Genomic DNA, 72,089 nt, shown 5'->3' on the forward strand with positions numbered 1-72,089 from the left:
TATTTTCAAAAATAGATAGGCAGTTATGTAAAATGCAGGTCAATTTATCGTTGATCCATACCCAGTTCAACTTTTGTATGACATAAACAAATGTTATTCCAGATTGATTACAACAACGTGCAATGGTTATTCTAGGATTATATAAGTAATAAGGCGTTTGGTCTGTTTAGGTAAATTCATATCAAATTTTTGAAAGAGAACAATTTCATGGGATTTAACAATATTCATGTTGGTAACTTCATTTATAAAGTCAAATATTTTGCTCCAAAATGTATGTATTTTGGGACATTGCCCCCAAATGTGTACCATAGAACCTTCTTGACCACATTTCTAAAACATTTAGAAGAGACATTTTAGCTATTCTCAATGGAACCATGTACCATGCAATGGAGTTTTGTAATTAGATTCCACCAAAGACATAAATTAAATAAATTATTGATCATTTTATACCAGTCTGAGAGTTCCCAAGAAAAATTAAGATCTTTTTCCCATTGCTCCATATATGAGAGGTTATGTTCAGGATCAATTAAAGTACTATATATAATAGAGAAACGGCCAGTTATTTTTTAAGAATAAAGTAATCAGGTTGTATCGAGACAGTTCCGAGGAAGGTAATTGCAATACGGATTGATAATAAACCAGTGAGTATAATTTATTCCCAGATAAAAAGTTCATAATATGTGACAAACCTTTATTCTCCCATCACCAAAAAAGATCAGAGGATAATCCAGGTATAAATTCAGGATTAATAAACAAAGGAGATAAAGGTGTATGAGGGGGAACAGAGATTTTTCCTCATTCAATGTCTATCCCAAATTGACAATGAGAATGAAAGATTAGGACATAAGATTGGGGCCTTCATTTGTTAGGAATCTACATCATAGCTGCAATTGAACCTTTAGGGCATGCAAGGGTCTCCATGTCAACCTAATGTGGAGTTGGACCAGGAATTGTAGTGACCGCCAGTTGGGCTATCTAAGCTGCTTGATAGTAAGCCTCCACATTTTTTTAAAGTGTAAATTGATAGTTTATTAATTCTAGGATGTTTATGTCCCCAAATAAAATTAAGGATCTTTCTTTGAAATAGAAGGAGATATAACATTTTTAGTAAGAGGAAGAGGGCAGCTGAATTCCTAAATTCCAAAGAGAATGAGTGGCCCATTGAAATTCAAAGTTATGTTTAAGTAATGTAACTGTAGAATCAGAGAGATTGAGGTTTAAAGCAATAGATTTATCCTTATTTACCATTAGTCCCAATACTCCCAAAAAGAAGGTTAAACGTTTCATTAGGTTAGGTATTGTTGTGTCTGTTTGTGTTTGGCTATTAAGTCATCATATATTTTAGTTTTAGTAGTAATTAGTGTTGAGCGAACACGGACTGTATTATTCGTGTTCGTACCGAATAATTGGATTTTTGTTACCCGAACACGGACACGGACACTTTACTGTATGTTCGGATAAAAAATCCGTGTTCGGTAGTTTTATTTCCGGGTTTTGCATGTTTTGGCGCTCTTTTCATGGCGGGCTTTCAACAGCCAATCAACAATCGTTTAACTGGTGTGCCTTAAGCTATCCCAGCCATGCCTGCAAATGTATGAGTAGCTGTGATTGGCCATCTGAAGCATGTGACCAAGTCTTTATAAGTTCGAGGCAGCCGCAGCGGCGTCATTCTGCTGCTTAGCTCAGGGACAGAGCACACATACGTGCTGGCTGCTGATTAGGGAAAGACAGGCAGGGAAAACGAATTGGTGTCCGGATAGAATTTAGGGTCAGGTCGGACTGTTTAGGCAGGGCGAGTTGTAGGCATTTTAGGGATAGAGTCTGCTGAATTATAGGGTCAGTGTGTTCTACAAACTACAATCGATATTGCTGTGTGGTGTGGGATAGGAGATAGGCAGGTGTCAGTGATCCCATCCATTTTTCTGTGTGTGGGCTGCAGTGAACACAATCTTTTTGGGGTGCAGTGAACACAATCCTTTTGGGGTACAGTGAACACAATCTTTGTGGGGTGCAGTGAAGACAATCCTTGTGGGGTGCAGTGAAGACAATCCTTGTGGGGTACAGTGAACACAAACTTTGTGGGGTGCAGTGAAGACAATCCTTTTGGGGTGCAGTGAACACAATCTTTGTGGGGTGCAGTGAACAAAATCTTTGTGGGGTACAGTGAACACAATCTTTGTGGGGTACAGTGAACACAATCTTTGTGGGGTACAGTGAACACAATCTTTGTGGGGTGCAGTGAAGACAATCCTTGTGGGGTGCAGTGAAGACAATCCTTGTGGGGTGCAGTGAACAAAATCTTTGGGGGGTACAGTGAACACAATCTTTGTGGGGTACAGTGAACACAATCTTTGTGGGGTGCAGTGAAGACAATCCTTTTGGGGTGCAGTGAACACAATCTTTGTGGGGTACAGTGAACACAATCTTTGTGGGGTGCAGTGAAGACAATCCTTGTGGGGTGCAGTGAAGACAATCCTTGTGGGGTACAGTGAACACAATCTTTGTGGGGTGCAGTGAAGACAATCCTTTTGGGGTGCAGTGAACACAATCTTTGGGGGTGCAGTGAACAAAATCTTTGTGGGGTACAGTGAACACAATCTTTGTGGGGTACAGTGAACATAATCTTTGTGGGGTGCAGTGAAGACAATCCTTGTGGGGTGCAGTGAAGACAATCCTTGTGGGGTGCAGTGAACACAATCTTTGTGGGGTACAGTGAACACAATCTTTGTGGGGTACAGTGAACACAATCTTTGTGGGGTGCAGTGAAGACAATCCTTGTGGGGTGCAGTGAAGACAATCCTTGTGGGGTACAGTGAACACAATCTTTGTGGGGTGCAGTGAAGACAATCCTTTTGGGGTGCAGTGAACACAATCTTTGTGGGGTGCAGTGAACAAAATCTTTGTGGGGTACAGTGAACACAATCTTTGTGGGGTACAGTGAACACAATCTTTGTGGGGTGCAGTGAAGACAATCCTTGTGGGGTGCAGTGAAGACAATCTTTGTGGGGTGCAGTGAACAAAATCTTTGGGGGGTACAGTGAACACAATCTTTGTGGGGTACAGTGAACACAATCTTTGTGGGGTGCAGTGAAGACAATCCTTGTGGGGTACAGTGAACACAATCTTTGTGGGGTGCAGTGAAGACAATCCTTTTGGGGTGCAGTGAACACAATCTTTGTGGGGTGCAGTGAACAAAATCTTTGTGGGGTACCGTGAACACAATCTTTGTGGGGTGCAGTGAAGACAATCCTTGTGGGGTGCAGTGAAGACAATCCTTGTGGGGTGCAGTGAACAAAATCTTTGTGGGGTACAGTGAACACAATCTTTGTGGGGTACAGTGAACACAATCGTTGTGGGGTGCAGTGAACAAAATCTTTGTGGGGTACAGTGAACACAATCTTTGTGGGGTACAGTGAACACAATCTTTGTGGGGTGCAGTGAAGACAATCCTTGTGGGGTGCAGTGAAGACAATCTTTGTGGGGTACAGTGAACACAATCTTTGTGGGGTACAGTGAACACAATCTTTGTGGGGTGCAGTGAAGACAATCCTTTTGTGGTGCAGTGAACACAATCTTTGTGGGGTGCAGTGAAGACAATCCTTGTGGGGTGCAGTGAAGACAATCCTTGTGGGGTACAGTGAACACAATCTTTGTGGGGTGCAGTGAAGACAATCCTTTTGGGGTGCAGTGAACACAATCTTTGTGGGGTACAGTGAACACAATCTTTGTGGGGTGCAGTGAAGACAATCCTTGTGGGGTGCAGTGAAGACAATCCTTGTGGGGTGCAGTGAACAAAATCTTTGGGGGGTACAGTGAGCACAATCTTTGTGGGGTACAGTGAACACAATCTTTGTGGGGTGCAGTGAAGACAATCCTTTTGGGGTGCAGTGAACACAATCTTTGTGTTCTACAGTGAACACAATCTTTGTGGGGTGCAGTGAAGACAATCCTTGTGGGGTGCAGTGAAGACAATCCTTGTGGGGTGCAGTGAACAAAATCTTTGTGGGGTACAGTGAACACAATCTTTGTGGGGTGCAGTGAACAAAATCTTTGGGGGGTACAGTGAACACAATCTTTGTGGATTACAGTGAACACAATCTTTGTGGGGTGCAGTGAAGACAATCCTTTTGGGGTGCAGTGAACACAATCTTTGTGGGGTACAGTGAACACAATCTCATACTTCTGAAGATTTGAGGGTGCTGCCTGTTTCATCCTCCTCCTCCTCATCCATCCTTTTAGGGGTACAAACAATAGTAATTGGGGCCTAGTGTGCTTCTGTACGTGTGAAAAACATACACTTTTTTTGATCATATTTCCTATTCCGCTATTCAATAAAAACCTTTGGGGATCAATTAAATTGCGGGATAGTCTGTGTCGATACGTGTGAGATCCACCTTTCCAAGTTTTTGGGGTTCATCTCATACTTCTGAAGCTTTGAGGGTGCTGCCTGTTCCATACTCCTCCTCCTCCTCCTCCATCCTTTTAGGTGTACAAACAATAGTAATTAGGGCCTAGTGTGCTTCTGTACGTGTGAGATACATACACTTTTTTTGATCATATTTCCTATTCCGCTATTCAATAAAAACCTTTGGGGATCAATTAAATTGCGGAATAGTCTGTGTCTGTACGTGTGAGATCCACCTTTCCAAGTTTTTAAGGTTCATCTCATACTTCTGAAGATTTGAGGGTGCTGCCTGTTCCATACTCCTCCTCCTCCTCATCCATCCTTTTAGGTGTACAAACAATAGTAATTGGGGCCTAGTGTGCTTCTGTACGTGTGAGATACATACACTTTTTTTGATCATATTTCCCATTCCGCTATTCAATAAAAACCTTTGGGGATCAATTAAATTGCGGAATAGTCTGTGTCGGTACGTGTGAGATCCACCTTTCCAAGTTTTTGAGGTTCATCTCATACTTCTGAAGATTTGAGGGTGCTGCCTGTTCCATACTCCTCTTCCTCATCCTCCCTTTAGGGTAGGAAAAAATTTAATCGGGCCTAGTCTGTGTTTGTACGTGTGAGATACACAGTTTTTTATCCTATTCCGCTATTCAATACACACCCTTTTGGTGTAAAAAACATTAAATTGCGGCATAGTTTGCATATTTGACTGTGAGATACACCCGTGCGATACTGTTGTTCTTTTGTTCTGCTATTCAATAAAGACCTTTCTAGGGCAAGATCTTAAATTTCAGAAATATGAGGAGAGCGTCAAATAGGGGCCGTGGCCGGGGTCGTGGTGCTGCTGCTAGAGCTCCTGTTGCAAGGAGAGGACGTGGTCGATCTGTGCCAGCTACACGCACAAGTGAAACACCTTCCTCAAGTGTGAGTAGGCGACAGAACCTGCAGCAGTATTTGGTAGGGCATCATACGCCTCTAGAAGTGATGAGACCAGAACAAGTAGAGGCGATAGTAGATTGGTTTGCTGCTGACAGTGCCTCCAGTTCCTTCACATTGTCTCCCACCCAGTCTACTGCAGAAAGGTCAGAGTTGGCACCTGCAGCCAATGTCCAACCGTCTTTCACCTCACCCCCTTGCAAATCAGGCAAGCAGTCTGAGCCCCAAGCCATACAGCAGTCTCTTATTCTTTTTGAGGACTCTGTCAGCAGGGTTTCCCAGGGCCATCCACCTAGCCCTGCCCCAGAAGTGGAAGAGATTGAGTGCAGCGATGCCCAACCACTTATTTCTCAAGATGAGTACATGGAAGGACCATCACAGCACGTCTCCGATGATGACGAAACGCAGGTGCCAACTGCTGCGGCGTTCAGCATTGTGGAGACCGACAGGGAGGGCAGGGGTGAAGACTGGGTGGAAGATGATGTGGAGGACGATGAGGTCCTCGACCCCACATGGAATGAAGGTCATGCAGGTGACCTGAGTATTTTGGAGGAAGAGGCGGTGGTCGCACAGAGCCACCAGCACAGCAGAAGAGGGAGCAGGGTGCAGAAGCAGAGCGGCCGTGCCCTAGACACTACGCCTGCTACTGCCCAACGCAGCAAGGGAACGAGCGCACCAAAGTCAGCTCAAAAGAGTTCTCTAGCGTGGAAGTTCTTTAGAAAATGTGCTGATGACAGGACACAAGTGGTTTGCACCCTGTGCAATCAGAGCCTGAAGCGAGGCATAAACCTTCTCAACCTGAGCACAACCTGCATGATCAGGCATCTAAGTGCAAAGCACGAGCTGCAGTGGAGTACACACCTTCAAAACCAAGAAACGTCTCTGGCTCATCCTGCTTCCTCTTCTGCTGCAGTCTCGGCCGCTCCAGCCACCTCTGTAGTCATACCGGCACCTGCCACCCCGCAAACAGACGATCTGTCAGCAACACCACCACCTGGGTCACCAACAACCATCTCCACAATGTCCCGTGGAAGTGTTCAGCTTTCCATCTCCCAAACACTTGAGAGGAAGAGAAAGTACCCCCCTACCCACCCGCGATCCCTGGCCCTGAATGCCTGAAACAATTATTGGCCTTTGAAATGCTGTCATTCCGTCTGGTGGAGACGCCCAGTTTAAAAAAGCTTATGTCGGTGGCTGTCCCACAGTACGGCGTGCCCAGCCGCCACTACTTTTCCAGGCAAGCCATCCCTTCCCTGCACAACCAAGTGGGGGAAAAAATCAGGTGTGCACTGCGCAACGCCATCTGTGACAAGGTCCACCTAACTACCGATACGTGGACCAGTAAGCACGGTCAGGGGCGTTATATCTCCCTAACGGCACACTGGGTAAATGCAGTGGCGGATGGGCCTGAGGCGGATAGCAATTTGGCGCATGTCCTTCCACCACCGAGGATTGCAGGGCGCTTCAGTTTGCCTCCTGTTCCTAACTCATCCTACTCCGCTACCTCATCCTCTACCGCCTCCTCATCCGGACAGCGTAATACCTTCACCACCAACTTCAGCACGGCCAGGGCTAAACGACAGCAGGCAGTTTTACAACTTGCCTGTTTGGGGGACAAACCACACACCGCGCAGGAGTTGTGGAGGAGCATGGAACAGCAGACAAATGAGTGGTTGCTGCCAGCGAGCCTCAAGCCTGGCCTGGTGGTGTGCGATAATGGGCGAAATCTCATAGCAGCTCTGGGCCTAGCCGGTTTGACGCACATCCCTTGCCTGGCGCATGTGCTGAATTTGGTGGTGCAGAGGTTCCTTAAAAACTACCCCGATATGTCAGAGCTGCTGCAGAAAGTGCGGGCCGTCTGTGCGCACTTTCGGCGTTCTCACCCTGCTGCTGCTAGCCTGGCAGCGCTGCAGCGTAACTTCGGCCTTCCTGCTCACCGCCTCATTTGTGACGTGCCCACAAGGTGGAACTCCACCTTGCACATGCTGCAAAGACTGTGCGAGCAGCAGCAGGCCATAGTGGAGTTTCAGCTGCAGCACGCACGCGTGAGTCGCTCTGCGGAACAGCACCACTTCACCACCAATAACTGGGCCTCCATGCGAGACCTGTGTGCCTTGTTACACTGTTTTGAGTACTCCACCAACATGGCCAGTGGCAATGACGCCATTCTCAGCTTAACTATCCCACTTCTATGCCTCCTTGAAAAAACAATTCGGGCGATGATGGAAGAGGATGTGGCACAGGATGAGGAGGAGGAGGAGGAGGATGAAGAGGTAACATTTCAAAGGCTTTCAGGGCAGTCATTCGCAAGGGGCTCCGAGGGTTGGGTTCCTGCACACACAAACGCCAGGGACACAATTGTCCAGCAGGGGCACAGTTCTGGAGGATGAGGAGGAGGAGGAGCTGGAGGAGGAGATGGAACCATGTTCACAGCAGGGTGGCACCCAGGCCAGCTCATGGCCATCACTGGTGCGTGGCTGGGGGGATACAGAGGACACGGACGATACACCTCCCACAGAGGACAGCCTTTCGTCGCCTCTGGGCAGCCTGGCACACATGAGCGATTACATGCTGCAGTGTCTCCACAACGACCGCCGAGTTGCCCACATTCTAACTTGTGCTGATTACTGGGTGGCCACGCTGCTGGATCCCCGTTACAAGGACAACGTACCGTCCTTAATTCACTCACTGGAGCGCGATCGCAAGATGCGCGAGTACAAGCGCACGCTGGTAGATGCGATGCTGCTGGCATTCCCATCTGACAGCGGGGCCACAGTGGAAGCACAAGGCAGAGGAGGAGGAGGAGGAGGAGGAGGTCGCCAACGCAACCAGGGCACCGCCAGCACCTCAGAAGGCAGGGTTAGCATGGCCGAAATGTGGAAAAGCTTTGTCAGCACGCCACAACAAACAGCAGCACCAGCAGCTCAGATGGAACGTCTTAGCAGGAGGCAGCATTTTACCAACATGGTGGAGCAGTATGTGTGCACACGCCTACATGTAGTGAATGAGGGGTCTGCCCCCTTCAACTTCTGGGTCTCCAAATTGGGCACATTGCCTGAGCTTGCCCTTTACGCCTTGGAGGTGCTGGCGTGCCCTGCAGCCAGTGTATTATCTGAACGGGTATTTAGCACGGCTGGGGGCGTTATAACAGACAAGCGCAGCCGCCTGTCCAGAGACAATGTGGACAAGCTCACGTTCATTAAAATGAACCAGGCATGGATCCCACGGGACTTTTCCGTACCTTGTGCAGAATAGCAATGGATACCGACCTTACCCACCCATTGTTCCATTTTTGCTCTTTCTCACTCTTTTGGGGTGTACCCTCATTTAAAATTTGTGAAAAGAAGCAGTGTTGGCTACCTCGTCCTCCTCCTCAGGGCCAGATTAACGTAGGGGCTATTGGAGCTGCAGCTCCAGGCCCCTACCTTTTATATAGGCCCCGGGTTGGCCATATTCACTGTGACCGCTCTTCTGTCACTTGTAAACACAGAAGTCTGGCTTCTATGCTCGCTTCCCCAGGCAGCACCCTCAGAACCTCCCCACACAGCGCGAAGGCCTGACAAGGAGGGACAGTTGCCGATGCATGGATGTGTTTATGGGCTTCAGAGACAGCATCCCATGTTGAATTAGGCATGCATGGCTGCACCCTTCCTCCTCTGGGTGCATGCCAAGGCACGGCCCTTAAGGCCCTTCAAAATCCTCAGCACCAAGACCATGATGCTCTTAATCCGGCCCTGGTCCTCCTCCACCGCCGCTTCCACCTACACCACCCATAGGTGTGCGCAGCCTATTGCATTAGGGTGTGCACCCCAAAGTTGAAATACACATGCATGTGTTTGCCTACATGTACATGGCCCCGATACATTACTCTCCCTGCTGGCAAAGAGAAATAGAGCAGAGCAGGTCCGAGGGAGATCTTTCCCATCTCCTCACTGGCAAACAGAGCGATAATGCTATGTGCCCTAGGTGATTAGGGTGTGCCCAGGTACACCCGGCACACCCTGTGCGCACACCTATGACACCGCCACATCCACCACCACCTCAACCTCCCTCCTACTCCATATAGGCCTCGTCCTTCAGAGATGAAGAACATTGTTTTATTTTTCTGTTTTTTTTTTTGTTTTAAGTTATTTCCCTATCCACATTTGTTTGCAGTGCACTTGCCATGCTCTTAACTACGTTTTGCTGCCATTTGCAGCACTCTAGCCCTTTCCATTGGTGTTTTAGAGCCATTTTAGTGCCTTAAAGTTCGGGTCCCCATTGACTTCAATGGGGTTCGGTGTCCGGGAAAAGTTCGGTAAAAGTCCGGGACACGGAACCGGACTTTTTTTTAAAGTTCGGCCGAACCCGTCGAACACGGACATCTAGGTGTCCGCTCAACCCTAGTAGTAATACGTTCGTAATGAGCTTTTTCCAGTTTCAAAGATAATTGGTTAAAAAATTCTCTTATAGAGGCTTTTTGAGCTGCCCAGTTTATAGATAGAGAAGTATCTTCCGATTTGTTAAATTCAAAATATGTTTTTAGGTGTAATGCGGTATCAAAATCAAAGATTGATTTTCTAATAAATATTTGTTTAATTTCCAATTTATTCTCTTCATTTTTATGGTCAGATTAGAAAATGAGAGTAACAATGGTTTGTGATCAGATCAGGGGGTCGGGATGTACTTAGCTGACAGTAATCTAGGAATGAGTCGACAATGAATAAAAATATGGTGAAATTCTAGCTTTTTTTTTTTTTTCTGTAAAACAGTGAAATCAGGATAGCATATTTTTGATGAGCACTTGAATAAAATTAATAATCTCTTGCTGTTGGGTTGGCTTCTCTCCATGCATCGATAACATCACTATTAGGGTTGAGCGGACACCTAGATGTCCGTGTTCGACGGGTTCGGCCGAACTTTAAAAAAAAGTCCGGGTCCGTGTCCCGGACTTTTACCGAACTTTTCCCGGACACCGAACCCCATTGAAGTCAATGGGGACCCGAACTTTAAGGCACTAAAATGGCTCTAAAACACCAATGGAAAGGGCTAGAGTGCTGCAAATGGCAGAAAAACGTAATTAAGAGCATGGCAAGTGCTCTGCAAACAAATGTGGATAGGGAAATAACTTAAAACAACAAAAAAAAACAGAAAAATAAAACAATGTTCTTCTTCATCTCTGAAGGACGAGGCCCATATGGAGTAGGAGGGAGGTTGAGGTGGTGGTGGATGTGGCGGTGACATAGGCATGCGCACAGGGTGTGCCGGGTGTGCCTGGGCACACCCTAATCACCTAGGGCACATAGCATTGCCAGTGAGGAGATGGGAAAGATCTCCCTCGGACCTGCTCTGCTCTATTTCTCTTTGCCTACAGGTACATGGCCCCGATACATTACTCTCCCTGCTGGCAAACACATGCATGTGTATTTCAACTTTGGGGTGCACACCCTAATGCAATAGGCTGCGCACACCTATGGGCGGTGTAGGTGGAAGTGGCGGTGGAGGAGGACCAGGGCCGGATTAAGAGCATCATGGGCTTGGTGCTGAGGATTTTGAAGGGCCTTAAGGGCCGTGCCTTGCCATGCACCCAGAGGAGGAAGGGTGCAGCCATGCATGCCTAATTCAACATGGGATGCTGTCTCTGAAGCCCATAAACACATCCATGCATCGGCAACTGTCCCTCCTTGTCCGGCCTTCGCGCTGTGTGGGGAGGTTCTGAGGGTGCTGCCTGGGGAAGCGAGCATAGAAGCCAGACTTCTGTGTTTACAAGTGACAGAAGAGCGGTAACAGTGAATATGGCCAACCCGGGGCCTATATAAAAGGTAGGGGCCTGGAGCTGCAGCTCCAATAGCCCCTACGTTAATCTGGCCCTGAGGAGGAGGACGAGGTAGCCAACACTGCTTCTTTTCACAAATTTTAAATGAGGGTACACCCCAAAAGAGTGAGAAAGAGCAAAAATGGAACAATGGGAGGGTAAGGTCGGTATCCATTGCTATTCTGCATAAGGTACGGAAAAGTCCCGTGGGATCCATGCCTGGTTCATTTTAATGAACGTGAGCTTGTCCACATTGTCTCTGGACAGGCGGCTGTGCTTGTCTGTTATAACGCCCCCAGCCGTGCTAAATACCCGTTCAGATAATACACTGGCTGCAGGGCACGCCAGCACCTCCAAGGCATAAAGGGCAAGCTCAGGCCATGTGCCCAATTTGGAGACCCAGAAGTTGAAGGGGGCAGACCCCTCATTCACTACATGTAGGCGTGTGCACACATACTGCTCCACCATGTTGGTAAAATGCTGCCTCCTGCTAAGACGTTCCATCTGAGCTGCTGGTGCTGCTCTTTGTTGTGGCGTGCTGACAAAGCTTTTCCACATTTCGGCCATGCTAACCCTGCCTTCTGAGGTGCTGGCGGTGCCCTGGTTGCGTTGGCGACCTCCTCCTCCTCCTCCTCTGCCTTGTGCTTCCACTGCGGCCCCGCTGTCAGATGGGAATGCCAGCAGCATGGCGTCTACCAGCGTGCGCTTGTACTCGCGCATCTTGCGATCGCGCTCCAGTGAGTGAATTAAGGACGGTACGTTGTCCTTGTAACGGGGATCCAGCAGCGTGGCCACCCAGTAATCAGCACAAGTTAGAATGTGGGCAACTCGGCGGTCGTTGTGGAGACACTGCAGCATGTAATCGCTCATGTGTGCCAGGCTGCCCAGAGGCAACGAAAGGCTGTCCTCTGTGGGAGGTGTATCGTCCGTGTCCTCTGTATCCCCCCAGCCACGCACCAGTGATGGCCATGAGCTGGCCTGGGTGCCACCCTGCTGTGAACATGGTTCCATCTCCTCCTCCAGCTCCTCCTCATCCTCCTCATCCTCCAGAACTGTGCCCCTGCTGGACAATTGTGTCCCTGGCGTTTGTGTGTGCAGGAACCCACCCTCGGAGCCCCTTGCGAATGACTGCCCTGAAAGCCTTGGAAATGTTACCTCTTCATCCTCCTCCTCCTCCTCATCCTGTGCCACATCCTCTTCCATCATCGCCCGAATTGTTTTTTCAAGGAGGCATAGAAGTGGGATAGTTAAGCTGAGAACGGCGTCATTGCCACTGGCCATGTTGGTGGAGTACTCAAAACAGCGCAACAAGGCACACAGGTCTCGCATGGAGGCCCAGTTATTGGTGGTGAAGTGGTGCTGTTCCGCAGAGCGACTCACGCGTGCGTGCTGCAGCTGAAACTCAACTATGGCCTGCTGCTGCTCGCACAGTCTTTCCAGCATGTGCAAGGTGGAGTTCCACCTTGTGGGCACGTCACATATGAGGCGGTGAGCGGGAAGGCCGAAGTTACGCTGCAGTGCTGCCAGGCGAGCAGCAGCAGGGTGAGAACGCCGAAAGTGCGCACAAACGGCCCGCACTTTCTGCAGCAGCTCTGACATATCGGGGTAGTTTTTAAGGAACCTCTGCACCACCAAATTCAGCACATGCGCCAGGCAAGGGATGTGCGTCAAACCGGCTAGGCCCAGAGCTGCTATGAGATTTCGCCCAGGCCGGGCTTGAGGCTCGCTGGCAGCAACCACTCATTTGTCTGCTGTTCCATGCTCCTCCACAACTCCTGCACGGTGTGTGGTTTGTCCCCCAAACAGGCAAGTTGTAAAACTGCCTGCTGTCGTTTAGCCCTGGCCGTGCTGAAGTTGGTGGTGAAGGTGTTACGCTGTCCGGATGAGGAGGCGGTAGAGGATGAGGAAGCGGAGTAGGAGGAGTTAGGAACAGGAGGCAAACTGAAGCGCCCTGCAATCCTCGGTGGTGGAAGGACATGCGCCAAATTGCTATCCGCCTCAGGCCCATCCGCCACTGCATTTACCCAGTGTGCCGTTAGGGAGATATAACGCCCCTGACCGTGCTTACTGGTCCACGTATCGGTAGTTAGGTGGACCTTGGCACAGATGGCGTTGCGCAGTGCACACCTGATTTTTTACCCCACTTGGTTGTGCAGGGAAGGGATGGCTTGCCTGGAAAAGTAGTGGCGGCTGGGCACGACGTACTGTGGGACAGCCACCGACATAAGGTTTTTTAAAACTGTGCGTCTCCACCAGACGGAATGACAGCATTTCAAAGGCCAATAATTTTGAAATGCTGGCATTCAGGGCCAGGGATCGCGGGTGGGTAGGGGGGTACTTCCTCTTCCTCTCAAGTGTTTGGGAGATGGAAAGCTGAACGCTTCCACGGGACATTGTGGAGATGGTTGTTGGTGACCCAGGTGGTGGTGTTGCTGACAGATCGTCTGTTTGCGGGGTGGCAGGGGCCGGTATCACTACAGATGTGGCTGGAGCGGCCGAGACTGCAGCAGAAGAGGAAGCAGGATGAGCCAGAGACGTTTCTTGGTTTTGAAGGTGTGTACTCCACTGCAGCTCGTGCTTTGCACTTAGATGCCTGATCATGCAGGTTGTGCTCAGGTTGAGAAGGTTTATGCCTCGCTTCAAGCTCTGATTGCACAGGGTGCAAACCACTCGTGTCCTGTCATCAGCACATTTTCTAAAGAACTTCCACGCTAGAGAACTCCTTTGAGCTGACTTTGGTGCGCTCGTTCCCTTGCTGCGTTGGGCAGTAGCGGGCGTAGTGTCTAGGGCACGGCCACTCCGCTTCTGCACCCTGCTCCCTCTTCTGCTGTGCTGGTGGCTCTGTGCGACCACCGCCTCTTCCTCCAAACTACTCAGGTCACCTGCATGACGTTCATTCCATGTGGGGTCGAGGACCTCATCGTCCTCCACATCATCTTCCACCCAGTCTTCACCCCTGCCCTCCTTGTCGGTCTCCACAATGCTGAACGCCGCAGCAGTTGGCACCTGCGTTTCGTCATCATCGGAGACGTGCTGCGATGATCCTTGCATGTACTCATCTTGAGAAATAAGTGGTTGGGCATCGCTGCACTCAATCTCTTCCACTTCTGGGGCAGGGCTAGGTGGATGGCCCTGGGAAACCCTGCTGACAGAGTCATCAAAAAGAAGAAGAGACTGCTGTATGGCTTGGGGCTCAGACTGCTTGCCTGATTTGCAAGGGGGTGAGGTGAAAGACGGTTGGACATCGGCTGCAGGTGCCAACTGTGACCTTTCTGCAGTAGACTGGGTGGGAGACAATGTGAAGGAACTGGAGGCACTGTCAGCAGCAAACCAATCTACTATCGCCTCCACTTGTACTGGCCTCATCACTTCTAGGGGCGTATGATGCCCTACCAAATACTGATGCAGGTTCTGTCGCCTACTCACACTTGAGGAAGGTGTTTCACTTGTGCGTGTAGCTGGCACAGAACGACCACGTCCTCTCCTTGCAACAGGAGCTCTACCAGCAGCACCACGACCCAGGCCACGGCCCTTATTTGACGGTCTCCTCATATTTCTGTAATTTAAGATCTTGCCCTAGAAAGGTTTTTATTGAATAGCGGAATAGGAAATATGATCCAAAAAGTGTATGTATCTCGCACGTACAAAACCACACTAGGCCCCCAATTACTATTGTTTCTACCCCTAAAAGGATGGATGAGGAGTAGGAGGAGTATGGAACAGACAGCACCCTCAAATCTTCAGAAGTATGAGATGAACCTCAAAAACTTGGAAAGGTGGATCTCACGCGTACCGACACAGACTATCCCGCAATTCAATTGATCCTCAAAGGTTTTTATTGAATAGCGGAATAGAAAATATGATCAAAAAGAAAGTGTATGTATCTCACACGTACACCACCACACTAGGCCCCAATTACTATTGTTTGTACCCCTAAAAGGATGGTTGAGCAGTAGGAGGAGGAGTATGGAACAGGCAGCACCCTCAAATCTTCAGAAGTATGAGATGAACCCCAAAAACTTGGAAAGGTGGATCTCACACGTACCGACACAGACTATCACGCAATTTAATTGATCCCCAAAGGTTTTAATTGAATAGCGGAATAGAAAATATGATCAAAAAGAAAGTGTATGTATCTCACACGTACACCACCACACTAGGCCCCAATTACTATTGTTTGTACCCCTAAAAGGATGGTTGAGCAGTAGGAGGAGGAGTATGGAACAGGCAGCACCCTCAAATCTTCAGAAGTATGAGATTGTGTTCACTGTACCCCACAAAGATTGTGTTCACTGCACCCCACAAAGATTGTGTTCACTGCACCTCAAAAAGGATTTTGTTCACTGCACCCCACAAAGATTGTGTTCACTGCACCCTAAAAGGATTTTGTTCACTGCACCCCAAAAAGATTGTGTTCACTGTACCCCCCAAAGATTGTGTTCACTGCACCCCACAAAGATTCTGTTCCCTGTACCCCACAAAGATTGTGTTCACTGCACCCCACAAAGGATTTTGTTCACTGCACCCCAAAAAGATTGTGTTCACTGCACCCCAAAAAGGATGTTGTTCACTGCACCCCAAAAAGGAATTTGTTCACTGCACCCCAAAAAGATTGTGTTCACTGCACCCCACAAAGATTGTGTTCACTGCACCCCACAAAGGATTTTGTTCACTGCACCCCAAAAAGATTGTGTTCACTGTACCCCCAAAGATTGTGTTCACTGCACCCCACAAAGGATTTTGTCCACTGCACCCCAAAAAGGATTTTGTTCACTGCACCCCAAAAAGATTGTGTTCACTGCACCCCACAAAGGATTTTGTTCACTGCACCCCAAAAAGATTGTGTTCACTGCACCCCAAAAAGGATTTTGTTCACTGCACCCCAAAAATGATTTTGTTCACTGCACCCCAAAAAGATTGTGTTCACTGCATCCCACAAAGATTGTGTTCACTGCACCCCACAAAGGATTTTGTTCACTGCTCCCCAAAAAGATTGTGTTCACTGCACCCCAAAAAGGATGTTGTTCACTGCACCCCAAAAAGGATTTTGTTCACTGCACCCCAAAAAGATTTTGTTCACTGCACCCCAAAAAGGACGTTGTTCACTGCACCCCAAAAAGATTGTGTTCACTGCACCCCAAAAAGATTGTGTTCACTGCAGCTCACACACAGAAAAATGGATGTGGATCACTGACACCTGCCTATCTCCTATCCCACACCACACAGCAATATCGATTGTAGTTTGTAGAACAGAGTTTCCCTAAAATTCAGCAGCAGCAGCCTCTCCCTAACAGGATTGAGAAGAGATCGTAGATCAGGATTGAGTGCAGAGTCACCCCACCCCCCACACAGCAATATCGATTGTACTTTGTAGAAGACACTGACCCTATAATTCAGCAGACTCTATCCCTAAAATGCCTACAACTCGCCCTGCCTAAACACTCCGACCTGTCCCTCAATTCTATCCGGACACAAATGTTTTTTTCCTGCCTGTCTTTCCCTAATCAGCAGCCAGCACGTTGATGTGTGCTCTGTCCCTGATCTAAGCAGCAGAATGAAGACGCTGCGGCTGCCTGGAACTTATAAAGACTTGGTCACATGCTTCAGACGGCCAATCACAGCTACTGAGACATTTGCAGGCATGGCTGGGATGGCTTAAGGCACACCAGTTAAACGATTGTTGATTGGCTGTTGAAAGCCCGCCATGAAAAGAGCGCCAAAGCATGCAAAACCCGGAAATAAAACGACCGAACACGGATTTTTACCCGAACATACAGTAAAGTGTCCGTGTCCGTGTTCGGGTACAAAAAATCCAATTATTCGGTACGAACACGAATAATACAGTCCGTGTTCGCTCAACACTAATCACTATGAAATAACAAATCTGCAAGTTTATAGCTATGTTTAGAAACATATAAACAGTAGAAGAAGATTTATTTAATATGTGATCAAGGGCTAAATTAGTATCTCCAGGAAATATGAGTGTAACTTCATTTTCGGAATGTAGAAAAGAGAAAAGATTTTGAAAAAAACCCAGTTGATTGGAATTTGTTGCGTAATATACTAGAAAGGTAACTAAACTTTCTCCCAGTACCCCCTTAACTAGAAGATAATGTTCTTCTTTGTCTCTAACAATTTTATGTTCAGTAAAGGATAGCCAGTTAGATATGCATAAAGCTACTCCTCTTCTTCCATTAGCATAGCATAATAGCACACAGGAAACCTTCTATGGAGGTATTTAGGTATAAATGAATGGGGAAAATGCATTTCCTGTAAAGCTATTGTAGCACTACCCCCGTAGGAGCTGCTGATTAGACTATTGGGTCTACGCCCAGCCTAACAACCCACGGAATTGGCTCAAACCCTCCCTAGGCACAACTGACTCAGAACAGGACTGGAATACCAAATGGCTACACAAATTGGAACATAACACTTCAATAAATAATAATGACCTGTTACCTCTCTCCAGCTGTAGTCCTTCTGGGTGACACAATGGGATAACACACAGGATTGCGTTAAATTAAAGCTTAATTTACTATGTATCAGAATGAAATAAGTGAGATACAATGAAATATGGCTCTTTAACCGCTTGCCGACCGCCGCAAGTAGATTTACTGCGGCGGTCAGCCCCTGCCAGGCAGAGTGACGTTAATTAACGTCACTAGCCTGGGAGGGTCTGGGGAGCGAGTGCGCGCCCGCGGAGGCGCGCTCCCGCTCCCGCGCGGTCACGGACCCCCCCGCGCGTGTGACCAGCGGACCTGATGTCCGCCGGTCACTCGGCGATCGTCGGGGGAGAGGGAGAATGTCAGGCAGCTTGTGCAAACAAGCCACCTGTCATTCTCCTCAGTGTAAAGACACTGATCACACGGATCTACTATGTAGATCCGTTGATCAGTGTCCTTACAGCTCAAGCCACAGCCAATCACAGTAGAAAGCACGCCCCTAGGGACACACACAGCCCCTCCCTCCCAAATAAAGTTAACCCTTTCACTACCAGTGTATTTTTACAGTAACAGTGCATATGTATAGCACTGATTACTGTAGAAATGTCACTGGTAACCCCAAAAGTGTCAAAAATGTCAGTCAAGGGTCCAATCTGTCCGCCGCAATGTCGCAGTACCGCAAAAAATATCGCAGATCGCCGCCATTACGCGTTAAAAAAAAACCAACAAAAATGACAAAAATCTTTCCCTTTGTTAGTAAACGCGATAACTTTTGCGCAAACCAATAAAAATACGCTTTTTGCGATTTTTTTTACCAAACATAGGTAGGATAAAACAAATTGGCCGAAAATGTTAAAAAATTTTGATTTTTACATTTTTTTGGGGGGGAATTTCATATAAAAAAATGTGAAAAATATTGCTATTTTTGCAAAATTGTCGTTCTTTTTTTGTTTATAGCGCGTGATCAAAAAATCGCACAGGTGATCAAATACCACCAAAAGAAAGCTCTGTTTGTGGGAAAAAAAGGAAGTCAAATTTGTTTAGGTACAGCGTCGCACGACCGCGCAATTGTCCGTTAAAGTCACGCAGTGCCGAATCGCAAAATACACCCTGGTCTTTTAGCAGGAAAATCCTCCGGGGCTTAAGTGGTTAAGGAATTACATGTACCAACTTAGAAAGATAAAAGTACTCCCACACTCATGTATAATAAATGCCAGACACAGTACCAGACAGGTAGGCCTATCTGAGTCCCACATGCGTTTCCGCTGTTTCTTCTCTATATCTTCGCTAGCAACGTTGGTGCACTCGCGATTTGTAATCCACATTGAGGATGGATGATCAATAGAGAAAATGGCAGCAAACAGTTAGTAATCACCGCGGGGTGTCTGTGCAGGTTTGGCGGTAAAACTTCTGTGGGAGATGTACTGGGCCACCCAATATATTGCCTTCTACTACTCTAGGGGTAATCCTGACTAAAGTTACTTCTTTGGTAGATAGAGTCAGTTTTTGGACAGGTGCCCTCTCACAGAATGGACTGTCTCCCAGGAACCCTCCGCTGCGGTCTCAGTCTCCGGCCTCTGTCACCAGCCGCGCTAGGTATTGGGGGTGGATGAGTCTGGTCTCTGCAAAACATCGATGGGACCTCCAGGAGGGATCCTCTACTGGAGATGAAACACTGCAGCTTAGTCACTTCAGGCCCTGGAGTTTTGGCCTAGCATGCATCATCAGCCCACAGCGCTGGCTTCCTGCTTGTCTCACTGTGTCTTTCCCAAGAGAGTGAGCCTGGCTCCTCCCTTCCTTTATAAAGCTTCCCCCAGAAGGCTGTACGGTGAGGCAGTGCACCCTGGTACTCCCATGGAATTATGGATGATGTAGTCTGTTTATACTTCCTGACAGGAAATCACATCACTGGAAATCCCAGATCAGCTGCAGTGTGTCATTTTGGCCACTAGATGGAGCCGAGTTCCTTCCAAATGTCAAACAGCCATCTTTATGCATATGAAACCTCGCTACACACTCCCCCCACTTGAGAAACTTTGGTCCCCAAAGAGGACAACAGCATGTACTCCAGTGCATAGTTACATAGTTACATAGTAGGTGAGGTTGAATAAAGACAATAGTCCATCCAGTTCAACCTGTGTAGGCATGTGTGGCTGTAATCATCTCCCATACCCCTGAATGTTCTGATCCTTGAGATGTAAGTCTAAGAGTCTTTTGAAAGCCACCATACTACCCGCCGAAACCACCTCTTGTGGTAGAGAATTCCACAATCTTGTTGCCCTAACAGTAAAGAACCCCCCGCGTTGCCTGAGGTTAAAACGCTTCTCCTCTAATCGCATTGTATGCCCTCGAGTCCTCATGCAATCCCTTTGAATGAACAGCTTTTTTTCTAAGCTGGGATCCCCATTAAGATATTTATAAATTGCTATCATGTCCCCCCTCAGACGTCTCTTCTCCAGGGAGAATAAATCGAGCGATTGTAGACGCTCTTCATAGTCAAGGTCCTCCAATCCCCTAATTAGTTTAGTTGCCCTTCTCTGGACTCTCTCCAGCTCCAACACATCCCTCCTGAGGACTGGCGACCAGAACTGGACGGAATACTCCAGATGCGGTCGGACCAGAGTTTTATAAAGTGGAAGGATTATAGTCTTATCTCTGGAATGCATCCCTTTCTTTATGCATGCTAATATTCTGTTGGCTTTGGAAGCTGCCGCTTGACATTGCATGCTGTTTCCTAATCTATCATCAACCAATACTCCCAGATCCTTCTCCATTTTTGATTCCCCCAAGGGCTCCCCTCCTAACGTGTATTGTGATTTTATGTTTTTAGTCCCCAAGTGCAAAACCTTACACTTCTCCACGTTAAACCTCATTTGCCATGTCGTTGCCCACTCTGTTATTTTGTCCAGGTCATTCTGCAGGATATCTGCTTCATGTTGTGAAGTTATTGCCCTGCCCAATTTTGTGTCATCTGCAAAAACTGATATCGAACTACTGATCCCGACCTCAATGTTGTTTATGAATAAATTGAACAAGGTTGGTCCCAGGACTGAGCCTTGGGGGACCCCGCTTACCACCTCAGACCAGTCTGAGTATGCGCTGTTTATTACTACCCTTTGGACCCGCCTTTTTAGCCAGTTCCGTATCCAAGAGCAAACCCTGCTATCGATACCTGCAGACCTTATTTTATAAATTAAGCGCTTGTGGGGAACTGTATCAAACGCCTTAGCGAAATCCAAGTACACCACATCCACTGGTCTCCCCCTATCTAGCTCACAGCTCACCTCCTCGTAGAATGTAAGGAGATTGGTTTGACAAGAACGCCCATTTGTAAACCCGTGCTGATTACTGCTGATGATGTTGTTGTCCTTAGCAAACTCTACAATATAGTCCCTTATCATCCCCTCCAGAAGTTTACATACTACTGATGTCAAACTGACAGGCCTATAATTTCCCGGGATATGCCTCTGGCCCTTTTTGAATATTGGAATCACGTTAGCTTTCTTCCAATCCCCTGGTACATCTCCTGTCCTAATACTGTCAGCAAAGATCAGGAACAGTGGTCTCGATATAACTTTACTGAGTTCCTTGAGTACTCTCGGATGTATGCCATCCGGTCCTGGTGATTTGTTTGTGTTAAGTTTATCCAGCCTTACCCTGATTTCCCCCTCTGTTAGCCATGGTGGCAAGTCCTGTTTATTACTACTAACCATACAGTCATGGTCAGTGTACCCCTCCTTTTCCTGTGTAAAGACTGACGAGAAAAAAGCATTTAGCACGGTTGCTTTTTCAGTGTCCTCTGTAACCATCCTCCTATCATTGTTAATTATGTGTGCAATATGCTCTGCCTTAGTTTTTTTGCTGTTGATATATTTAAAGAATTTCTTTGGGTTTTTGTTACTATCCTCCGCTATTTGTCTCTCAAAGTTGATTTTAGCCATCTTGATTTCTTGTTTACTTTTCTTATTTGCCTCCTTGTATTGCTCGAAAGCCGATACTGTGCCCTCTGATTTATACTTCTTGAAGGCCAATTTTTTCCCCCTAATAAGTTTTATGACGCTACAGTTTAGCCAGCCAGGTTTGGCTTTGTCTCTTCTAAATTTATTTCCCATAGGAATGCACTGCAAGATGCCTTTGCCTAATATGTTCCTAAAGCATTCCCATTTTTCCTCTGTGGTCAGGGATCCCAGGGTTTGGTCCCAGTTTACCCTTTCCATCATTGAGTACAATTTTGGAAAGTTTGCCCTTCTGAAGTTTAGGGTTCTTATGTTCCCCACTTGTCTTGTTATGTTGTTATTTACACTAAATGTGATCATCCTGTGATCGCTAGAGCCCAGGTTGTCCTGGACTCCTACCTCCGAGATTATGTCTGGGTCATTAGTGAGCAATAGATCCAGGACTGCGTTTTCTCTGGTGGGGGAATCCACCAACTGTGACATGTAATTATCCAGTAAGGTTTCCGTGAATAGGCGGGCCTTCTGTGAGTGTGCAGTCCCCTCTTCCCAGTCAATGTCGGGGTAATTGAAGTCCCCCAATACGATGACTGATCCCAATTTTGCCACTTTACCCATTAGTGCTAAAAATTCCAGCTCTACCTCCTCCCCTTGGTTAGGTGGCCTATAGCAAACCCCCACAATTACTTTCCCCTTTTCTCCTTCCCTATGGAGTTCAACCCACACAGATTCTAAATCCATGCTCATCCCATCCGTAATGTCACTCCTTTCTGTCACCTTTATATTGTTCTTGACATAGAGACATACCCCTCCCCCTCTTTTTCCTCCCCTGTCCTTCCGGTACACCGAATACCCTTGGATATTGGCCAGCCAGTCATGTGAGGGGTCGAACCAAGTCTCTGTTATTCCCACAAGGTCTATGTCCTCCTCATGTACTAACATTTCCAACTCATCCATTTTATTAGCTAGGCTCCTGGCATTAGCATATACCCCTCTTAGTTTTAAGGAAGTTAAGCGCAATTGGCGGTTATGTTTATTCCTGTTTGGTCTGAGGTTCTCCCGCACAGACCTGCCAATTGACCTTGTGGACCTACTGTCGCTGCTGCCACTACAGCTGCCTTCAGTCCTCTGCTTCCTCCTGACTGACTCTACTTCTGAGCCCTCCCCCCCGTCTCCTAGTTTAAAAGCCCCTCCAACTTGGTGGCCATCTTTCTCCCCAAAAGAGCTGTACCGTCCCCATTAAGGTGCAGCCCATCCTTACTAAAGAGCCGGTAGCCGACTGAGAAGTCAGCCCAGTTCTCCAGGAACCCAAACCCCTCCTTCCTACACCAATTCCTCAGCCACTTGTTAAGTTCCCTAATCTCCTTCTGCCTCTCTTGTGCGGCTCGAGGTACAGGCAGTATTTCAGAGAAAACCACCTTGGAGGTCCTTTTCCTCAATCTATTACCTAAGTCCCTGAAATCGTTCTTAAGGATCCTCCACCTACCTTTAACTTTGTCATTAGTGCCCACGTGCACCATGACCGCTGGGTCATCCCCAGCCCCGCACAACAATCTGTCTGCCAGATCTGCGATGTGCCGAACTCGGGCGCCCGGTAAACAACAAACTGTTCGGTTCACGAGATCTTTTTTACAGATTTCCCTCTCTGTCCTCTTGATAATTGAGTCCCCCACTACCACAACCTTTCTAACCTTTCCTGAGTTACGGCCCCCCGTCTTCCTGGAGCCGTCCCTCCCCTGGCAGCTGGGGGAGGGTGCATGCTCCAGCTCTGCCACCCCTGAGCTGATATCCCCCTCAACCTGCAACTCGACAGATTTGTTAGGGTGTACCAACTCAGGATTGGCCTCCCTGGCTCTCCTCCCTCTACCCTTCCTAACAGTCACCCAGCTGCGTACCTCTGCTTCTTGCGTCTCCTCTGTTCCTCCCTCCTCTATGCTGGCCCCTACCAGCGCCTGATAGGTAATGTCCAAGCTCCTTTCCAGGTTGTTGATGCCACGCAGTGTTGCCACTGTGTTCTGTAGGTCCAGGATCTGGTCTACCAGAGCAACAAGTTGCTCACATCTTGCACAGCAGTATTCGCCCTCGAATGGTTCATCAAGGAACGCATACATGCAGCAAGAAGTGCACTGAGTGGCATCCGCAATCCTGTCGGACATTATTACCCACTACTCTATGGGGATATATTAACGAACTGCACTTCCTAACCTACACTACCTCTAACTTCCCTGGTACTGAACCTGGGGTACTCACCAGTCGCTAATATACTAACCAGTCGCTAAGATACTCACCAGTCGCAAAGATCCAACAGACGCAAGATACTCACCAGTCGCAAAGATCCAACAGACGCAAAGATACTCACCAGTCGCAAAGATCCAACAGACGCAAAGATACTCACCAGTCGCAACGATACTCACCAGTCGCAACGATACTCACTAACCGCAACGATACTCACCAGTCGCAAAGATCCAACAGACACAAGATACTCACCAGTCGCAAAGATACTCACCAGTCGCAAAGATACTCACCAGTCGCAAGGATACTCACCAGTCGCAAGGATACTCACCAGTCGCAAGGATACTCACCAGTCGCAAAGAATCTCACCAGTCGCAAGATACTCACCCGATACACACCAGTTGCAAATATACTCACCAGTCACAAGATGCTAACCCTCGCAAGATGCTAACCAGTCGCAAAATGCTCACTAGTCGCTAAGATACTCACCAGTCTCTAAAATACTCACGGTCGATCAGTCAAGAGCGCCGTCGGTCGGTCGCAGAACAGTCTTGTCGGTCGCAGAACAGTCTTGTCGGTCGCAGAACGGTCTTGTCGGTCGCAGGACGGTCTTGTCGGTCGCAGAACGGTCTTGTCGGTCGCAGAACGGTCTTGTCGGTCGCAGAACGGTCTTGTCGGTCGCAGAACAGTCTTGTCAGTCGCAGAACAGTCTTGTCAGTCGCAGAACAGTCTTGTCAGTCGCAGAACAGTCTTGTCAGTCGCAGAACAGTCTATCGGTCGCAGAACAGTCTTGTCAGTCGCAGAACAGTCTTGTCAGTCGCAGAACAGTCTTGTCAGTCGCAGAACAGTCTTGTCAGTTGCAGAACAGTCTTGTCAGTCGCAGAACAGTCTTGTCAGTCGTTGACGGTCGCAAGCAAGGTCAGTCAGTCACAGATCCCTATGGTCAGTCAGTCACAGATCCCTATGGTCAGTCAGTCACAGATCCCTATGGTCAGTCAGTCACAGGATGGTCTGTCAGTCCGTCAGTCACAGGTCCCCAAAGCACGTCACACAGCTGCAGGGAGATACTCACCAGTCGCCGCTGCTCCTCCTCCCCTGCTTCCGTGAACCTCCCTCCTCAATACTGTGTGGTGTCCGTTCACCGCCGCTCCGCCGTCTACGGCCGCGGCTTCCAGTCCCGGTCCTTCACGTCCCGGTCCCGCTCTCTGTTCCGGTCTCTCTGTCCCCTGTCCCCTGCACTCGCGCCGGCTTCTGGTGACCTAGTGCGGCTCCCCCGCACGTGTCACCCGGCTCTCCTCCACGCTCTCCTCTACACACACTCCTCCGGCTGCTCGCTGCTGCTTGCTCCTCCCACTTCCGGCTGTTTTCCTGCTGTTTCCTGGAAGGTTTCCTGCATATGTTGGCAGTACAAAAAAAACATTAACATATGCATAAGAGGGAATCAATAATAATAAAGAAAGGTGACCAGCGCTACGGACTATGATATATGGTGGGAGTATATAAAAAAAGGAAGGTGTAAGCAGCCCCAATCAACCCTTAAGTGTAAGGGTGAAAGTGAAGAAATGAAATGTGATGATTGGTGTTGGCACTACCTTAAAATAAACAAATGATATAAAATGCCACGGAGTGGCGTGAATATAAGTAATAAAGTTAAGTGACCCACAAAGTGTCACCAAGAAATTGTGAGTGAAAACTCCTTAGTAAAAACCATAAACAAGGTAAAAACCATAGTTACATTGGATACATCTGAATAAAACACCTTGTTTATGGTTTTTTTTTTTAATCAGATAATTTTTATTGAAAAAAAAACTTTTTCACATACAATACAAAACCAAAACCAAACTTACAAGACAAGAACAGACGAGGAAGTCTCCAAGTCCCAAAAGGTCTAGTTAGAGTGGCATAGACTATAGTCATACGGCAGCAGGGGACCCGCCGCCACGGGCATCACAGTACGGTAGTACATTATCAAGCAAGAAATTGCAGTGAAGTATCGACAATCTTATACTTTAAGCGTCTCATATAAAGCACAGACTTCTAGGAGAAGACGCCCCCCCGTCACTGACAGAACACTTAACAATACACTAACATTCCGGTGAGTTACTCCACGCACGTATGTTACGGGGAGCCCCCAAGTACCAGCCGCAAGGAAAATGTGGTAGACAGTTCGAGGAGCCCCCCGGTGTAGACCCAGAGAGAAACCCTCAGGGTCGCAGCCACCTTATATCGGAGGTCGTCGAACCCCACCCATAATCCTATTAGACACCAGGTGAAGTGGGGCTAGACCCGGGACATCCAACCACGGGCCCCATATGCGCTCAAATTTCATGACATTCCCTCTGTGTTTATAAGTGAGATGTTCCCTGTTCAAGAGCACCCTAACCTCCTCAACCCAGGCTTCATGTGTAGGAGCCTGAGCAGAGATCCATCTGCGGGCTATCAGCTTTCTAGCAGTAAAAAGTACTCTGAGGATTGCAACGTGTATCTCGGGGGGGGTAGAGTTCCTCATCCAACCATCCCAGGATACACAATTTGGGTTCCACAGACAACGTCAATTTCCAAACATCGTTAATAGAGCGTATTATCCCATGCCAATAGCGATGCAACTTCGGACAGCGCCACAGCATGTGCAACAGATCGCCCGTATGAACTTTGCACCGAGGGCAGAGGGGAGTATCCCTCCTCCGCCAACTGTGCAAGCGCTGCGGGGTCCGGTAAGTGCGATGTAGTATAAACAATTGGGTGAGTCTCTGTGAGGAAGATAGCGAGACCCTGGGTACATTATCCAGGATGCCGGTCCATTCCTCGGCGGATATGGAACCCACGTCCTCAGCCCAGGATTCCCTGCACTTAAATGTCATAGCCCTCGATATCTGTCCCATAAAGGCCGTATATAGTGAGGAAATCTGCCCTTTCTTGCTTGTGGAGTTAACCAGACTCAGGAGGACAGCGGGCCGGCACAAACCCCAGGGGGAGACCTTAGACTGAGCGTCAATGGCATGACGCAGCTGCAAATATTGAAAGAAGAGGGAGTTAGGTAATCCAAATTCGGTGCGGAGAGACTGGAAGTCCCTAAGCACATCCCCCCTGTACAATTGGTAAATGAAGCGGATGCCATAGTCTCCCCACCTCAGAGAGGTCCGCAATTTATTCAACTGGGGGTAGTTAGCGTTATTCAGGATACGGGAGTACTCGGAGAATCCAGCATAGGAAAAATGTGTTTTAGCCCTCTGCCATACCCTGTCAAGAAGCGCGAGAGTGGGACAGCCAGGCGAACCTCGCAGGGTGCCCAACTCCAGCGCCTCGACAAGCGTCCCACCAGCCAGACGAGTCGCAAGGATCCGTCTGACAGGATCACTCGCATCATCCAGCAGCCATCCCGTCACATGTTGTAGTTGAGATGACAAAAAGTAATAGAAGGGATTCGGAACGGCCAAACCACCACTATCTTTGGCCTCCTGCAAAGTTTCCAGACGAATCCTGGCGGACTGTTTCCGCCAAATGAGTGCTCGGTAAACCGTGTTAAACATCTTGAAAATATGCAGGGGGACCCATATCGGTGCATTATGCAAAACATATAAAAGCTGTGGATTCCAAATCATCTTGACCAGATTACATCTGCCAACCACTGACAGAGGCAACCTGATCCAGCAAGTCAACTTAGCACGAAACCTATGCAACAAGGGGAGAATATTGAGCTTAATATACTGCCCCAGGTCAGGGTGGATCACCACTCCCAAATAGCGGAACTGGGTCACCACCCCAATCTGCAACGCAACCGGAGGCAATGCCACCTCCAGGGGGTCAAGCGGCAGCAAGACAGATTTATCCCAATTTATCTGGAAACCCGAGAAGGATCCGAATCTATGAATCAGGCGCATTAAAGCGAGCAGCGAGCCCGAAGCGTCGCCCAAAAATAAAAGCGCGTCGTCAGCGTACAATGCAATTTTGTCTTCCTGGTCTCCCCGTCGGAAGCCCACAACATCCGGGGCAGCCCTCACCGCCGCTGCCAGGGGTTCCACCGCCAGGGCAAACAGCAAGGGGGACAATGGACACCCCTGCCTAGTGCCCCTGCGTAGCGGAAACGATTGAGAAAGCGAATTATTGACGCGGAGACACGCCATAGGTGCAGCATAGAGGATTTTTATCCATTTGATAAAGGAGGGTCCCAGGCCAAAGCCCTCCAGGGCCGCCCACAGGTACTGCCACTCCACGCTATCAAATGCTTTAGCAGCGTCGAGTGATAGTATAGCTCTCTGGCCACAGTTATCCGGGGGAATCTGCATATTCAGATATAATCTACGTATATTGGTAGCTGTGGACCGACCCGGTATAAAGCCGGATTGGTCACCATGCACCAATTTGGCAATAACTTTCGACAAGCGAGTGGCTAGCACTTTAGCCAGCAATTTCAAATCAGTGGGTAATAGAGAGATTGGTCTATACGATTCCGGTCGAGTCGGATCCTTCCCGGGCTTCAGGAGAACAACTACCACTGCCTCATACATGGAGCGCGGGAGCTCCCCCGTCTCATAAGAGGCCTGTAGGACAGTAAGCAGCTCGGACAAGAGGACCCCTCCAAAAGTTTTATACATCTCCAAAGGTATCCCATCTGTCCCCGGGGCCTTAGAATTAGGGGAAGAAGCCAAAGCCTCCTGCAGTTCCTCCAACCGGATAGGAGAATCCAGCATTGCCCTATCTCGGGCAGACACCTTTGGTAGCTGAAGGTCCCCAAGGAAGGCCTGCAGGTCCTCCGGGTCATAGGACACCTTGGAGGAGTACAGATCCTCAAAGAATGACCTAAATCCCTGCAAGACTTCCGCAGTGTCCGTGACCTCCCGATTTGTAGAGAGAACCAACCTGTGTATTATGGATGGAGGGCGTTGTGCTCTAGAAATCAGGGCAAGCATGTGACCCGTCTTCTCCCCCTCCTCGAAGTAAGCCTGGGAGGTGAAGAAGCGCTTGTGGTCCGCCTGTTGCTGTTGCACAGAGCGATAGAATCGTTGAGCCTCCAACCAACGGCCCTCCGAGGCCGCCGTGGGGGAAGCCAAATAGTCACGCTCGGCTTGAAGCACCGCCTCACCCGCCTCTTTCTCCCAGCGCCTACTATTAGATTTAATAGACATACCTCTTTGATGCACAGCCCACGTAAATATGCTTTCATAGTGTCCCATACAATCCCCGGAGCTGCAGAGTGCCTGTTCTCAGTAAAAAAGTGCGTCAGTTGGGTAGTAAAAGCTGCGTGGTCCGGGAACAACGAAAGCCAGAATGGATTCAACTTCCAGTGCGTGGGCAATCTACTCCCCGGAAACCTGAGTCGGAGCTGAAGCGGGGAGTGATCTGACAATTCCCTGGCTAAATAGGTAACTACCGGGGAAAGGGCATGGGTAAGATCCGAGCCAAAGGCAAGGTCAATACGGGATAGGGATGAGTGTGACAGTGAGTGACAGGAGAAACCAGCATCGAGCGGGTGCAAACTGCGCCAGAGATCCACCAGGCCCAGCTCCCCCATAAATCGGGCAAACGGAGTGGGCCTCCTGGAACCCCCGGGGCAGTACTTCTTATAAACATCCAAAGTCGGGTCCAGCACGTTATTAAAATCACCCAACACTAGCACCGGCACCTGGGAGTGTTTCCCAACAAACCGAGACAGGCACTCTAGCACCTCAAAGGAGAAGGGAGGCGGTATATATACATTAGCAACAATACACTCAAATGCATTCCATACCCCAACCAAAAAAATAAATCTGCCCTGAGAGTCCACCAATGAGTCCCGCAATTCAAATTTGATAGATGCGGAGAGTAAAATTGAGACACCCCTAGAGTATTGGTTGTGATATGAATGAAACTGGGTCGGAAACCGCCTAGAGCGGAGTCCGCTAGAGGATTCTGGAGTAAGGTGGGTTTCCTGCAGACACACCAGCGCAGGACCCTGGTGCGACAACAGGGTCATCACAGCAGTGCGTTTACTCGCATCCCCCAGTCCCCGTACATTCCAGGATAGCAGAGAGTCATCAATGGTCGCCATGGTAGTTAGGCAATGCAGTAAGATGGTAGGACAAGCCTACAAGCAAACAGTGAGGAGGAGTCCATAGGAGAAATCCGATACTCAGGAATCGCAGGGAAGGCCAAGGGGCATAAATGTCTGTATAGGCAGCACTGGAAACAGAGCGCGTAGGTAAAGTTCCATGGAGCACATCACCGGTAAAAAAAAACAGACAAAAAAACAAAAACCAAAAAACATAGAACGAAGAACAGGTACAAAAAAAACGCGGTGAACAGTAGCCGGGGAGGCCACAGTCACCCAAGCCCCGCAGGGAACAGTTATCCAGCCCAACATGGGCGAGGGGGTAGTAGAAGAGGGCCCGAACTTGCACAAACATAGAGACCCGGTTCTTCCCTTCCACGGGCTCAGGAAAGCGGGACAGCAGTTGAACCATAATCTCTGACCAGTGCACGGCTCCGTGGCTCTCAACAGGAGAATAAGTGGACCCGTACACCATAGAAAGACCCTTGCTCCTTCTGAGGATGATCACTCCGCCGCAGCTCTGAGCTGCCGCTCCTGGCGGTCCAGCCAATTTGTGGCAGATATGGGGCTCTCGAAGAAGTGCACAGTCCCGTTCGCCACCACACGCAGCTTGGCCGGATACATCATGGAATATATCAAGGGGATGGCGCGCAGACGTTTTTTAACTTCGGTAAAGCGCGCCCTCTGCTTCTGCAGAGCTGCAGAAAAATCAGGATAAATGGAGATTTTAGCACCTTGAATTTCCATGCGAGGCTGTTGCCGGGCAAGTCTCAGAATGATATCTCTATCTCTATAATGAAACAGCTTCAGTAGGAATGGTCTGTCAGGGCCACCTGGTGGAGGGGCCCTGAAAGGCACCCTATGTGCCCGCTCCACAGAGAAAAACGGGGAGAGATTATCTTTCCCAAAAGTAGATATTAACCAGTGCTCTATAAATTCCACCGGAGTTTTACCCTCCGCTTTCTCAGGGATGCCCACCAGGCGCAGATTACTGCGACGCAGCCGGTTTTCCATGTCCTCCAGCCTATTCATCGCTTCAGAGACCCCAGAAGAGTTCATGCGCACATCTTGGATCAGGGGGGGTAAATCATCCTCAACAGCGCTCACTCGACCCTCCAAGGCTGTGGTCCGCTCTCTCATCTTTTGCATATCTTGCCTGATATGCAGCAGGCCCTCCTTCATACTCTTGACTTCCACAGACAACTCAGATAGTGAGGCCCCATAAGTGTGTATAGCCGTCAGGACATCCTGTATAGTGGGGATGGCCTGGGGGATATTGTCCAGCGGAGCTGCTCCCTCTGCACCCTCCAGCCGAGTACTCACTGTGTGCCCAGAAGGAGATCCGGCCTGGACAGCCTCGTGTGGGGACATCGCAGCCACAGGCGGAGATGGAGGATTCCTGGAGGACGGGGCGGGAGCCGGAGGAGGAGATGCTGGCTTGTGCTTAGCAGGGTCCCTGGCAAACTTTCCCAGCTTAGCGATGGCAGTCGGCGGAGGCTTCTCACGAGCTGCACGCTGCGGGAGCGGGCCGGCGCCATCTTGGATTTGCCTGGCTGCGGCTGTGCTGTCGTCTTTCCTCCTCGTCATGGCGGAGTGCGGCAGTGAGGATCACCAAACAGCCACCGGGATGTAAGGAGCAGCAGTACGGGTCGACTAGGTACTGTCAGCGGGCTCTAGGGTCCGATCAACAGGATAATTTCAGGCAGGATAGCGGAGCCGACTCGAGACACGTCTGCTCACATCGGCAGTTCAGCCACGCCCCCCGTTTATGGTTTTTACTAAGGAGTTTTCACTCACAATTTCTTGGTGACACTTTGTGGGTCACTTAACTTTATTACTTATTTTCACGCCACTCCGTGGCATTTTATATCATTTGTTTATTTTAAGGTAGCGCCAACACCAATCATCACATTTCATTTCTTCATAAGAGGGAATCATCTTCCTTTTTCATAAGCAGAGTTCAAACTTAACAACTGCATATTACAACACAGGTTCAACACAGGAACCTCCCACCAATTGTCGGGGGAGGGAAGGCAATTCTGTTCACAGACCCCTGACACTTGAGTGGCTTCTACAGATGTGCCTGGGGGTGAGCTAGGGTTGTCCTCCACCAAATCTGCGGTGGAAGAACTAGGCTGATCAAGAGTTCGTTTGGAAGTAAAGATAGCTTCTTCCGAGCATTCACCCAATTGGTCATAAGTTAGCCTTTTGGGTGGGTGAATGGCTCTTCTTTCCCTCTGTTCTTTGGGAGGCATGATCTCAGAGGTACTAGGACCAGCCTCTTCTGGGGATTCTTCAATGGCCTCTTTGTCATGTTCCAACACACAGGAATCTGATGTTTCAAGAGCGGTTAGTTCTTCTTCAGAGAAAGGTGCAACCTCCTCCTCAGGATCTTCATCATCAACTGCTTCTTCTGAAAGCATGTGGAAAGGTATTCTGCCCAAAGGGTTCCTCTTTCAGCCAATTCGAATGAAGTCAGGGAGGCAGGTGTGGGTTCTGGTGACTGAGATGACCACATCCAGTCAGGTACCTCCTCTTCATCTTCCAGGTCTTCAGATAGAGAATTTCTCTCCCTCACATCTGGGAGTGTTGACTGAGATCTGGTGACTGGTCTGGACAGGCGAGAGGTCGAAGGGGTCTCCGGCGAATCTACGACAGGAGGCATGCGAACTGCTTCAGAGAGAGGTAGTAGATGGTTCCTATGCCAAGTCTTTAATGGACCCACACTTCCTTCAGGCCGAATTTGATACACAGGGAGATTTGGTAATTGCTTGCAGATAACATAAGGTTGGGACTTCCAACGGTCTGCCAACTTGTGTTTTCCCGAGACACTCAAGTTCCTCAGCAATACCCTGTCCCCGGGTTGCAAGTCTTCTATCCGAACTTTTAAGTCAAAATTCCTTTTATTCCTCAGTCCACGTTGATCAGATGTTGCCTGAGCTTTATCATAGTCCGATTTCAGACTCTTCCTCAGTCGGTCCACATATCCCTTGTGCGATGCTGAAGAGGTGTGATCGGGCGAGATGCCAAAGGCCAAATCCACTGGCAGCCGAGCCTCTCGTCCAAACATTAGATGATAAGGGGAATATCCAGTAGCATCACTGACAGTACTGTTGTAGGCATCCACAATGGCAGCTACATGTTTGCCCCAATGCTGTTTCTTCTCTGAGCTCAAAGTCCCCAACATGTCCAAAAGAGTCCTGTTAAATCGTTTCAGCTGGGCATCCCCTTGTGGATGGTAGGGAGCAGTTCTAGTCTTTTGGATGCCTAACAGATCTAACAGTCTCTTGATCAGTCTGCTTTCAAAGTCTCTTCCCTGATCTGAATGGAGGCGTTGCGGTAACCCATAGTGTACAAAGAACTCCTCTACAAGAACTTTGGCTACCATTAAGGCCTTCTGATCCTTTGTTGGGAATGCTTGGGCGTATCTGGTAAAGTGGTCTGTTACCACAAGGACATTCCCTTGACCACTCAGGTCAGGCTCTAGACAAAGGAAATCAATGCACACCAGTTCCATGGGTCCCTGGCTTTGCAGATGGCTAATTGGGGCTGCTTGACGTGGCAGAGTCTTCCTTTGTATGCATCGGACACAAGAATGACAGTATCCTTCATCTTCCGCCCTCATACAGGGCCAGTAGAACCTGTCTCTGACAAGCTGAAAAGTTCTTTCAGGTCCCAGATGGCCATGATTATCATGAAGAGCAGCCAGAACTCTCTCCCTGTATTTAGCTGGTAAGAACAGTTGCCACTTCTCCTCCAGATTTTCGGATGGACCTCTTCGGTAGACCACCCCTTATCGGATCTGTAGCCGGGTCCACTCTCTATGCAAAAGACGGGCCCCTTGAGGAGAGTCTGTTAGAAGTAACTCAGGGCGCTGGATCTCCAAGGCTTCCAAAAGAAGTTTTCCCAGAGGGTCTTCCAGCTGCTCCTTCCTCAAGTCCCTTTTGGACAGCCGGGGTAAATCTTCCCCTTCAACTTGGGTCACCCTGCAATAGTATTTGGGTACTCCAACAGCCGAAACCCCAATCTCTTCGGCTCTTGATCCTCCTCTGGATCGAAGTTCAGTTCCCTGATATAGGGCACGCACCCCTTCTGGAGCCAAATGGGTCCATTCTTCATCAGGTTCGTGTGGTGCATGCAACCTTCTGGATAGGGCATCTGCATTCCTGTTCCCGACTCCTGGCCGATACTTCAGGCTGAAGTTGAAGCTAGAGAGGGCAGCCAACCATCTATGTCCTGTGGCATCCAGCTTGGCTGTAGTCAACAGATAGGTGAGTGGATTATTATCCGTTTTGACGATGAATTCAGCTCTGTACAGGTAATCTTTCAGTTTGTCGACCACTGCCCACTTTAAGGCCAAGAATTCAAGTTTATGGGTTGGGTAATTCTTTTCAGCAGGTAGTAGACTCCTGCTCACGTAGGCGACAGGTCGCAAGTGACCCTCATGCTCCTGGTAGAGTACCCCACCCAGCCCATCTCGGCTGGCATCGACATGGAGTTCATATGGTTTCATGGATTCTGCGTAGGCCAACACAGGGGCAGTGGTTAGATTATTTTTCAGCTGAATGAACGCCCCTTCACACTCTGGGGTCCATTGATCCTGGATGGACTCCTTAGCCTTCCGGGGTCCCATGGTGGACTTCACCGGCTTGACCAGTTCAGGAACGTCATCTTCTTCGTTCTTTAGTAACTCATTGAGGGGCCGGGCAATCTTGGCGAATCCCTCTACAAACCTCCTGTAATAGGAGCAAAAGCCCAGGAACGACCGAAGTTCGGTCACATTTGTAGGTCAGCATCCAGCTTGTCCGGGTCGGTGGCCACCCCTTCTGCAGACACGATGTGGCCCAGGTAATGGACCGAAGATTGATAGAACTGACACTTCTCAGGAGAAAGTTTCAGGCCTTCTTCATGTAGCCTCTTCAGGACCTTTTCCAACCTCTCCTCGTGTTCTTCCAAAGTCCTGCCAAACACGATAACATCATCCCCAACGGTCCTTTCCATCAGCCTCTGGAAAGTATCAGGCTCCTGACAACCCCTGAGGCATGTGATTGAACTCAAAGAACCCCACGGGGGTGATGAAGGCTGTCTTCTGCCGGTCTTCAGGGTGCATGGGGATCTGATAGTACCCACTCTTTAAGTCCATCACACTGAACCACTCCACCCCTGACAGGCTCTGTAGGGCGTCTTCAATTCGAGGAGTGGTATACTGGTCTGGGATGGTTCTTCTGTTCAGTGTTCGGTAGTCGATACAAAGCCTCAAAGATCCGTTTTTCTTCCGGACTACCACTATCAGAGAAGCATATGGGCTCCTGGATTCTCGAATAACCCCAGTCTTCTTGAGTTCCGCCAGCTGCTGACGTAGATCTTCTAAGTCACCTAAGGGAACTCGCTGGACTCTTTCTCGGAAAGGTTTGTCCTCACTCAGGCGGATCTTATGAGTGGCACTCCTGGCGCATCCCACGTCGAACTCATCCTTAGAAAATATTCCTCGCCATCGAGCAAGTTGTGCCTTGGCCCTCTTTTCCCATTCCGGTGGGAGGGCAGCGTTTCCAGAGCAGAGCTCTTCTATGACAACTTCACCCCTTTCCTCCTCTTTAAGATCAGATGGGACAACTGGGGTAGCCGGGTTAACTTGGCCCAACAGCACTCTGGCCGGTACCTTCACCGGTGTAGTAGAGGTGTTTCTGACACTCACTAAAACCCTTCCACGGTTTTTCTGTAACATCTTCAAAGGGATCACTTCAGGGATTACTTCTATCCCTATCTCCTCTTCCTGTGGACCTGATTCAAAGATGATAAAAAGGCCCAGCTGTTTCCATGTGAGTTTAACCGAAGCTTTCAGACAAGCCACCTCTCCTGGCTGCAAGAGCTTTTCCATTTTGTCCAACTTCCAGAGTCTTCCAACTCCTTCTGCAGGAGTCTCTTGCTCCAATACTAGTCGTTGATAGGCCTGCCGTAGCATGGGGTGAATTCTTGGCGCTGGAGCATCCTGTCCCTGGACCAGTTGTGTCAGGAGGCACCTTACCAGGTCAGTGTTGGTCCCTACGATGAGAGAGCTTTTGTTGGCCCCTGGCGGACGAGGACAGACCACCGCTAGGGTGTCGAAGGTTTCAGCTTCACCAGCCACTGATGGATCAAAGGTCAACTTGATTGGCAGATACCCGTCATAGGGAAAACTTTGAGTCCCGATACCCCATATCTCCAGATCTTCCAACTTCTGCAGAGGTAGATGGGTAAGGTGTTTATCATAGAAGTCTCTATACAGAAGAGTCACTTGGGCCCCAGTGTCAAGGAGGGGTCTTGTGTAAATTTCTTCTACCTGGACGGAGAATACAGGGGAAGGCCCGACCAAGTTAGTTGGGAATTCTCTTGAAGTGACCTTGTTGTCTGATTCAGTTCTCTGCACCCAAGCTCTTTTCTTCTTTCTTTTTTTCCTTGGATTCAGTCCCCACTGGGTCCGGTGTGCATTGATTTTCCTCCCCTCAGTAGCCTGGAGTATAGAACTAGGGGCGTTGTACCTAGATCTTACTCCCTGACTCAGTTTCCCTGAACCAGTAAGCCTCCTGGAGTCCCTTGAAACTGGCGGGCACCCGGTTGACTCCTTCACCGGGGCCCTCTGAAGTTTTCCGCTGGCTTGCGAGGTTTTGAGACAACCTTTCCTGGGCTGGGACATACTCCTCTAACATGTCCTACTCCCCCACAGTTGAAACAAATTATCTTGTAGGTCTCGGGTTTGGAGGTTCATCTGGCTTTTCCGGTATGTTCCCATTAGGTAGAGTGGATGCCTGACTAGTCAGGATAGACACCATTTCTATCAACTGGGACACCTGGGTCTTTAGGAGTTCAACTTGCGAGTCACCTTCTTCTACACTTATCACTCTGACTCGAGAAGTTGAGTCAAACTGCCGACTCTTCTTTTTGTTGTCCAACATGACCTCTTCCTCTCTGACCATTCGAATCAGGTCAGGGTATTCTAGAATGCCACCATCTTGACGAGTTCGCAACAGTATGGCAATGGGATCTAAAGGTTGAGCCCCTCTCAGCACCTGCCGTGCACGAGTCTCATCTACCGTCTATCCCTTTCTTTAACAGGATCTGGTGGATGATCTTATCCAGGCGTCTAATAAATTCGGACAACTTCTCTTCCTCTTCTTGGTAACAGTGGTCTAACTGGTAAAGAAGTTCAGCCACGTTCTCCGTCCGACCAAATACATCTTGTAGAATGTCTAGATAATCGTGTGCAGTACAGTTCTTTTTGCTTAGCTTGAGATTACGTACGGCCTCTAGTGCAGGTCCCCTTAAACTTTCTGTGATTCTCTGTTTTTTGTGCTGTTCTGGTACCTCCCACTCTTCCAAAGCCTGAGTGGCGGTATCTAACCACTCTTCAAACCCATCTTCTGTTGAAGGCACAGGCTGTTTCCCAGAGAATGTCCTGAGCTTCCTATATCCAGTCATCAGATAGTTTGGGGAGTCCTTACTACATTTTGCTACGATTTCCCCAAGAACAGCACACAGTTCTGAGCTAAAGGTAGACAAAGGAGGTGACTCTGGACTCCCTTCTTGGACACCTTTTTCTTTGCTGGATCCCCCAGGAGTGGTGGATGAGGGACCTTCAGTAAGGACTTCTGGATGTATTAAGAAAAGTTCTACTTGGTCAGTAGTCTTTACACTGGTTCCCTTAAAGTAATCAGGGACCCCCTTCCTCCACTCACACAATGCATACGTGTGTGGAACGGTAGTGTCTGTCTTTATGTCAGTCACCCAGAATTTCCTGTCTGTGGACAGTGCCCTTAAAACTGGGAGGCGTTTGTCCTCAGTCCAGACCTCTCCCTTGATTTCAACCACCAGGCCATTTTCCACTACAACATTCTCTTCCCTGCACCACTCGGCTGCAGCGGTAGGATCAATTTCTGTGTTGAGGGGGATTCTGGAGCTGAGAGGGTTGTGTTGCCAGACTGTAGATATCCCGGACGAGCCCCCACGTGTAGCACTACCCCCGTAGGAGCTGCTGATTAGACTATTGGGTCTACGCCCTGCCTAACAACCCACGGAATTGGCTCGAACCCTCCCTAGGCACAACTGATTCAGAACAGGACTGGAATACCAAATGGTTACACAAATTGGAATATAACACTTCAATAAATAATAATGACCTGTTAGCTCTCTCCAGCTCTAGTCCTTCTGGGTGACACAATGGGATAACACACAGGATTGCGTTAAATGAAAGCTTAATTTACTATGTATCAGAATGAAATAAGTGAGATACAATGAAATATGGCTCTTTAAGGAATTACATGTACCAACTTAGAAAGATAAAAGTACTCCCACACTCATGTATAATAAATGCCAGACACAGTACCAGACAGGTAGGCCTATCTGAGTCCCACATGTGGTTCCGCTGTTTCTTCTCTATATCTTCGCTAGCAACGTTGGTGCACTCGCGATTTGTAATCCACATTGAGGATGGATGATCAATAGAGAAAATGGCAGCAAACAGTTAGTAATCACCGCGGGGTGTCTGTGCAGGTTTGGCGGTAAAACTTCTGTGGGAGATGTACTGGGCCACCCGATATATTGCCTTCTACTACTCTAAGGCTAATCCTGACTAAAGTTACTACTTTGGTAGATAGAGTCAGTTTTTGGGCAGGTGCCCTCTCACCAAATGGACTGTCTCCCAGGAACCCTCCGCTGCGGTCTCAGTCTCCGGCCTCTGTCACCAGCCACGCTAGGTATTGGTGGTGGATGAGCCTGGTCTCTGCAAAACATCGATGGGACCTCCAGGAGGGATCCTCTACTGGAGATGAAACACTGCAGCTTAGTCACTTCAGGCCCTGGAGTTTTGGCCTAGCATGCATCATCAGCCCACAGCGCTGGCTTCCTGCTTGTCTCACTGTGTCTTTCCCAAGAGAGTGAGCCTGGCTCCTCCCTTCCTTTATAAAGCTTCCCCCAGAAGGCTGTACGGTGAGGCAGTGCACCCTGGTACTCCCATGGAATTATGGATGATGTAGTCTGTTTATACTTCCTGACAGGAAATCACATCACTGGAAATCCCAGATCAGCTGCAGTGTGTCATTTTGGCCACTAGATGGAGCCGAGTTCCTTCCAAATGTCAAACAGTCATCTTTATGCATATGAAACCTCGCTACACAATTATATCAGCACCTAAGGAGCGGTAAAAAGAGAAGGCTTTAATACATTTTGTTTGTGAAATTAAACATTGCACGTTGTGGGAAACAATTTGAATGTGGAAAGTAAAACAGACGATGATGCCATAAAAACATTCACCTACCTGTAGCAGAATTTCCAGGCATTGGGCCTGATGTGGGTCTGCCATGGTTACTGAAAACACTAGCAGCCCGTTCAGGCTGAATACCCAAGTGTGAGATCTGAGACAATGAACAGTCCGGCATCTTTGTTTTGTTTTGTTTATTTTATATAGGGATGGGAGAAGGGAATGAGTGGGATACTCCACTGGCTTAACTAGGTACAAATTGTGACTCTTGCAGAAAAATGCCCACTGACGCTGCCTTGACGTTGGCTGAATGCCGGTCAATGCCCGTCGGCGCTTGTGAATCTGACTTGCTGTCTGTGAATTTGAGTGTAACTTCTGACACTTCTGGTTAGCTCAAAAGTTAAACACTGTACTGAAGACTGATTTCTGACACTCTGGTTAGCTCAAAAGTCTAGCGCTGCTCCCTCCAGTCCTTCCTGACTGAGGTAGCCTTTGTAAACTGCTTCTGCTGCAACTCTCATCACTGCACACTGCACGCTGTACACTTAACACTTCAGGGCCCAACCGCTGGCACCCCCTTTACACTACTGTACACTGCACGCTGTACACTTAACACTTCAGGGCCTAACCGCTGGCACCCTCTCTACTCTTCATGTTCCACACTGGCACCCCCTTTTACTCTTCAGGGTAAACGCTGGCACCCCCTTTCCTTTTGCTCCTACACTGGCTAGCTAGCTCCCGGATCCCTCTGACCTTCTCCGGAGTGGTCCCCTCTCACTAGGCAGTCCCCCAGGGGCAGTTTGCAGTACTCACGACTGGGAATGCTTTCCTGAAACTCGACCCCTCTCAGCTCCGCTGGTCCTCTGAACACCGGATCCTTTCTGCAGCTCAGCTCAGCCCTCTGTCCCCTCAGGCAAGCCGCCTGGGACACCCGATTCCTCTTGAGAGGAGGAGAGACAGCTGTCCGCCGGTCACTCGGCGATCGTCGGGGGAGAAAGTCAGGCGGCTTATGTAAACAAGCCACCTGTCATTCTCCCCGGACATCGAGTGACCGCGCGGGAGCAGGAGCGCGCCTCCGGCGGCGCGCGCTCGCTCCCCAGAGCCTCACAGGCTAGCGACTTGGACCTACGTCGCTCTGCCTGTGAGGGGCTGACTGCCGCAGTAAATATTCTGTGAGCAGTCGGCAAGCGGTTAAATATCATAAAAATTGCTTGATAAATAAGAAGAAATCATATACTTTTCCTCAAAAAGAAAAATGTTTCTTATCTATCTATCTATCTATCTATCTATCTATCTATCTATCTATCTATCTATCTATCTATCTATCTATCTATCTATATATAAACCAACGATAATTGAATGAAGAAATGTCTCATATTATCACACAAGTGTAGAATAAACAAAAAAAAAAAAACATTCATAAACATATATATATATATATATAAATATATATATGTAAGTCTTAATATTGGACAGAGTAACTTTGGTATTATAATAAAAAAATTATCATAAAAATGATAAATTATCAAAATATTTAAAAAGGTATTGTTAGTCCAAATCATTCCAAAGATGGATTGGGCACAATGGAGGAGGGGAGGATCAAATAAGATAGGACCAAATAACTTCACATACAATGTGCAGCACTAATCCTCTAGGCTCTACAGCAAGTAATCAATTCATCCAGCATCTGCAACTGGAAGGGCATTTTGCAATAAGAAGTGTGCTGTATATTTAATAGATTCTGGGATACCACAAATGCGAAAATTCTCCAAATCTTCAATTTTGGTATATACGTCTTCAAGTTGTTGTTGTAAAAAGGAAATCTGAGAGGAATTTTGACCAACTCTGCCTGTCGAATCATTTAGTTTACGCTCGATCGTATCTATTCGTTGTCCTAGTTCATTAAAATTATTTTTCAATTAATTTGTTAATTTAGAGGTCATATCATTTAGTTCATGTCGCAATAGACAAGTGAAACGGTTAAGAGATTCTTCTGAACAAAGTACAGGATCTGGTTGTATAGGAGATGAGACAATTGTATTGGGGGACTTGGGGGACTTCAATTACCCCGACATTGACTGGGAAGAGGGGACTGCACACTCACAGAAGGCCCGCCTATTCACGGAAACCTTACTGGATAATTACATGTCACAGTTGGTGGATTCCCCTACCAGAGAAAACGCAGTCCTGGATCTATTGCTCACTAATGACCCAGACATAATCTCGGAGGTAGGAGTCCAGGACAACCTGGGCTCTAGCGATCACAGGATGATCACATTTAGTGTAAATAACAATATAACAAGACAGGTGGGGAACATAAGAACTCTAAACTTCAGAAGGGCAAACTTTCCAAAATTGTACTCAATGATGGAAAGGGTAAACTGGGACCAAACCCTGGGATCCCTGACCACAGAGGAAAAATGGGAATGCTTTAGGAACATATTAGGCAAAGGCATCTTGCAGTGCATTCCTATGGGAAATAAATTTAGAAGAGACAAAGCCAAACCTGGCTGGCTAAACTGTAGAGTCAAAAAACTTATTAGGGGGAAAAAATTGGCCTTCAAGAAGTATAAATCAGAGGGCACAGTATCGGCTTTCGAGCAATACAAGGAGGCAAATAAGAAAAGTAAACATGAAATCAAGATGGCTAAAATCAACTTTGAGAGACAAATAGCAGAGGATAGTAAAAAAAACCCAAAGGAATTCTTTAAATATATCAACAGCAAAAAAACTAAGGCAGAGCATATTGCACACATAATTAATAATGATGGGAGGATGGTTACAGAGGACACTGAAAAAGCAACCGTGCTAAATGCTTTTTTCTCGTCAGTCTTTACACAGGAAAAGGAGGGGTACATTGACCATGACTGTATGGTTAGTAGTAATAAACAGGACTTGCCACCATGGCTAACAGAGGGGGAAATCAGGGAAAGGCTGGATAAACTTAACACAAACAAATCACCAGGACCGGATGGCATACATCCGAGAGTACTCAAGGAACTCAGTAAAGTTATATCGAGACCACTGTTCCTGATCTTTGCTGACAGTATTAGGACAGGAGATGTACCAGGGGATTGGAAGAAAGCTAGCGTGATTCCAATATTCAAAAAGGGCCAGAGGCATATCCCGGGAAATTATAGGCCTGTCAGTTTGACATCAGTAGTATGTAAACTTCTGGAGGGGATGATAAGGGACTATATCGTAGAGTTTGCTAAGGACAACAACATCATCAGCAGTAATCAGCACGGGTTTACAAATGGGCGTTCTTGTCAAACCAATCTCCTAACATTCTACGAGGAGGTGAGCTGTGAGCTAGATAGGGGGAGACCAGTGGATGTGGTGTACTTGGATTTCGCTAAGGCGTTTGATACAGTTCCCCACAAGCGCTTAATTTATAAAATAAGGTCTGCAGGTATCGATAGCAGGGTTTGCTCTTGGATACGGAACTGGCTAAAAAGGCGTGTCCAAAGGGTAGTAATAAACAGCGCATACTCAGACTGGTCTGAGGTGGTAAGCGGGGTCCCCCAAGGCTCAGTCTTGGGACCAACCTTGTTCAATTTATTCATAAACAACATTGAGGCCGGGATCAGTAGTTCAATATCAGTTTTTGCAGATGACACAAAATTGGGCAGGGCAATAACTTCACAACATGAAGCAGATATCCTACAGAATGACCTGGACAAAATAACAGAGTGGGCAACGACATGGCAAATGAGGTTTAACGTGGAGAAGTGTAAGGTTTTGCACTTGGGGACTAAAAACATAAAAACACAATACACGTTAGGAGGGGAGCCCTTGGGGGAATCAAAAATGGAGAAGGATCTGGGAGTCTTGGTTGATGATAGATTAGGAAACAGCATGCAGTGTCAAGCGGCAGCTTCCAAAGCCAACAGAATATTAGCATGCATAAAGAAAGGGATGCATTCCAGAGATAAGACTATAATCCTTCCACTTTATAAAACTCTGGTCCGACCGCATCTGGAGTATTCCGTCCAGTTCTGGTCGCCAGTCCTCAGGAGGGATGTGTTGGAGCTGGAGAGAGTCCAGAGAAGGGCAACTAAACTAATTAGGGGATTGGAGGACCTTGACTATGAAGAGCGTCTACAATCGCTTGATTTATTCTCCCTGGAGAAGAGACGTCTGAGGGGGGACATGATAGCAATTTATAAATATCTTAATGGGGATCCCAGCTTAGAAAAAAAGCTGTTCATTCGAAGGGATTGCATGAGGACTCGAGGGCATACAATGCGATTAGAGGAGAAGCGTTTTAACCTCAGGCAACGCGAGGGGTTCTTTACTGTTAGGGCAACAAGATTGTGGAATTCTCTACCACAAGAGGTGGTTTCTGCGGGTAGTATGGTGGCTTTCAAAAGACTCTTAGACTTACATCTCAAGGATCAGAACATTCAGGGGTATGGGAGATAATTACAGCCACACATACCTACACAGGTTGAACTAGATGGACTATTGTCTTTATTCAACCTCACCTACTATGTAACTATGTAACTATGTAACAATTAAATTATCAGTAGTTAATGGTTGGTCAATTTTTGGAATAGGAAAGGCATCGTCAGGCATTTCCATATGTATACAGGGAGAGAAACTATCGTGTTTCTGCTTAAAAGCCTGTTGAGAAGAGGGGACAGAGGCGCATAATATCTGGCAGCCTGTGAGTTTAAGCTCTGGAGCTGGTATCATGTGTGAGGAGACTGTGACTGGACAGAACAGTGACTAGAGTAGATGTCCTGTTTTTTTTTCTGAGGTAAAGCGTGCTGCATAGTGTGAGGCGAGTGGGAAGAGGCAAGATCTATTGCCATTTTACTCCCCCTGCCATCAGTATAATATGAAGAGTTTGGACGGCCGCTCTGGGACTTACTTCCCGATTTAACATAAAAGTAAGCCCAGGTATCTCTGGTAGTATGGTGTGTGGGCGGCAGATAGGTTAGAGCCGCTGGAGCGCTGTTAATAGGATTATAGTGCCCGAGGGGTGCAGAGCAGGTTAGAGAGCCATCCATATCCCGTGCCTGCACATGCGCCCTTCTCCTGACTGTAGTTTTTCAAGGTGAGCAGAGAGAAAAGGGATAGGTAAGGCTCTAAATATGTATAAGATGTCTAGTAATAAAAACATCTTTAGCAGTGCAATACAGCCGGCCCAAGAGGAGGAAACCAATGTTACATTTGAGCATAATTAAGTTAGTTTAGTAGTGAGAGTGAAAAAAGTTTGTTAAAAAAAAGGCTAGAGCTAGGAGCGGTAAGGCGAATGTCTAAATACTGTAAAGATAAAAGATGGGCCCAAGAGAAAGGGGCAACGCAGGAAATTTGATGTTTAATAGAAGAGGCTAAACCAGTGGAGAGCATATGACATTTGGAATGGTTGAGTTTATATAAGGAAATAGTACCAAAGTAATCTAATAGGTTACAAAGCAGTGGCAATGAATGAAGTGGGTCTGTTAGGGACAAGATCTGCATATAGGCCAATTTTATGCTGCATAGAGCCTACAGTAATTTCAGAAATTAAAGGGTGAGAACAGATATGTACTGTCAATGGTTCCAAAATTAAGGAAAAGATAATGTGAGATAATGGGCATCCTTGCCTAGTTCCATTTGTAATAGAGAATGGGGCGGAGAGGAAGCCTGAGGTCCAAACTTTTGCACTGGGGCAGATATAAAAGGTGTTAACAACATTGAGTATTCGTCACATGAAGCCAAACCTCCGAAGGACTTCATTCATGCTTTTTCAGCATCAAGGGACGTTAGTAAAGAGGGAATTTGGTGATGATTCACCCGTTGGATAAGATTTATGGAGCAGGGAGTGCTGTCGGAGGTTTAGCATCCAAGGACAAAGCCTACTTGATCCAGATGGATTAAAAATGGGGTGAGTTTGGCAATACGATTGGCAAGGAGCTTAGTGTATAATTTAGTGTCTCAGTGAAGTGATTGATATAGGATGAAAAGTAGCAGTGGTGTCTGTTGGTTTTCCTGCTTTGGGGACTGTACCCATCAGGGATTCAAGAAATTCAGAGGGACAGGAGCCACAATCTAAATACTATTGAAGGAATTAGTAAGGTGAGGGGTTAGATGGTCCATAAATTTACTATAATCTTAATTCAAAAAACTGTCAGGTCCTGGGGATTTGTGTAATGGGAGTGATTTAATGACGTTGGCTTCTGCAGGGGAAAAAGGGGATAAAAGATACTTAAGATATGTGGATAGGGTAGGGAGGTCAACAGAGTCAAGGAAGCTGCAGATAATGCTAGGGTCATGTGAAGGAAATGTAGAAGTGTCCCGTCAATTATTTAGGATCGCATAGTATTTGCTAAATTGTTCAGCAATATTTGAGTGGTTGGATAGTTTACAGGCTAAGTTGTCTTTTAGATAAGGAATCCTAGAAGTTTATATTGTTTTGCAGCTGGTTTGTTTCCTAGGATGTAGGAACATTGTAATATTTGTAGGAACATTGGAACAGGTTAACAAGTTGAGTGCAGAGTTCTCTAATGGCGCTTTTCCACTGCATGGAACCGCATGGTACGGTGTTGGAACGGTTCGGTATGGTATGGTACGGCGGCGCTTTTCCACTGCATGGAACCGAACGGTATGGCTCGCTTAAACAGTACCACTTCGGTTGTGGTTCCAAGAGGGCCATACCGGTACCATATCCCCCAATCCTTTGCATGCAGCCTTGACTGTTTGCCACTGATTGGTCAGAGAATCGTTGTTATCCCACCCACTTATTCGTGAAAAAGCAAACCGTACCGAACTGTTCCAACACCGTACCATGCGGTACCATGCATTGGAAAACCAAACCGAGTCAAGCAGGGCCGAGTGGAGCCGAGCCGGTACTTGCAGTGGAAAAGTGCCATTAATTTGGTGGAGATAAAAGGGTCTAATTTTGTTTTGTTTTGGGTTTCTAGAGTACAGATATGGGAAGTTAGATGGGTAATATTGTTTGTATGTAGGGATGATCGAACGTTTCGGGTCGACCATCGGTTCGACCCGAACATTGGGTGTTCGAAATTCGGCCGAATTCCGAACTTTTTGCGGTAAAAGTTCGGTATTCGGTCACCAGAACTGTCCAAAATGGAAAGGGACAGGAAGTGGGCTTTAAAAGCCTGTGATTGGCCCAGAAATGTCAGCAAAAGCCAATGAGGGGGCAAGAGTCTGCTAGGAACATGATTGGAGTGACTACGGGGACCAGAGGCCAATCAGGAGTGAATATGCCCCCCAGTATATAACATAGCCCTGCCTAACCTCTAGCACTGTAAAAAAGAGGCTGTGGAAGAGAGTGGAAGCATTTTGTGTTACTCCTGCTTTGTTACACAACGTTTGCTGCATAGCCGAGTACTTGTAAAGCTCCATATCAGCAGAAGAGCATTCAGATTACAGACAGTCAGTGTAGTTAGAAATACAGCGATTGTGCTGTTTGTTTGAGTTAGAAGAAAAAATTAAATTTTAAGGGACAGTGTCAGTTAGAAATTGTCTTCTGCTGTATGGAGCTGTTCTTTTAGTGTGAGGAAAGGGATATGCAGTGTAGTTAGGGTACTATATACCACTATACTTAGATTCAACAATCTAGTTTCTGTAGGGATAGTTAAAAGTGTCAGGGTTCCGTCTAGTGAGCATTTTGCACTGCTGATATATCTACAGCAGGTATACGTGCTTGCTAGTCAGCAAAACACACATCTGCTGTATTTTGCAGGTGAATTTCACCGTGCAGAGTTGCCAAAGCCTCAGTGACAACTTAACGCCTGTTCTTGTAAGCGTTAAGTCCACTGTGCAAAAGGCTTTGCTAATCTGCGTCACACACATCTGCTGTATTTAGTAAAAACTTTCGGTCGCATAGCAGTGTGCGTTTTGCAGGTGAATTTCACCACGCAGAGTTGCCAAAGCCTCAGTGACAACTTAACGCCTGTTCTTGTAAGCGTTAAGTCCACTGTGCAAAAGGCTTTGCTAATCTGCGTCACACACATCTGCTGTATTTAGTAAAAACTTTCGGTCGCATAGCAGTGTGCGTTTTGCAGGTGAATTTCACCGCGCAGAGTTGCCAAAGCCTCAGTGACAACTATGTCAGGTAGACCAAGGAAAGGCATACGTGGCCCTGCTGCGGAAAGGGACACAGCTTCTAGGGTGTCTAGAGGCAAGGGTGGACATGGTGGTCAGTCCTCAGCCAGGCCACCACTGCGATTGTTCTCCTGCAGTGGCCAAGCTATATGTCCACCGTACGTACAGTAGGTGGTGGACTATATTACCAAACCCTCATCATCGTCATCATCTGCAACTACAGTGACCCAGGCAGAGATAAGTGGTCAGTCTTCTGCAGTTGGCAGAGCAAATAAAGATGAGTCCATGTCCACCTCAAGTCCTCCCTTAGACCCATCTTCAAACATGGCAGAGGAGTCAGCTGAGCTGTTTGACCACAGTGTCGGCCATCTACTCCAGCCTGATGCTCAGTCCTTTATGGAGTCTGATGTTGGGTCTGAGGTTGAGGAGGAGGCAGATCAAGCAAGAGGGGAAAGCAGACGGCCCACTCCATCTAAGGCCGCACCTGTTGTCTCCCGGACCACGCCTGATGCTCAGTCCTTTATGGAGTCTGATGTTGGGTCTGAGGTTGAAGAGGAGGCAGAGCAAACAAGAGGGGAGAGCAGACGGCCCACTCCATCTAAGGCCGCACCTGTTGTCTCCCGGGCCACGCCTGATGCTCAGTCCTTTATGGAGTCTGATGTTGGGTCTGAGGTTGAGCAGGAGGCAGAGCAAGCAAGAGGGGAGAGCAGAAGGCCCACTCCATCTAGGGCCGCATCTGTTGTCTCCCGGGCCACTATACAAACCTCTTCTTGCTGGGCCTTTTTTGAGACATCTCATGCAGATCGAACAGTTGCGATCTGCAAGATTTGTCATAAGGGAATAAAACGTGGCAAAATTGTCAACCACTTGCGTACAAGCTGCCTAACCAGGCATTTGACAACCCACCACTTGGCCCGTTGGCAGGAGCATTTGAAGAACCCGCAAAAGGCCCAAAGATCGGTCAGTCGGCCTCCTAGTCCTCCTCGCGCTCCTCCTCGTGCTCCACCTGCACATCAGTCTGTCCCTGCTATTGTCACTCGTCACCTGTTGGCAGCCTCCACTGACAGGGATGATGATATAGCACGCAGTGTCGCATCTACCTCCAGCACACCACCAGCTGTAACATCTAGACAGCAAATTTCGATTCCACACATGCTGGAATGAAAAAAAAAAGTATACTCCCCGCCACCCACATGCCCAGCGTCTAAACAGTAGTTTGGCAAAACTACTGGCTCTGCAACTCTTACCATTTAACCTGGTAGAGTCTGCTCCCTTCCGCGACTTTGCAAAATGTGCAGTTCCACAGTGGCAGGTGCCAAGTCGGCATTACTTTGCCCGTAAGGCCCTGCCATCCCTATACCAACATGTGGAAGGCAATGTAGTATCGTCCCTGGCCAAGTCAGTCAGCCGTAAGATACACCTGATGGCTGAAACTTGGTCAAGCAAACATGGGCAGGGACGGTATATTTCTGTCACTGCTCATTGGGTGACACTGTTTGCCAGCGGAAGGGATTGTAGCCAGAGCTCGGTGCTGCAGCCAGTATTGCCCCCACGTCTGCAAACAGCTGGTGGTGTCGCTGATCTGGGTAGATCGATCACTTCTACCCCCTCCTGCTCCTCCTCCTCATCCTCCTCCATGCCCTCCTCCCAGCATGGTCCTTAGAATAGCCCTTTGAACGCTTACATGGTACCTCATCATATTCAATGTCTCAGGCCAAAAGGTATCACGCAGTACTGCAGCTTGTGTGTCTAGGGGACAGGCAGCACACTGGCCCTGAGATTCTTGGGGCTCTGCAGGCACAGGCCCAGAGGTGGTTGACACCACGCCAGCTGCAGCCAGGAATGGTGGTTACCGATAATGGGTCAAACCTCCTGGCCGCCCTTCGGCAGTAAAAGTTGAGCCATTTGCCATGCCTGGCGCATGTCCTGAATCTCGTGGTACAGCGGTTTTTGAACTCGTACCCGGGAATGCAGGATGTGCTAAGGATGGCAAGAAGGGTGTGCAGTCACTTCAGGCAGTCGTACAGTGCCACTGCATGTTTGGCCGAAGTGCAGTGCGAGTTTCACCTGCCGGTACACCGCCTCGTCTGTGACTTGCCCATCCGCTGCAACTCCACCTTGGCTATGCTGCAGCGCCTGTACACACAGCAGAGGGCCCTCAATGAATATCTTTGCGAGTACGGCACCAGCACTGGCTTTTTTTTTACTAAGGATGCATGCGCTGTACTCTTGCCATTTGAGGAGGCCACAAGGATGGTCAGCCGGGACAGCGCATGCATCAGTGACACCCTACCAGTACTGTTTTTGTTGGAGCACACTCTGCGTGGCATTATGGACAGGGCACTGGAGGTAGAGCAGCAGGAAGAAGAGGAGGACTTCCTTGCCTCTTAAGGCCCCCTTTTCCTGAGAATCCTGACCCCATTATGCCTAGCTTCCAGAGGCAGGATCCAGGGGTGGGAGAGGAGGAGGACGATTCTTCAGGAACTTTTGCAGGCTTTGAGGAGGAGGAAGACATGCAGCAATCTGCAAGGCCTAGTTTGACTCCCTCGGGACACTTTGGAGTAGTACGTGGCTGGAAGGAGGAGGAGCACGTCAAGATCATGTCGTTTTGAGTGACCCCGAGGAGTCAGCTTCTGAGGCCTTTGCAAATTTGCGACGCATGGCAAACATCATGCTCCAGAGCCTGCGAAAGGACCCCAGAATCAAGGCCATTAAAGAGACTGACCACTATTGGTTGGCCACCCTACTTGACCACTGGTACAAGTCAAAAGTCTCTGAGCTTTTCCGATCCACCCAGAGAGTCCACAGGATCAAATCCCTTGAGGACAGTCTCAGGAGGATTCTGGTGAACGCGTTCCCCGACTCCCATAGGGTGCAGGGGCGGGGACAACCTACCATGGACTCTACTGCGGGTCACGAGAGGAGCGTTGGAGAAGGCGTGCGCTTGACGGATGCCTTTTGCTCTTTTTTTAGTCCTCACCGCCCAGGCCTCTCAGCTGCCACATCGCATCGACAGCGTCTGCATCACATGGTGGACGATTACGCCAGGGCACAAAGTGACACAGAGGGATTTTCATGTGAGGAATCCGATCCAATGGCATACTGGGTCTTAAGATTAGACTACTAGCCAGAACTTGCCCAGTATGCCATGGAGTTGTTGGCCTGCCCTGCTTCCAGTGTCCTATCGGAACGGGCATTCAGCGCAGCAGGAGGATTCGTCACAGACCATCGAACGAGACTCTCCTCCGACTCAGTCGACCATTTGACATTCATGAAAATGAATCAGTCGTGGATATTAAGCTTTGATGCACCTGATACAGACCTTGTAGACTAGTCTATCGTTGCGATGTGGCTGCTGAGCCTCAGTTTAAGCCTGGACCAGGGTGCCACCCTCCAACCCTCCTCTCGTTCTGTTTAGGTTCACAGAACCTCATTTTAGTTATACCAAAGATACCATGTTTGCGCACCTGTTCCACAGGTGCACACCTTCATAATTTTTGGCCTTCTGCAACACCAGCTCTTTGGGCTTACGGTGGGGAGGCTCCGCCAACACCAAAAATACCATGTTTGCGCACCTGTTCCACAGGTGCACACCTTCATAATTTTTTGGCCTTCTGCAACACCAGCTCTTTGGGCTTACGGTGGGGAGGCTCCGCCAACACCAAAGATATCATGTTTGCGCACCTGTTCCACAGGTGCACACCTTCAAAATTTTTACGCCTTCATCAAAACCAGCACTTTGGGCTTACGGTGGGGAGGCTCCGCCAACACCAAAAATACCATGTTTGCGCGCACCTGATCCACATGTACACATCTTCTTAATTTATTTGCCTACTTCAACACCAGCTCTTTGGGCTTACAGTGGTATGGCTCCGCCAACACCCAAACAACAATTTTTGCGCACCTACAGTATTTCACAGATGCATATCATTGCAATTTTTTTTCTTACAAAGGCAATTATTGCCTTCATAACCAGCACTTTCATAGGGTTATGGTGTCAAGGCATCGTCGGCACCACCAAAGGCCCAATTTTTAAGCATCCTTTACTTCTATTCAAAGTCAAGAGACAACAGTATTCATCCAAAACATCTCTACATTGTGGCCCCTAACCCTCAATGTATCCGTGCATATATGTCTGTTTCTTGTGAGAATTCAAGTTAAAGTGCACCAAACACCATTTTATATGAAATAAAGTGCATCTACATACATCTTTTGACTTCTTGAAAACATTTGGTAATAATAGCCCCATTGTGAAAATACACCCTTTGACGGTATTCACCATCACTGGAATTTAAAGACAGATAAGAAATGGTTTGGATTGCTTCATATTTGCCAGAAATATCTCCATATAGAAATATTAAGATTTATTCCCATTTGCCATGAAATATGTAATTCCTAAATGCTGTGTATATTACATATCTTTCAATGTCAGCAAGGTTTTCCTTTTGTTTGTGTATTGGGAATGTGGATTGCCCTGTCTCATTGTAAATGCTAATGACCTCCCATTGTTCTGTGTCTGGCTATTGTGTACATTGATTGCCCCCTGGGGGCTTCTGTCTCATTGCACATGGCAGTCCTTCTAGTCAAGCTATCGCACCAATCCCTGCTGACTCATTTTCAAGTCCCCATTTGCATGGCTAAGGAGGACCTGAAGGAGACCACAGGTACTTTACAATTGACAAATAGGAAAGCGGTTGTTGGGTGCGGGATGTTCCAAATTCTGTATATAAGTCTTGTTCAATAAAGTTGTTTAGAGTTCCTTCACCTCAATCTAGAGTTCTGTCTCTTATTGGGGGAATCTGCTGCAAGGGATTGCTATGTCCTCCATACTCCCTTGGATAATCACTGAGCTCTTGAAAGAGCTTGTGTAAGAGCTTGTTCGTGCTGCACTCTCTGGGGAAAGAGAGGTTCACCCACAGGAACCTGGAGCCTTGTCGTAGGTCCAGGGTGGGTAGGAGATGCCAAGACCCTAACCAAGCTGCGGCGGTTCGTGGAGTCTGAAGTGCTTACGGTGTCTGGTGGAGTGCTTGGAGCCCTCGGGAAGCACTAGGAGCATCTGTCAATGGAGGTACCCGCTCAGGGGTGCCCTGTTCTGTTACATTGGTGGCAAGCGGTGGGATGGCGTGCTAGTGTGAGGAGAAGCAGCTCGGAGACACCGGTAACGTTATGGAGCGAGATAACACCCGTGCAGCGTCCCCATATGAGGAGCAGTTTCTCTAGAGGTTGCAGCAACACTTGGTCCAACAGGATGGGCCTGTATCAGAAAAAGCCATACTGGACTGGAGAGATGCCACTAGAAAGGAAATGTGGTATGAGGCCTTAGAGAATGTGCAGTGGAGGCAGAGAGAGAACCTTCCCAGCGAAGAACAGAGGTTCCAGGTATATGTTGCCCTGCGGTTACCTTTCCTAGGTGATCAACCCCTGGATGAGTGGGTGACGGATCTGTGGAACCTGATTTGGAAGGAGTTGTGGCTGGACAAAGCTTACCGGCCACTAAAGTGGTACGCCACCCAGCAGGACCATTGGATGGCTGATGACAATATGCCGGAAGGTGAGGACTATAGTGGCCCGGGCTTGCTGTGGGAGGCCTTTGAGGAGAGGGACTTTGGATGTCCAGCAGAGTTTCAGCGCTGGGAAATCCAGGACACCAGGGAAGCCCTACTGGGTCTCCCCAAAGCGGATGACCTGGGGTCAGACCTGATTCATCTGGTCACAATGGAGTGGGAACTGGAGCTGGACTACCTACGCCTGCTCTGCTCCGTTCCACCCCAATCTACCCTGCAAGCAGAGTCCTGGGTGGCAGATCCAGACCCACAACCCTTCAGTTGGAGAGACAGTACAGACTGGGGGTACTGTGAAGACCCACTGATGGCAGGTGGAGATGGGACCGAGGTCTCCCTACCAGCCCTACAGGGAGGTTGGGCAGCCGGCCCAGATCCCCAGCTACAGCAGGAGTTACAGGGAGCCGAAGGTGTCGTCCTTCCTTCCAAACAGCAGTGTACCTTCCAGGGAGGGGAGACAACCAATCCTTCTCCCCAACAACAGGGAGACAACAGCCCTGACCCCAATGGTACAGATGGGACCGCGGTCTCTGCACCAGACCTACAGGGATGCTGGACGCCCGGTCCAGATCCCCAACCTGCCCCCCAGGAATACCAGGAGGAGGAGGTAGGCGATCCCTCCTCTCTACAGCAGACCCCCAACCAGGTCCTGGGGGTAGTATTCGCCAACCCCAACCCAGCAGAAGAGCTGGCAACAGGGCAGAGTGCTACCAACCTCTGCCCATCACCCGCAAAAGCTACAGTCCTCATTTTTACACCCCAGGGATGCTGGACAGTCGGCCAAGATCCCCAAAAGCATGAGGAAGTAAGCCCATCCACCCTGTCCTCTCTCCAGCAGCTGAAAGGAATCCTGGGAGAAAGGCCAGTTCATGCTTCTTCTCCACGGCAGGGATGTTTTACAAGAGTGGCAGAGGTTGGCTGGGTGAGTGACGTTCTGTCCCGGACAATTTGTTTGGGGTACTGGGTGGATGCAGACTGTCAAACTTATTGGGTAGAGTAAATAAAAGAAAAATTTTATTTTGGCATAGTCATATATAGATATTCTATTTTACATAGAAATGAAGCAATGATATCCATTTTTTTTGTTAGGTTACTGAAAGGTTAAATCTCCTTTAAAAGTGCCTATTCAACAGGTTTAACCCAGACAGGCTGTGTTGACCTAAGATAATAAATAAATAGTCTGTTGACTTTCTTTAGACAAAGACTAGCTGACAATATACCAAGGTAATCTTGTTTGTGTGGGGCCATAAAACATAAGTCAGTATTTTCTATGCTTAAACCCATTTAAAAATAAAATTTACAGATATGTTATAATCTTATATGTAACATAATATTAACAATGAAATATATATAACTAGCATACATAGATATGTAGAAAACTGTTATATATTATAATTGTTTCATATATTTTGCTAAATTCTAACTTTACTGATTTTGATGACTCATGACTACATGTCAAAAAAGAAAGACTTCATGTTAAGCTCTTGTAAGTGGTAAAGCATCATAAAAACGTTTCTGGCCTTGCCAGGTGTTTAATTTAGAAGGTCTGGATTGTAAGCTCTTGGTCTATATTAGGTTCAAAGTTTATTTGAAGATAAATAATGCTGTATAATTGCTGTATGCTGAAGCTAGAGCAATGCAATACTGCCATCACTGGTCACTGAATGCTACTACGGTAATTGAAGTCTTAGGTTAGAAAGTCCTTTCCAATACATATATATATATATATATATATATATAAATAAGATATATTAAATATTAGAATGGTGGTACCAAGATTAATCTTTATTCAGATACCTGGTGGATATTAAATGGATTAAATGGACATGTCATAGATGAGAGCATGGTTACATTTTATGTTGTTTTATAATAGTCTTAACCACTTGCCGACTGCCGCACGACTATCTACGTCGGCGGTCAGCCCCTCACAGGCAAACTAACGTAGGGCTACGTTGCTTGCTTGTGAGGGTCTAGGGAGCGAGCGCGCGCCCCCCGGGGCGCGCTCCCGCTCCCGCGTGGTCACGGACCCCCCCCGCGCGTGTGACCAGCGGACCCGATGTCCGCCGGTCACTCGGCGATCGGCGGGGGAGAGGGAGAATGTCAGGCAGCTTGTGTAAACAAACTGCCTGTCATTCTCTTCGCTGCAAAGACACTGATAAAATGGATCTGGTATGTAGATCCGTTGATCAGTGTCTTTACAGCTAGAGCCACAGCCAATCACAGTAGAAACCACGCCCCTAGGGACACACACAGCCCCTCCCTTCCAAATAAAGTTAACCCCTTCACTACCAGTGTATTTTTACAGTAACAGTGCATATATATAGCACTGATTACTGTAGAAATGTCACTGGTAACCCCAAAAGTGTCAAAAATGTCAGTCAAGGGTCCGATCTGTCCGCCGCAATGTCGCAGTACCGCAAAAAAAATCGCAGATCGCCGCCATTACGCGTTAAAAAAAAAAACAACAAAAATGACAAAAATCTTTCCCTTTGTTAGTAAACGCGATAACTTTTGCGCAAACCAATCAAAATACGCTTTTTGCGATTTTTTTTACCAAACATAGGTAGCATAAAATAAATTGGCCGAAAATTTTTAAAAATTTTGATTTTTACATTTTTTTTTGGGGGAATTTCATATAAAAAAATGTGAAAAATATTGCTATTTTTGCAAAATTGACGCTCTTTTTTTGTTTATAGCGCGTGATCAAAAAATCGCACAGGTGATCAAATACCACCAAAAGAAAGCTCTGTTTGTGGGAAAAAAAGGACGTCAAATTCGTTTAGGTACAGCGTCGCACGACCGCGCAATTGTGCGTTAAATTCACGCAGTGCCGAATCGCAAAATACCCCCTGGTCGGAACGGGGGTAAAATCTTCCGGGGCTTAAGTGGTTAAATGGAGAAATCTTTATTTAATTTTAATATACTGGTTGACCAAGAGGTGTCACCCTATGACATCACCAGTTAATGAATAAGATGTTCCAACCAATGGGGATCATGTTACTCCCTCTGGGTTTAAGTTATGGTAATTTTAATAGTCCTTTGTTCTATACCATATAAAAGCCCAGATGAGAGAGACACATGACACATGACATCTTGCCCAATATACATCACACATACAACATACACACTACTACAGCTATGCATAGACTCATCTACACAGACTCCATTACGCTCCATCATGTATCTGAACCTTTGAGGGACGCCAAACAAAACTCCTCCCTAATTGGCCACCATCTTGGAAAAACAGCCATCTTAAAGACTCTGGTAACTACCATTCTAAGCTAGCAGCCATTTTAAATATGGTAAATATGCCTTGCTAATTATTTGATTATTATTCAATATTGTTTATGTACTGCCTTTAAATGTTTTACATTGTATATTCAATGGTAACGAGAGTACAATCCCAGCCGTATAAACCATATGTAGATTTTTCTCTAAAAAGTTGATTTTTGTTTTTATAACATTTTTATTAATATCAGATTTAGCGCATACTGGCGTATTAGTCTCACGTTTTGCATAGACTATTCTCGCTTCATCTGCAGTGCAGTGACTATCAGGCTGTGCATTGCGCAGACAATTGTGGTCTGGTTATATAGAACATTCAAATATGGTTTCTACTACATCTGGGGGAAATGTAATCTTGCTTTATTTTTACTTTCATTATTGAGCTACACATCACATTGCATTTATTGTTTGAAGTTTGTATTTTTGTAAAGTTATCTTTTTTGTGTCATCTCAAGTCTGATCATTTATGGTGATTACATTATCTGGTGAATAAATATTCTTATATATATTCCATACTGTAGACTGTTTTCACTAAGATTGGTATATGCTTTTAAAAAGAAATTAATCAATAAAAAGAATTCGCTACATATTGATTTATGGGCATAAGTGAAGATTCTCCTTCCTCGTAGATCTTTGCTTATTATTAACCATAAATAGACACTGTTATATTCAGAGCAGTATAAACATTCTGACATAATGGAGGCACAGCGAGATATTATTAATTTCTTACATATGCCAATCATAATTATGATCATGATGACATAATTCATAACTTCAAAAAAAAAAGTTTTTTAATTTTTTTATTGATTGTGATGTTGATCGAAATGCCTTAAAAAATATCTACAGAAGGTAAGATTCACGTTGCAAACTCTGGCAAGATGTCAATCCCACAGCCCCAGTAGATTCGGCACAGATCTAGAATATGTAGAGACACCTCTCTGAGTCTGAAATGGTGGAATATGTAAAGGCTGGTTGGAGTCATACCAAAATCCTCAGAAAAAGTCGGGCCAAATATGGGCATCTGACATGGGTAGAGGAAAACCTGATGTATGAACTCACCAATAGCTTCTCTAACACCAAAGACGTCAGGAAGCGTGATCACATACTTTTAGAATCATGGCCAATCTTACTGTATCTCTGTGAGGAACTGCACCAGAAGGCTCAGCAAAAAGGAAATTAGTAAAGTTCTAATCTCCACTCCAAATAATAGGAAGTGAGATTGGGAATCTCCTTGAGCAGGTGAAAGTAACCTCTATTGGGACACATCAGTTAAGAGAATGTAGCGTGAAACTGCAGAAAAAGTAGAACTGTGGCAGAAGTTTTATCAAGAAAGCTGTAATGAAAGTAACCATTTGAAACAGCAATGTAAATGATAATGCAAGAAGTTTTGAGCAAGGAAAAATGTTTTCTAGCGAAAGTTGCTGAGTAATCAGCAGTGGGAAATTTTGTTGCCGAGTAGTCAGCAGTGGAAAATTAAAAAAAAATTAAAAAAAATGTAACAGTTCAAGTAAGGACAGGAACTCATCAATAAATAAATAGGAGAGTTCCAAAATGTTATGGTGTCCATACAAAAGGGTACTGCTTATCAGTCCTGCATTATAAATAAAATGAAGTAATTAATTAGACCCAGATATGACTCCCAGTCTGATGGTTATGACCCAGACAAGGGGGGGGGGGGAATCAGGCAGAGAGTCCATGTCCTACCCCAGCCATATTCCTAATATAGGAGGGCAGAAATTGGGCAGCCATACCTAAATAGGTATGAGTCATATCAAGGTCACTGCAAAAAGACTAGCACCCCTAAAAAGATACCATACACCTCCAGAATTATATAAGTTTTAAAAAGAGTACTGTCCCGATTTTTGTTAAGAAAGGGTCCTTAGACATCATTGATCATCTTGAGGCCTATGAAAACAGCCTTTCTGTGTTGTGCCTCAAGGATGTAATTTAAAAGTCGGCCCACACATTAAAAAAAAAAAAAAAAAACCTTAACGCTGCTAGAGCTGCTATCTAAAATCTAAAATGTACACAGCACCAAAGCCCATTTAATTTTTGGCTGTACTCAAAAGTGCCTAACACCCTTCAATGAAGGTGCATGAGTACAACCACCTGGAATTTAAATTCCTGTGCTTTGAGGCATTGCCCAGGTACATAAAAATAAGTTTGGCCAGGGACTACCAGTTGGGGTGTTCACTGGAATGGTTGGTAAAAGAAAGCGACAATTTGCACTCCATCCAACAGACCAGTGAATACAAAGAAAGACGAAAACCTGTCACCAAAATTGTGGCAGAAACGCATCTTTCTTCTCAACCCTCACAGTGAAAAAAAAAAAAATAAGGAGCAAGATTTTATACCTCAAGGAGGACACCGGACACCCCACCAATTAGGAGGGGGGAACAGAGGTCATTTCAGGATTTCCCTCCAAGGGGACAGGGCCCAAGGTTTAAAAGAATCTCTAGGGAGTATCCCCAAAGAGCCCAACATACCCTTGAGGATGGTAAACCTCGCCATGCCCAATATCCTTAAACAAGGGGGAACCCACAAATAAATAGGGATTTGCCCCATCTTAGGGTTCCCAAAATCCTCAGGTAGATCGAGAGACATTAAGGCCCAGATTCCACGCCAGAACCGAGCAAATGGTTCTGATGGGGATCTGTCCCATCTGTCTGTACCCGAGAGACATAGGCAACGTAGTAGGCGGAGCCAACAATCCAATTCTGAAAAGGTTTTCAGCAGAGTAGATGCCAAGTTGGCTCAGATGATCACTTGGTCCACTCAGGACGCTGTAGCCCAGAAATAAAAAAAATCCTCTTCAGGAACAAATCCTTTGGCCAGCCAAGAGCCACAAATTCTTTAAATGCCCAAATAGCAAGGAATCAGAGGGATACACTGAATGGATGCATAGGAGACAGAGGTTCTAACACCATTTTTTCCCCAGGTCACAGTATTGAGGATCCTGAAATCCTTGCCAGGGAATCTTGGTTGTTAGATACTAACTACCCTCCTATTTTTCAGTGGTCACTTCATCCCTCTGACTCAAACAGGTCGCTCAAAGCGGGCACATTTTGAAAAATCACCAATGACAGTGATACCGGAAGGATCAAACCCTAATGACGTAATGAAGTCAAGAGGTTAAAGGTTGTATACGGTAACCAAGAAGGAATCCTCCATGTCAGGTAGTTTTGTTGCATACAATAAATTGCATTAATGCCCCAAAGGGGGAGATAATATATTTTTCCTCCCAAGTAGTAGGTAAATGTTAACAAAATATTGTATCATTGTACAATTGTTCAATGTGTGGTATCCATGGCGATAAATACATCCCCATGTTGATGAGCCCCAGAAGTCAGTCTCCCCTAGGAAAGGTCGCATATATATAGTCTCACCTTCCATGGTGGTCAGATAAAAGACTGATCCCACAATGAAATAAAGGAGAACTCTGAGAAAGCTTAGATTACCAACCTCACATTGAAATGTCAATTGATGAGAATATATATTCATACTGTATATTTCATCCAATAGAGGGAGAATAACCTTCCATGCCAGGTCGTTGATTGGTACAGACGATGATGTTTACCATAAACGCGGCAATCGGATGGGTATTCTTACTCCTTGGAGCCCAGCTCAGGACCGAACCCCTCATTGAATCAAGTACCTCTTCAGGAATCCTGCTGCGAGACGCCCAGGATTCTTGTTGACGGAGAGGAAGATTTGTTTTAAAAGATCTTTGTGCTTTTGATCCGAGGAAATCCACTAAGATGAATCGCACTACCTCCTGTTTTCAGTTGAAGGAGATGTGAGAATGGTGCATTGCACATGTGAGCAAAACTCAGTCTGGGTGTATGACACTCTAGACCATGCTGAGACCATTCATTGTTCAATCCAAGTTCAAGGAGATTTCTCGGATTTCTGTTTGCCAACATTGTTTTACTGCGTTTTGAATGATAATTGCTAATACCATCGCAGTAGTTCATTTATATATCTACCAAAACTTTGCAAGATGAAGATGGAGATTTCAAGGAAAATTTGAGTTTTTTTACTAAGAGATTGAAATTCAAAAGACTAATAAGGAACAGTTGTGACATGGCTAACAATAGCAAAGCCGCTAAGGACTGACACTTGGAACTGCTTTTTCATTTAATCACTTTGCTTGAAAGTTATGATAAACAATCCCCAATATGAACTACTCTCTTAGAAAAGAGGACAGGACTTTTTTTTTTCTTTCTCCTGAATAGGGTTGAGCGAACACCTAGATGTCCGTGTTCGACGGGTTCGGCCGAACTTTAAAAAAAAGTCCGGGTCCGTGTCCCGGACTTTTACCGAACTTTTCCCGGACACCGAACCCCATTGAAGTCAATGGGGACCCGAACTTTAAGGCACTAAAATGGCTCTAAAACACCAAAGGAAAGGGCTAGAGTGCTGCAAATGGCAGCAAAACGTAATTAAGAGCATGGCAAGTGCTCTGCAAACAAATGTGGATAGGGAAATAACTTAAAACAACAAAAAAAAAACAGAAAAATAAAACAATGTTCTTCTTCATCTCTGAAGGACGAGGCCCATATGGAGTAGGAGGGAGGTTGAGGTGGTGGTGGATGTGGCGGTGACATAGGCGTGCGCACAGGGTGTGCTGGGTGTGCCTGGGCACACCCTAATCACCTAGGGCACATAGCATTGCCAGTGAGGAGATGGGAAAGATCTCCCTGGGACCTGCTCTGCTCTATTTCTCCTTGCCTACAGGTACATGGCCCCGATACATTACTCTCCCTGCTGGCAAACACATGCATGTGTATTTCAACTTTGGGGTGCACACCTTAATGCAATAGGCTGCGCACACCTATGGGCGGTGTAGGTGGAAGCGGCGGTGGAGGAGGACCAGGGCCGGATTAACAGCATCATGGGCTTGGTGCTGAGGATTTTGAAGGGCCTTAAGGGCCGTGCCTTGCCATGCACCCAGAGGAGGAAGGGTGCAGCCATGCATGCCTAATTCAACATGGGATGCTGTCTCTGAAGCCCATAAACACATCCATGCATCGCCAACTGTCCCTCCTTGTCCGGCCTTCACGCTGTGTGGGGAGGTTCTGAGGGTGCTGCCTGGGGAAGCGAGCATAGAAGCCAGACTTCTGTGTTTACAAGTGACAGAAGAGCGGTAACAGTGAATATGGCCAACCCGGGGCCTATATAAAAGGTAGGGGCCTGGAGCTGCAGCTCCAATAGCCCCTACATTAATCTGGCCCTGAGGAGGAGGACGAGGTAGCCAACACTGCTTCTTTTCAAAAATTTTAAATGAGGGTACACCCCAAAAGAGTGAGAAAGAGCAAAAATGGAACAATGGGTGGGTAAGGTCGGTATCCATTGCTATTCTGCATAAGGTACGGAAAAGTCCCGTGGGATCCATGCCTGGTTCATTTTAATGAACGTGAGCTTGTCCACATTGTCTCTGGACAGGCGGCTGCGCTTGTCTGTTATAACGCCCCCAGCCGTGCTAAATACCCGTTCAGATAATACACTGGCTGCAGGGCACGCCAGCACCTCCAAGGCGTAAAGGGCAAGCTCAAGCCATGTGCCCAATTTGGAGACCCAGAAGTTGAAGGGGGCAGACCCGTCATTCACTACATGTAGGCGTGTGCACACATACTGCTCCACCATGTTGGTAAAATGCTGCCTCCTGCTAAGACGTTCCATCTGAGCTGCTGGTGCTGCTGTTTGTTGTGGCGTGCTGACAAAGCTTTTCCACATTTCGGCCATGCTAACCCTGCCTTCTGAGGTGCTGGCGGTGCCCTGGTTGCGTTGGCGACCTCCTCCTCCTCCTCCTCTGCCTTGTGCTTCCACTGTGGCCCCGCTGTCAGATGGGAATGCCAGCAGCATGGCGTCTACCAGCGTGCGCTTGTACTCGCGCATCTTGCGATCGCGCTCCAGTGAGTGAATTAAGGACGGTACGTTGTCCTTGTAACGGGGATCCAGCAGCGTGGCCACCCAGTAATCAGCACAAGTTAGAATGTGGGCAACTCGGCGGTCGTTGTGGAGACACTGCAGCATGTAATCGCTCATGTGTGCCAGGCTGCCCAGAGGCAACGAAAGGCTGTCCTCTGTGGGAGGTGTATCGTCCGTGTCCTCTGTATCCCCCCAGCCACGCACCAGTGATGGCCATGAGCTGGCCTGGGTGCCACCCTGCTGTGAACATGGTTCCATCTCCTCCTCCAGCTCCTCCTCCTCCTCATCCTCCTCATCCTCCAGAACTGTGCCCCTGCTGGACAATTGCGTCCCTGGCGTTTGCGTGTGCAGGAACCCACCCTCGGAGCCCCTTGCGAATGACTGCCCTGAAAGCCTTGGAAATGTTACCTCTTCATCCTCCTCCTCCTCCTCATCCTGTGCCACATCCTCTTCCATCATCGCCCGAATTGTTTTTTCAAGGAGGCATAGAAGTGGGATAGTTAAGCTGAGAACGGCGTCATTGCCACTGGCCATGTTGGTGGAGTACTCAAAACAGCGCAACAAGGCACACAGGTCTCGCATGGAGGCCCAGTTAAATTAAATAGCGGAATAGAAAATATGATCCAAAAAAAGTGTATGTATATCACACGTACACAACCACACTGGGCCCCAATTACTATTGTTTGTACCCCTAAAAGGCTAGATGAGGAGTAGGGGGAGTATGGAACAGGCAGCACCCTCAAACCTTCAGAAGTATGAGATGAACCCCAACAACTTGGAAAGGTGGATCTCTCTCACACGTACCGACACAGACTATCCCGCAATTCAATTGATCCTCAAAGGTTTTTATTGAATAGCGGAATAGGAAATATGATCAAAAAAAGTGTATGTATCTCCCACGTACACAACCACACTAGGCCCCAATTACTATTGTTTGTACCCCTAAAAGGCTAGATGAGGAGTAGGGGGGGTATGGAACAGGCAGCACCCTCAAACCTTCAGAAGTATGAGATGAACCCCAACAACTTGGAAAGGTGGATCTCTCTCACACGTACCGACACAGACTATCCCCCAATTTAACTGATCCCCAAAGGTTTTTGATTAAATAGCGGAATAGAAAATATGATCCAAAAAAAGTGTATGTATATCACACGTACACAACCACACTAGGCCCCAATTACTATTGTTTGTACCCCTAAAAGGCTAGATGAGGAGTAGGGGGGGTATGGAACAGGCAGCACCCTCAAACCTTCAGAAGTATGAGATGAACCCCAACAACTTGGAAAGGTGGATCTCTCTCACACGTACCGACACAGACTATCCCCCAATTTAACTGATCCCCAAAGGTTTTTGATTAAATAGCGGAATAGAAAATATGATCCCAAAAAAGTGTATGTATATCACACGTACACAACCACACTGGGCCCCAATTACTATTGTTTGTACCCCTAAAAGGCTAGATGAGGAGTAGGGGGAGTATGGAACAGGCAGCACCCTCAAACCTTCAGAAGTATGAGATGAACCCCAACAACTTGGAAAGGTGGATCTCTCTCACACGTACCAACACAGACTATCCCCCAATTTAACTGATCCCCAAAGGTTTTTGATTAAATAGCGGAATAGAAAATATGATCCAAAAAAAGTGTATGTATATCACACGTACACAACCACACTAGGCCCCAATTACTATTGTTTGTACCCCTAAAAGGCTAGATGAGGAGTAGGGGGAGTATGGAACAGGCAGCACCCTCAAACCTTCAGAAGTATGAGATGAACCCCAACAACTTGGAAAGGTGGATCTCTCTCACACGTACCGACACAGACTATCCCCCAATTTAACTGATCCCCAAAGGTTTTTGATTAAATAGCGGAATAGAAAATATGATCCAAAAAAAGTGTATGTATATCACACGTACACAACCACACTAGGCCCCAATTACTATTGTTTGTACCCCTAAAAGGCTAGATGAGGAGTAGGGGGGGTATGGAACAGGCAGCACCCTCAAACCTTCAGAAGTATGAGATGAACCCCAACAACTTGGAAAGGTGGATCTCTCTCACACGTACCGACACAGACTATCCCCCAATTTAACTGATCCCCAAAGGTTTTTGATTAAATAGCGGAATAGAAAATATGATCCCAAAAAAGTGTATGTATATCACACGTACACAACCACACTGGGCCCCAATTACTATTGTTTGTACCCCTAAAAGGCTAGATGAGGAGTAGGGGGAGTATGGAACAGGCAGCACCCTCAAACCTTCAGAAGTATGAGATGAACCCCAACAACTTGGAAAGGTGGATCTCTCTCACACGTACCGACACAGACTATCCCCCAATTTAACTGATCCCCAAAGGTTTTTGATTAAATAGCGGAATAGAAAATATGATCCAAAAAAAGTGTATGTATATCACACGTACACAACCACACTAGGCCCCAATTACTATTGTTTGTACCCCTAAAAGGCTAGATGAGGAGTAGGGGGAGTATGGAACAGGCAGCACCCTCAAACCTTCAGAAGTATGAGATGAACCCCAACAACTTGGAAAGGTGGATCTCTCTCACACGTACCGACACAGACTATCCGGCAATTCAATTGATCCTCAAAGGTTTTTATTGAATAGCGGAATAGGAAATATGATCAAAAAAAGTGTATGTATCTCGCACGTACACAACCACACTAGGCCCCAATTACTATTGTTTGTACCCCTAAAAGGCTAGATGAGGAGTAGGGGGGGTATGGAACAGGCAGCACCCTCAAACCTTCAGAAGTATGAGATGAACCCCAACAACTTGGAAAGGTGGATCTCTCTCACACGTACCGACACAGACTATCCCCCAATTTAACTGATCCCCAAAGGTTTTTGATTAAACAGCGGAATAGAAAATATGATCCCAAAAAAGTGTATGTATATCACACGTACACAACCACACTGGGCCCCAATTACTATTGTTTGTACCCCTAAAAGGCTAGGAGTAGGGGGAGTATGGAACAGGCAGCACCCTCAAACCTTCAGAAGTATGAGATGAACCCCAACAACTTGGAAAGGTGGATCTCTCTCACACGTACCAACACAGACTATCCCCCAATTTAACTGATCCCCAATGGTTTTTGATTAAATAGCGGAATAGAAAATATGATCCAAAAAAAGTGTATGTATATCACACGTACACAACCACACTAGGCCCCAATTACTATTGTTTGTACCCCTAAAAGGCTAGGAGTAGGGGGAGTATGGAACAGGCAGCACCCTCAAACCTTCAGAAGTATGAGATGAACCCCAACAACTTGGAAAGGTGGATCTCTCTCACACGTACCAACACAGACTATCCCCCAATTTAACTGATCCCCAAAGGTTTTTGATTAAATAGCGGAATAGAAAATATGATCCCAAAAAAGTGTATGTATATCACACGTACACAACCACACTAGGCCCCAATTACTATTGTTTGTACCCCTAAAAGGCTAGGAGTAGGGGGAGTATGGAACAGGCAGCACCCTCAAACCTTCAGAAGTATGAGATGAACCCCAACAACTTGGAAAGGTGGATCTCTCTCACACGTACCAACACAGACTATCCCCCAATTTAACTGATCCCCAAAGGTTTTTGATTAAATAGCGGAATAGAAAATATGATCCCAAAAAAGTGTATGTATATCACACGTACACAACCACACTAGGCCCCAATTACTATTGTTTGTACCCCTAAAAGGCTAGGAGTAGGGGGAGTATGGAACAGGCAGCACCCTCAAACCTTCAGAAGTATGAGATGAACCCCAACAACTTGGAAAGGTGGATCTCTCTCACACGTACCAACACAGACTATCCCCCAATTTAACTGATCCCCAAAGGTTTTTGATTAAATAGCGGAATAGAAAATATGATCCCAAAAAAGTGTATGTATATCACACGTACACAACCACACTAGGCCCCAATTACTATTGTTTGTACCCCTAAAAGGCTAGGAGTAGGGGGAGTATGGAACAGGCAGCACCCTCAAACCTTCAGAAGTATGAGATGAACCCCAACAACTTGGAAAGGTGGATCTCTCTCACACGTACCAACACAGACTATCCCCCAATTTAACTGATCCCCAAAGGTTTTTGATTAAATAGCGGAATAGAAAATATGATCCCAAAAAAGTGTATGTATATCACACGTACACAACCACACTAGGCCCCAATTACTATTGTTTGTACCCCTAAAAGGCTAGGAGTAGGGGGAGTATGGAACAGGCAGCACCCTCAAACCTTCAGAAGTATGAGATGAACCCCAACAACTTGGAAAGGTGGATCTCTCTCACACGTACCAACACAGACTATCCCCCAATTTAACTGATCCCCAAAGGTTTTTGATTAAATAGCGGAATAGAAAATATGATCCCAAAAAAGTGTATGTATATCACACGTACACAACCACACTAGGCCCCAATTACTATTGTTTGTACCCCTAAAAGGCTAGGAGTAGGGGGAGTATGGAACAGGCAGCACCCTCAAACCTTCAGAAGTATGAGATGAACCCCAACAACTTGGAAAGGTGGATCTCTCTCACACGTACCAACACAGACTATCCCCCAATTTAACTGATCCCCAAAGGTTTTTGATTAAATAGCGGAATAGAAAATATGATCCCAAAAAAGTGTATGTATATCACACGTACACAACCACACTAGGCCCCAATTACTATTGTTTGTACCCCTAAAAGGCTAGGAGTAGGGGGAGTATGGAACAGGCAGCACCCTCAAACCTTCAGAAGTATGAGATGAACCCCAACAACTTGGAAAGGTGGATCTCTCTCACACGTACCAACACAGACTATCCCCCAATTTAACTGATCCCCAAAGGTTTTTGATTAAATAGCGGAATAGAAAATATGATCCCAAAAAAGTGTATGTATATCACACGTACACAACCACACTAGGCCCCAATTACTATTGTTTGTACCCCTAAAAGGCTAGATGAGGAGTAGGGGGAGTATGGAACAGGCAGCACCCTCAAACCTTCAGAAGTATGAGATTGTGTTCACTGTACCCCACAAAGATTGAGTTCACTGCACCCCACAATGATTGTGTTCACTGCACCCCACAAAGATTGTGTTCACTGCACCTCACAAAGATTGTGTTCACTGTACCCCCCAAAGATTGTGTTCACTGCACCCCACAAAGATTCTGTTCACTGTACCTCACAAAGATTGTGTTCACTGCACCCCAAAAAGATTGTGTTCACTGCACCCCAAAAAGGATGTTGTTCACTGCACCCCAAAAAGGATGTTGTTCACTCCACCCCAAAAAGATTGTGTTCACTGCACCCCACAAAGATTGTGTTCACTGCACCCCAAAAAGATTGTGTTCACTGCACCCCAAAAATGATTTTGTTCACTGCACCCCAAAAAGGATTTTGTTCACTGCACCCCAAAAAGGATGTTGTTCACTCCACCCCAAAAAGATTGTGTTCACTGCACCCCAAAAAGATTGTGTTCACTGCACCCCACAAAGGATTTTGTTCACTGCACCCCAAAAAGATTGTGTTCACTGCACCCCAAAAAGGATGTTGTTCACTGCACCCCAAAAAGGATTTTGTTCACTGCACCCCAAAAAGATTGTGTTCACTGCACCCCACAAAGGATTTTGTTCACTGCACCCCACAAAGATTGTGTTCACTGCACACCAAAAAGGATTGTGTTCACTGCACCCCAAAAAGATTTTGTTCACTGCACCCCAAAAAGATTGTGTTCACTGCAGCCCAAAAAGATTGTGTTCACTGCAGCCCAAAAAGATTGTGTTCACTGCAGCCCAAAAAGATTGTGTTCACTGCAGCCCAAAAAGATTGTGTTCACTGCAGCCCAAAAAGATTGTGTTCACTGCAGCTCACACACAGAAAAATGGATGTGGATCACTGACACCTGCCTATCTCCAATCCCACACCACACAGCAATATCGATTGTAGTTTGTAGAACACAGTTTCCCTAAAATTCAGCAGACTCTGTCCCTAACAGGATTGAGAAGAGATCGTAGATCAGGATTGAGTGCAGACCCCACCCCCCACACAGCAATATCGATTGTAGTTTGTAGAAGACACTGACCCTATAATTCAGCAGACTCTATCCCTAAAATGCCTACAACTCGCCCTGCCTAAACACTCCGACCTGTCCCTCAATTCTATCCGGACACAAATGGTTTTTTCCTGCCTATCTTTCCCTAATCAGCAGCCAGCACGTTGATGTGTGCTCTGTCCCTGAATCTAAGCAGCATAATGACGCCGCTGCGGCTGCCTCGAACTTATAAAGACTTGGTCACATGCTTCAGACGGCCAATCACAGCTACTGAGACATTTGCAGGCATGGCTGGGATGGCTTAAGGCACACCAGTTAAACGATTGTTGATTGGCTGTTGAAAGCCCGCCATGAAAAGAGCGCCAAAGCATGCAAAACCCGGAAATAAAACGACCGAACACGGATTTTTACCCGAACATACAGTAAAGTGTCCGTGTCCGTGTTCGGGTACAAAAAATCCAATTATTCGGTACGAACACGAATAATACAGTCCGTGTTCGCTCAACACTACTCCTGAAACTTCCTCCCAGTTATTTTAAGGTTGGTCACCTAAATACTGGGAAGAAGGGGGGATATGTCAGACTTATTGGGTAGAGTAAATAAAAGAAAAATTTAATTTTGGCATAGTGATATATAGATATTTTATTTTACATAGAAATGAAGCAATGATATCCATTTTTTTTAAAAGTGCCTATTCAACAGGTTTAAACCAGACAGGCTGTGTTTTTTTTTGTTTAATAATTCTTTATTAAGAAATTTTTGTACCAGAACAAGTGTATGAACATAAATACACAATGAGTACACCAAACAAGGTATTAACAGTAATATTTAACATATTGTGCCTTTGGCAAAGAATGAGACAATCATTCCGGTAAAGTATATGAACCCCGTAGAAGAGGGGGGTTGAAAAGAAAAGAAGAAGAGCGATAAAGAGAAGAAAAAATAGCAAGAAAGGAAGGAGGGGGAGGGGAGGAAATGAGGGATTAGGGGAGGGGAGGTAGGGGGGATGATGAGGGGGGAGAGAAGGGGGGGAGGGGGGGAAAGGGGGGCTGAGGAGGGTAGAGGGGGAGGAAAGGTGGGTTAAGGGGGGGGTGGGGAGGGGATAAGGGAGGGGAGGTGGGTGGTTGGTCAGTCAACAGAATATTGAGCATTATATTTCACAACCTGTCAAATACCAATAATGTCAGCGACATAAACCCTACAGTGCGATATACCTCATTCTCCCTATGGGTTGTCTACTCCATCAGGAGATTTATTCAGTAAAGTAGCATATTCAGCCGAATGTGTGAACGCCAACCAACAAGCCCAGATGGAATTAGCCTTAGACGAGAGAATGCGTAAAGAGTATGACATATCCTCCATGCGGTAGGTAAAGTCAACTGCCAGCAGCCATTGGCAAATCGTTGGAGCTTTGGGTTGAGCTCAAAGTTTCGGGATTAGAGACTTGGCGGCATTGAGAAGGTGAGGGGTTATTGAGTTCTTGTAGCTATAGATAGGTTCCTTGGTGGAGTGAAATAGAATCGCCCATGGCTCATCAGGGACTGGAGAACCTTGATTTTTTTGTATCAGCTTGATTATTGCATCCCAGTACTGTCTGATGACTGGGCAATACCACCAAATGTGAGCATGCGTTCCCCTATCCCCACATCCCCTCCAACAGCGATCAGAGGAGTCAGGAAAAATACTTTTCAGCCTGGTAGGAGTAAGGTGTCACCGAGTGAGCAATTTATAGTTCATCTCTGCCGTACGGGCCGAAACCCTGGTCTTGTGTGTCAAAGTAAGGATAATCGTCTTCTGTTCATCAGAAAGCGAGCTCTCTAAGTCCCTTTCCCAAGCCGTGAAAAAGCGTAGGTCAGTGGAGGTATGTAATTCCAATAGGGCCTTATAAAAGGATGAAAGCGGTTTAGCTGGCGGAGGGGAGTGGGCCAGAATTTGTTCAACAGGCGTGAGGTCCTCTAGAGTGCGTAGTGGAGTCGGTAAGGTTTTCACGAAGTGGTGCAATTGTGAATACCGCCATGAGTCCATCAATGTGGGAGGAGAATTGACAGATAAGTCATTCAAAGGGAGGGTTCCGGAGGCGGTCAACACTTGGTGCAGGAGTGGTTCAGGATTTTTCATCCAAGTCCCAAAAAGGGAATGTAAATTGCCCGGCGGAAAGTAGGAATGGCCCAATAGGGGCATGATGGGAGAGTTGTACGACCAGTGGTGTTTTTTGCATAGGTAGTCCCAGATATGAAGCGTGAACCCCATCAGGGGGGATTTGCGTAGTCGAAGAGATCTGTAATGAGGTGGAATCCAAAGCTGGACATAGGGATCTGCACCGCATAAATCTCTCTCTAGGCCCACCCAGAGCTTGTCGGCTGAACGATATTTCCAGTCATATACCCTCTGCAAGACTGCCGCTTGATGATACAATTGCATGTTAGGTAGCGCCAAACCCCCTGTGGCCTTAGACTGAGATAACAAAGACCTGGCAAGGCGGGGATGTGTATTATTCCACACATATTTACCAATGAGACTATTCAATGTTTTAAAAAAACTTGGCGGGACTCTGCACGGAAGCATCTGGAACAAGAAAAGCACCCTGGGCAAAATGTTCATTTTGATAACATTGATGCGCCCTAACCAGGAGGTAGCAAGCCAGCGCCAGGAATGAAGGTCACTTCTAATGGCGTTAAGGAGCGGGATGTGATTGTGTGAAAAGACATCGGAAAGAGAGGGAGATAGGTGTACACCAAGATATTTGAGGGACTGTTTTTGCCAAGTAAAGGGAAAAGAGGATTTAAGTGCGGGCACAGCGCGGGGGGGGGGGGGGCAATATATTTAAAATTTGAGATTTGGACATGTTTATTTTAAAATTAGACAGAGTCTGGAAAAGGGAGAATTCTTTCATAAGATTGGGGAGTGTAATGGTAGGTTGTTGGATGTAGAAAAGGATGTCGTCGGCGTAGGCCGCGTATTTATGTTCCTCCTTTGCCACCTTGATTCCATCAGACAGGCTGTGTTGACCTAAGATAATAAATAAATAGTCTGTTGACTTTCTTTAGACAAAGACTAGCTGACAATATACCAAGGTAATCTTGTTTGTGTGGGACCATAAAACACAAGTCAGTATTTTCTATGCTTAAACCCATTTAAAAATAAAATTTACAGATATGTTATAATCTTATATGTAACATAATATTAACAATGAAATATATATAACTAGCATACATAGATATGTAGAAAACTGTTATATATTATAATTGTTTCATATATTTTGCTATATTCTAACTTTACTGATTTTGATGACTCATGACTACATGTCAAAAAAGAAAGACTTCATGTTAAGCTCTTGTAAGTGGTAAAGCATCATAAAAACTTTTCTGGCCTTGCCAGGTGTTTAATTTAGAAGGTCTGGATTGTAAGCTCTTGGTCTATATTAGGTTCGAAGTTTATTTATAAATAATACTGTATAATTGCTGTATGCTGAAGCTAGAGCAATGCAATACTGCCATCACTATAAAGGGAGAGAAAAAAATTCCTGCGCTAAGTTAAATAAATGACAGTGTATTCGATATGAAATTATGTGAGCAGCTAGCACCAAAATCAACTAACAGTGATCAATAACCAAAATCTTTACAAAAAGTGCAGCGCTAAAGTAATTTGAATAATAATGTGGCAAGTGGAGAACCACAAAAAAAACATATACAATATAAGCAAAATAGTGTCCAAAATACTGAATAAAGTCCCAAAACAGAAATGCAAATGAAAATGAATCCGCATGCAAGGTGTTGAGGAGAACAATCCTTTTCAGTGACACCCAGGGAAAAGTGAAGGATGGGGACACCTCTGTGCACAAGTATCACAAGCAGCTTACCAGAACTCCTTGGCTACTCAATTTAATGAGACAGCCTCTCCCAGCAAGATGTTATACCAATGTCACCAGCGGTTGTCAAGCTCCAATGCTTCATAATCACTCCATCATATAAGCATGAGTATATAAAAAGAATAAAAGCCCATAGCGTAATTCCGTAACATATAAAATCCAATTTATTAAAAGAATACTACTCACAGTGAGAAGGTAAAAAACAGGTACATAGAACAGTGCGGCGTCCCGCAATTGTCCAAAACAGCATCAAGCAATGTAAAGCAGCCGGCTCCGTAAGGGGGCGTGTGGACTTTGCATCTGGAGTCGCCA

The sequence above is a fragment of the Pelophylax lessonae genome, assembly GCF_965119305.1.
Source record: "Pelophylax lessonae genome assembly, chromosome: 3".
Classification (NCBI taxonomy): domain Eukaryota; kingdom Metazoa; phylum Chordata; class Amphibia; order Anura; family Ranidae; genus Pelophylax; species Pelophylax lessonae.